The following is a 61607-nucleotide window of genomic DNA, read 5'->3' on the forward strand; positions in this document are numbered from 1 at the left end:
GGGAAGAAAATATATTGAACACATCATGAAACATAGTAAGATGAAGAAAAAATGTTGGAAAACATAAATGAAGATTATATAAATATAAAGATCAAGATAACGCATATAAGATCGATTGGGGAAGAAAACATTTTGAAGATACCATGAAACATTGGAAGATAAAGGGAAAAAAAGGTGGAAAATGTTAATGAAGACTGTAAAACTAGTAAGATCGAGGTAAAATGTGGAAAAAGATGGGAAGAAATTATATTGAACACATCATGAAACATAGTAAGATAAAGGAAAAAATGTTGGAAAACGTAAATAAATATTAAGATCCATATAACGCGAATAAGATCGATAGGGGAAGAAAAGATTTTGAAGATATGAGGAAACATTGGAAGATAAAGGAAAAAAAGGTGGAAAACGTTAATGAATACTATACAACTAATAAGATCCAGGTAATACGTGGAAAAAGATGGGAAGAAAATATGTTAAATATCATGAAACATTGGAAAGATTATACGAAGAATACAAAACAATACGAGCCAAATAAGACGTGGACAAGGAAGCTCCAAGGAAAGATTTGGAAGATATCATGAATTTTTTTAAGATGAAGAAAAAACGGTGGAAAGCGTACATGAAGAATATAAAACAACAAGAACCAAATAACACGCAGAGAAAGACGTAAGAAATTTTTTTTAGAAAATATCATGAAATAATTTCTTTCAGAACATACCTGGACGTCGGAGAAGTGGTGGTCCTGGTGGAGGATCGCTCAGCGCAAGAAGTGGATGGTCTTGTTCTTTCTTCAAAGAAGCAGAAATTGCCCCAAATCTATCAAGCGAGGGAGCCCTTATGAAATATTGAAGTTGTATATATTAATATATTATATTTTTTCTTCTGGGATGAACGACGGGACGATTTTAAGCCTGGGCAGAATGAAAAACTGTCTCGAGATTATTGGTTGGGGCGGTTTTGTTGTCGGTGGAGGAAAAATTGTCCCGTCCTTCGTCCCGGAGCTAACATCGGACGTAGGACGGGACAAATTTTGGCCCGTCCTGTCTTCGTTTACGTCCGGGATGATCCGGAACTCTATATGGCGATGAAGTTATGAATTTTATAGAATTTTATAAAATTTTATCAATTTTTTGGGAATTTATTGGATGAGGAAATATTTTTAAATAGAAAATGGGTACAACTATAAGAAAATAGGATTTCCACATCATTTCAAAATTAGGAGGGATATTTATTAAATTTTTGTTGCATACATACCCTTAAAACAGCTCTCAGTTAGAGCTGGAGGATGAAGACGAATGACATTTTCAAACGGAACAGAAAGGAACGGAATGGACTTCCATTCCATCTGTCCGACGAAATTTTTTCGTCATTTTCATCATTCGCCACCGGTTCGTCATCTTCACGAGTCTGTCATTCGTCCAATCCTTCAATCATCCATTTAAGTAAACAGAACGGAACAGATATGACCCTTCCGCCCAATGTCAACGCCATCCTCTCCCCCTCTCCCCCAACCTCCGTTGAAAATTCGAGACGATCCTTCGTTCTACGCCGATATAAAATCATGAAACAAGTAAGAAACTATAGATTTTTATTTAAATGCACATTTGAGTTCGTAAAATTTTTTACAAATTTTAAGTTTTCTAGTAAATACATTAAAAAATGAGTCATCTGCAAAAGTCATTCGTCATTAGCGTCGTTTCGTCTGTCATTTTCGTCATTTGTCATTCCTCATGAATGACGGAAATCCAACCGTTCAGTCATCTGTCCATCGCTACGGACGATGACAAATTCTAGACGGACTGATGATGAAATGTCATCAGTCCAGCTCTATGCTCGCCCGTCCCGATACCGGTACCAGATGCCGGTATCAGGATGGATGCCTTATCGGATACCGGAAAGGCAATTTTCGGTATCTAGACATGGTCTTTCGGTTCCCTTTGTGCGAATTTGAGAAATTTGTGTGTTCTGTTCGGATTTCCGAACATAAATTCGCACAGACCCCTGTACGGTTCGCATTGTGCGAATTGTGCAAATTTTTTTTGACAATTAAAAAAAAGAAAACCCTCGTCGGCCTTCCATCTCCCTGTGACCCCGTGTCTACTCTCTCGAGTCTCGATTCTAGACTGAGTCAAGTCGACTCTCATCCCCCTTCTCGATTTTTAGGTATTTATCCTCCCCTTCTCTCTTCGACTCTCCGTGCCTCGTCCGTCGCTGCTCTCCCAGCTCCCCCTGCTCGGCTGCGCCCTCCGTCCCTCGTCGGCCAACGATCTCCCCGTCTCCCTTCTCGGCTCCTCATTCCGTTCCTCGTCGGCCGTCGCTGTCGGATCTCTCCACGAGGTACGCACGCTCTCTTCCTCTCCCTTCCCTTCTTCGTCTCTCTTTCATTGACCCATCGTCTCCCTATTCTTCTCCATTTTTCAATCTCTCACATTTACTCTCACTCTGGTTCTGTCTCCCGCTCTACCACTCTCTCTTCTTCTCGCTCTTGTCGCTCCCCTCTCCATCCCCCTCTCCCTATTCTTGTTTCTTCACATAAGGCCTCTCCCTCTTCTTCTCCAATGCTCTGTCTCTTCCTCTTTCAATAACTCGCCCTCTCCCTCTCTGTCTCCCTCTCAAAATCTCTGTCCCCACCCCTCTCAATCGCTCTTCCTCCCCCTCTCCCTCTCCCTCTTCTTCTCCAATTCTCTGTCTCCACCTCTCTCAATCACTCTTCCCCTCTCCTTCTCCCTCTTCTTCTCCAAATCTCGGTCTCCCCCTCGCTCAATCACTCTTCTTCCCCCTCTCCCTCTCCCTCTCCATTCCTATGCCTCTCCCTGTCCATCTTCTTCTTTTTTAGACTTCTACGTTGTCCCTTCTCTCAATCACTCTTCCTCTCCCTCTAGGCCTCTCCCTCTCCCTCGTCAATGTTTCTAGGGCTGTAAAATATTGTCACATTAATCACTAACTATAGTACATTCATTATGATGATTTTTATTATTTTCTATTTTTAAAAGCTATTGTTCAAAGCTCATCCTTGCTACTATACAGAATCTAAATACAAAATGATCTAATCTATATATTTTAAAACATATTTTCAGGTTCTTACTCAACATTTAGTGATTAGCATCCGCGGCAACAGAAGATTTCATCCATGAAAAAATATGAGACAATCTCTTCATACGGAAATGACACTTTCCCTATATTTTTTTTGCTTATGTTTCCATGGGCCTCAGGAGAAGGCATACCATGTAATCTTGTCGTTCTCCTAAATATTAAATTATGTGGTATGATGTAAATTAACTTATGCATTTGTCTATTATGTGGATACGTATGGTTAAGGAGAAACCAAATTTGTCATGATTCACTGAGACAATATAAATTATTAAAAATGCAAACTTCATAAACTTTTAACTGATCATATATTTCCATCCATTTACATATAGTATCAAATATCACAGATCACTTGATACTTTCCACGTATTAACATGGAGGTATCATGTGATTTCCTTTTTTATTTCCTTTTTTAGACGCAATATCACGGATCACGTGTACTGTATAATATGTTGTTATATAAGGGAAAACAATGGAAATTATTCACATGTCACCTCTGAAAGGCTCGAATAATATGATAGGGTCAATTTAGGAAACTGTGAGGTGTGGAATGCAAAATCTTGGGCCTCACCATGCCTTCCCTATATCCGATCGAAGTTCATTCATTTTATATAATTTTGGTTGTTTTCAGTTTACATAGTTCTGAATGGTTTTTTTTTTCCAAAAACAAATAGTTCTGAATGGTTTCTCATACTCGGCATGATCATATCACAAAAATATATTTCCATTTATTTTTGAATGTAAGGTGCATCACAGATCGAGTGTATATTGTCGTATTTGAAACTGTAATTATTTACACGGCCCATGAGTAGGCCTCAAATGTAAGAAACTATCCTGGACAGAATGTAAATAATTTTTGGGCTTCTTCTCTGATCCTTTGTCACAATTTTATTTTGATAATGATTTTATCACAGATCTCTTCTAAATAGCTTTTTTCAATTTATGACAAACATTTCAAATTATTTATGTCCCATGAGTAAGGCTAAAAAATGGATGTGGGTCAAATGTAAGAAACTATCATGTGCAGAATGTAAAACTTTTGAGCTTCCCTATGATCCTTTGGGCAATATTCTACTTTAATTTTAATATGAATTTTTTTCACATATCACGTGTATGTTTCTTTATTTCAATGATTATAAAAAGGGAAGAATTATTTACATGTCCCATAAGACTGAAATACAATGATAGGTCCAATTAATGACACTATGGAGCGTAATATAAACTTATTGGGCTTGTCAATTGATCCTTTGGCCATTATTCTAATTTATTATTTAATATATCTATGTCTCCCCTCTCACGATCTCTCTTCTTCTGAGATACTCTGCCCCCCCCCCCCCCTCAATCGCTCATCCTCTCTCTATCCCTCTCCATTTCTATGTCTCCCCCTGTCCATTTTCTTTTTCCCAATTCTCCGTTGTCCCTTATCTTAATCACTCTTCCTCTCCCTCTCCCTCTCCATTCTTATGTCTCCCCATCTCCATCTTCCTTTTCTTCTCCAACTCTTTGTCCCCCCTATTGCATTCACTCTTCCTCTCCTGCTCCCTCTCCATTTCGACGTATCTCTCTCTCACGGTCTCTCTGCTTCTGCAATGCACTCGACAGGATCACTATTCTGGGGCAGATTCGACTGAGAAGTGTTGAGACCATTTCTGAAGTCATCTGGAATTGGAGCTGCGTAGTTTTGGGTTAGTTTTTATTATTGAAACTGATTTTAGTCCGTGCTGATTTGGCTTGGTGTTTCCAAATACTTTCCTCTTCTCTACGTTGATTTTACCATTTCTCTATGTCAGCGTATATTCTTGTTTGTCTTGCTGTCTTGTATTCTTTCAGTGCTGATGTTTGAGTCTACTTAAGAAGGAATGGTTGCTAGATACTTGATTAAAATTTCAGAACCATGGTATTTGTGTGAGATCCATGAGACAAGGATCTTTTCAATAAACTAATGTATCTGTACTATGTTGCGTAAAATTGGATCACATAATGTTTGTTAATGTTTCTGATGATTTCTCTGTATGTTTACCTCCCAATTGATTTATTTGTCTTTCTCGTAATTTATGATGATCTTGTAGCTTAAGATGCCTAGAACACATCGATCGCATACCTTTGTTTCATCCGAGAGCTCTACGTCGACAGAGGGGAGTGTTGGCCACGGCCAAAAGAAGAGGAAGAGAAAGAATGAATGCGCTGCTCGGATACACTTTGCAAAGGTGGCGCCTAGGGTTTTCACATGCAATTTATGTGCGACTGGGACTAGGGGTCGTGTAGTGACAGTACAGCAAAACAAGTATAGCTGCAATACGATGCTATGGCGACATTTGCTAAATGTGCACCGTAAAAAGTATAGCAAATTGAAGGTTCAAGAAGGGAGCTCTTCCAACCAACCGTCAATGGCAAACATCTTTGATTGACCAAGTACAAGAAAATTGTACTTCACTGGTTGCACGTCGGAGATGACAAAAGAGGAGTTTGTATGGTTCATTTGTCAGTCAGCTGCACCATGGAACATTGTATGCAAGAAATACTTCATACGACTACTGCGATACATCACACAAGAGGCGATTTCGATCCCATCGACAAGGGCTGTGAAGGAAAAAACTTTCGAGCTTTACACTGAGTTGAAGATTGGTATTCGCGACCGACTAGAGGGTGTCGAAAAAGTGGCAATTACTTTAGATTGTTGGACTTCTGTAAATCGAATCTCATTTTTAGGACTCACCGTTCATTGGATTGATACAGAATGGAAGATGTGTGAATGTGTCCTTGCTAGATTGTCGGGAGTGCTTGAGCGAGATTGTGTTAGAGGTTCTCACTGACTTTAAGTTGAGTGCAACAATCTAAAGCCCTGCGCGATGACGATGGACAATGCGTCGAATAATTCAACCATGATGGCGACATTAGAACGAAAATTGCGCTCTGTGAACACCCGTTTTATTGCAAAGAGACATGTGTTGTGTATTGTGCACGTGATCAACTTAGTTATGCAGGCCGGACTGAAGGCGCTCAATGTCGTCGACAATGGCCCCGAGGCAACCTTCATTGACGAAGTAGACTTGACAGACATTGATAACGTCTTCGATGCGGAGGAGTTGGCTACTCATGCAATTTCCCTAGGTGATGTTATTCGGTGCCTGAGAGAGGTGGTTGTCGCTATACGAGGATCGTCGAAGAAAGAGGCAAAATATTTTTCCTACTGTCGATAGTTGAATATGTCAAACACAAGGAGGATCTCGATAGATTGCCCTACAAGGTGGAGCTCGACTTTCAAAATGCTCCGCGGATGCATTAAGAAGAAATTTGTCATCGATATGATGATATCAAACGTGCTTCGCAAACGTTCTTTACTTGACGCAGAGTGGGACCTCATTGAAAATTTTGTTGACTTACTCAAACCACTCCAACACGGTACCTCTGTCGCTATTCGAAGCAAGTCACCAACGTCAAATGAGGGTATAGTCATTATTAAGGGTCTGATGAGGCACCTTGAGCGTATTAGAGTGGGAGTTACATACTCCTCCATGCTTCCTATTGGACACGCTATGTCCGCTAGGCAAAGGAACACCTTATCTAATGTATGTTCAGCTATGCAGGTGAAGTTAGACAAATATGTCTACTTACTAACACGAAATGAGGCTTTCACTATTGCCTCTCTACTCGACCCATCCATGAAGCTTCGCTTGATTGATCCACATGCGAAGAATGATGTTCTATCTATCATTCGTAATACCATGGAGTCTCATTCGGTATCCAGGAATGTTGGGAGTCGATCCACCGAACGATCTGCTCTATCAACGACGAGTGATTTCATACAAATGGAGCTAGAAGAACTACTAGATCCCTCTCAACTACCACAAAGAGTTGATCCTATTGAAGAGCTCGATGTACATGCGACAGCCCCCCCAGCTTTCGGCACAGAGGTGTTGCATTGGTGGAAGACGACAGGTAGCATTAAATTTGCATTTTTCATAGTCCTATTCTCTTCCCTCCCTGATTGCATATCTGATTAATTTTACTCTCATGACAGGTCAGCTTTCTTACCCAATGTTAGCGTTGGTTGCAAAGGAATTTCTAGCTGTGAAAGCGACGAGTGCGGCGTGTGAGCGTCTATTCTCAGAAGGTCGCCGTGTAATCAACTATAGGCGATCGCGGCTCACAGCAGAGAGCGGAGAAGTCCTAATGATGTTGAAGTCATGGTACGGCAACGACAATTTGAGAGCGAATGAGGACGAAGATGATGATGAAGATGATGGGCCATTCGACATTCGTGTCGACGCACCCTAGAACAACAACGTGAGTGTTTATAACTCATGAACTACCTTCTAACAGAAAGTATGCCACGAATCTCATCTATGAACGTCAATGATACGTTGACTATTGATGTTCAAGCACAGAATGATCCACACAAGTTATTGTTGTTACAACTAAGAATGTTCATATATCCCCATTTATTTCTCCTTTAAATGCTCCTCGACTGTTATGTTTTTCTGTTAAAGTCTGGTCCGCTCTCTTTTAGTCTCCCTATTGGTTTCAAGCACAATTATTTCTGCATGTCGTCATTCATCACATACATATTATGATGTCTCCCACAAAATGCAGGTACATCCACAGCGACGCAGAGGCAATGGAGGGCGCAGGAACCAGATATAGGGGCACCCCACGGAGAAGTGTGTGACTTCTACGACGACGAATGCAAAAGCAACCCCAAGACCTGACTGTTGTTGTCATCATCTTGGACTCTGAACCGGATGATGATGACGTCAGTACACATACAAACAATATAAATGGGGGAAATGCATAACAGTTTTCTCCAATACAAGAGCAATTTATTGTCATAGGCTATCAGCGCATGCTTATAGACATTGTTGTTGTCCTGACAAAAGACTTCAACCCTGCGAAAAATGCCGAAATAGTTTTGAATACTCAATGGGATGACAATGAATTCTGGGAGTGCTGCAATTTCGCTCCAGCAATGATTGATGTTGTCAAGAAAAACATCCGTCGTTTCGCCTCCCAGCTTTGATGTTTATGAAACTAATTTGGCAGAACATCATTTACCTTTCCTAAATGCACTTGGACTTTTCCATCTGTAACCGTTTCCTAAATGCACTTGGACATCTTTTACGTACTAATTGTCATTGTGCGTGGACTCATTAATTTTGTCATTTTAACTTCCAACGAGTATTAACAAGTCAGAATAGAACTACTTTAAGCTAAAAAATTAAAACTAAAAAATGCCACATTTAACTTTTTCAATTAAACAAGTGTGATAGATTAGTAGGATAGTTTATTAGGGTATGCTTCTTTATTAGTTTCCTCATTTTTAGTTTTAACTCTCATTTAAAAAAAAAAAATTATCACTCGCTTATAAATTAATAATTCCTCCACCACTGAAATTTCTATTCTTCTTATTGTAATGTTAATTACAATTTCTATTCGCACTTGTCTTTGAGAATTTGCCACCATCTTAGAAAATTAATTCATCATGACAACAAACATACCCTACTAAACTATCCATTTAAATTATTATTCTCCTCTTCTGTATATTAGTCAAATATATATAATAACTTAAAATATTTTTAGTTCAGTTTACTCTCCTACATACAGGGCAATGTTTTACCAAATCTGTGCAATTTCATGCAATTTACAAGCAAAATATGCAATTTTTTCACTTCATGTGCGAATTGTGTTCCTTTTGTGCAAATTTGTACACTTTGTGTGAATTTGTTCACTTTGTGCGAATTTGTGCATTTTGTGCAAATTTGTGCGGATTGTGCGAATTTGTACGGATTTAGCGAATTGTGCAAATTTGTTCGAACATCTGTTCTAATTTTCGCACATAAAACGAACAGAACATGGAACAGACCCATGTGCGGTTCGTTTGTGCAAATTTTTTGTTCGTTTTAAACGAACAGAAACGAACGACCATGTCTACCGGTATTTGCTCTTTTCGATATTCAGATATCTGATATCGGTATCGGATATCGGTTGGTACATGATTAGTCCTAACTAAGGGGTACAATTTGATTGAGAGTCGTTTGTAAGGATAGTTAAGTACCAATCAACAATTTAATTTCCTTACTAGTAGTATTTTAGTAAAGGTAGATCCCTCAGGGAGCTAGGTAGTTAGTTAGAAAGATTTTCAACTAGTATTGCAAGTTCAAGATTCATATAACCTTTTTTGTAAAGCTTTTAGTGATTATGAAGGTAAATGTTCAATTAAGAAGGATGATATGAATTTTACCAAGTGTAAAAAAAGTTCCATAGAAAGTTTAGATTGAAAATGATTTTTGAGAATTTTTTCAGAATTTTTTATCGTCTCTAGAGAGAGATAAAAAATTCTGAATTAATTGAATGGAAAAAAGAAGAGGAGGAGAGAGATAGCGCACAAGCCTGGGCGCTTCCGCCACTCCTTGTGCGCTGGGCTTCGCCGCTCCGCCGTGCGCGGAGGTCCTCTCACGTGCTATGGACCAAAACGATGATATCTGGAGTTCCAGATATCGGTTTGACACGTGTGAGTAGGCGTTGGAAAGCTTGAGACGTTGGCTATTTGCCTAAGTATAGCCAAGAAGCTTAAGAGAATTCTAAAAGGAGATAGGGTGGAAAGAACAGCGTAACCTTTTTGTCACACCACAAATGGCCCAAGATTGTTGCTCCAACTCCCTACCAACTGGCTTCAAGATCCAGGACGCTTCTAGAAGACTCCTTGCACCTTCTGAATGAAGATGGACCCAGGAACAAGCTCAAGAAAGACACAAAGTAAAGAAAACAATAATCAATTCTTGGATGCCCTCAAAGAAGTGAGGGGGGCCCTTTTATAGGGGTACATGTGTTTGTTTCAGTCATTCTTGGTGGTTGGATCATTGATGAACGTCCAAGATTGATTTCTTGAAGCTTCAATACAGGTGAACAGACCCCAACCAACCAGATTCTTTCCCCCCAGGTCGAATTTGGAGGGAACAGAACAAGTTGGTTAGAGTTGGTTAGAGTTTGTTTCAAATCATCTCTAGCCCTTGGATTTGGGCTGGAATGGATGGATGGATGGGTTCCACCTCATGGATCCTGGCCTGGATCTCGACCTTGGGCTCTCATCCAACCAGGATCTGCCATCTGGAGTCACCCCCATATGTCTTGATCAACCTGGAAGCCTCCAAGGACATTCTAGAAGGTCTCCTTCAAGCTCCTTTGCACCAAGCCTATCAATTGAGTCAGCTCCACTGGTCAGCGTGTATCTTTTTGATCTTTGCTCCTTTTGACTTGAATTTTTTTCCCAAGCTTTCAGACTACTTTCTTGACTTTCCCATAAAATTTCGTAATTTTATGACCATGAAAAGTCAACCTTGACCTGAAAAGTCAACACACTAGGGAAATCGTTAGATTCATATCCCACTTGACTCAATGAGTCAAGTGGGGGTTAGAAATATCCCTCAAATCCAATTAAGAGTAAATCCAGAACTGTTTAACTTGTGAAATTCATGTCAAATCATTGATGGAAACACTAATTAAGTAGAAATGTAAGTTTTTTCATCTTTAGGGTAGTGAAAAGGCATGATCTCATTACTATGCAAAAACAAGCAGTTTTGGCAATGATGTACTTACTTTTAGAAGATATAAGATGATTAATGCATGGAAATAACTACCCTTATTTGAGTTTATCAGTACATTGCAGATATCCGATACCGATACCCGTCTCGATGTCGGCATCCATCTCCGTCTCAGGGGGGAGGATGACGACATCGGATATCGGGTGTGGATATCGGTTTTCGACATCCACATCGAAAGGATACTTCAAAATATTATTAAGTGATAATTATTCAGCGATTAGATTGATTTATCGTGGGCAAGAGAGTTATGAGAGAACTTTTTAAGAGTTAATACATCACGTTTAATATATACTGCCAACTATTTTTATTTTTTTCCATATGGGATAACTGGATTCGGGTTTGGTGTTAAACTCCGAATCCCTTTATCCCATATGGAAGAAAATAGAAATTTTTGCTTCTATTTATTGAATGTTGTGATAACATATTAAATAATGACACAATATAAGGGCCATTAAATATAGCGAATATGGATAAAAATGTAATTTTACCGTTTAATGTATTTTCAGATTCATTAATATATACAAAGAAGATTTCTAATTTCTTCCACGTGGTATAATGGGATTCTAAGTTTACATTAAACTTCGAATCCTGTTATCCCATATGGAAGAAAACAAAAATTTTAAACTCTGTATATTAACTAAGATTCAAATAGAATAAAACCAATCGATTCTTGTGCACGTAAGTCATAAATTGATATTAAAACTGTATTTTTTACTGTTGATACCGGTTCCGATATCCGGATACCAGTTCCAATATCTGGATATCGAAAACCGACATCCGGCATTCGTCGCATCCCTCCACCTTGGATATCCAATACCGATATCCGTCTAACCCCTTATAGACAGATATCGACCGATATCCAATATCCGGCCCCGTCCCGTTTTTTCCCAGATACCAGATATCGGTTGTCCGATACCGGATATTTGTTGGGCGAACACTTAATTGCTCGGTCGAGGCGTTGCAGCCTGCAGGAGTAAATATGCAAAATAAAAAAGTCTAAGGGCGGATTAGCAGCAGAGCCAGCTTCCAACGTCATAAACGTGGCTGTAAATCGCCCAGTATATAAACAAGCCACTGACAAATTTTTCAGAGTTGGTAGATCTTCTTCTCCGTGGCGAAGGAGTTTGCCCTAGAAGGGGAGAAGGGAAGAGGGAGAGCTCGCGGGGATGAGAGCTCCGGCGGGCCGCCGGCCGGAGGACCTCCTACCAGGCTTGCAGATGCAGGCCATGGCGGCAGGGCCCTCGGCGCACGGCCCGGCGGCGAGGAGGAAGGGCACTGCGATGAGGGCGTGGGTTGTCGTGCCCGAATCGGACGGATCGCGCCTCGAGGAACTCGGAAAACACACGATCATGCGACGAACTGGCTTGCCGGCGCGTGATCTGAGGGTCCTCGATCCCGCCTTGTCTTATCCTTCGTCGATCCTGGGGCGAGAACGCGCGATCGTGGTCAATTTGGAGCATGTTAAGGCCATTATCACTGCCACTGAGGTTCTGATCCCCAAATCCAATCAGCCGCTGTCTGGGTCGTTCATCCAGGATCTCGAGTCCCGCATTTCTTCTCCTTCCTTCGGGGCTCCTCAGCCGGTAATGCCCGCTTATGTTTTGATTTGGAGTTTTTTTTTTTGCTCGGCAATCTCTTTAATCATCTGGGTCTGTGAAAAACAATTCCAAACTTTGGAAGTGATGAATTTAGTTATCGATACTGAGAAGTGAATTTAGTGAAACTGGAGAAAAGACCCATGAAAGTGATGAATTTTTTATCCTAGCTGATGAATCACCTATCCATCTATCTATGTCTTTTTCCATCTCTCTGTCGATCTACCATTATATCCATCTATCCCCGTTATCTGTCCATCCAACATCTATCTATCGATGTGTTTGTATTTTTAAATCATAGGTATTGAGAACTTTGAAGGAATTCCCTTGCTTGTTGCTGAGTCATGGATACTGAGTAGTGAATTCAGTGAAACTGGATAAAAGGACCTATGCAAGTGATGAATTTTCTATCCCATTTGATGAATCATCTATCCATCTATCTATGTATTTGTCTATCTTTCTATCGATCTTCCTATATATCCATCTATTCCTCTTATCTGTCCGTCCACCATCTATCTATCAGTGTGTATTTATTTAATGCATTTTATATGTCCATTAATCTATAACTCTGCCAATATATTTTTTCTATTTGTATATTTATTTACCAATGTACTATGTGCCTACCTATTTTTTTATCTATACGTCTGTGGGATCGATTTCTTACCTATTTTTGCAGCTGAGAACTGTTTTTTACGCTAAATCTCTTGGTGCGTAGGTGGCAGGAAGCGATGAAATGGACGGGGATCTGTCAAAATCTACATGGCCATGGCCTCCATCGAATGCTACAGAAGTCTTTGAAGAAACTGGATTTTCGATTGATCAGCTACATGAAAACGCTTCTCCAGATTCTTCGGCAGTTAAGAGAGAGCCCTCAAAAGGGTCTTGTGAAAAGACTTTGCCTTTTGAATTCAGAGCTCTTGAAGTCTGTCTAGAGTCTGCGTGTCGATGCCTTGAGTCTGAGGTAAGAACTGAAATTGTTCACTATCTAGTGTGTATTTCCGCAGCCGTATTTTAAAATAAAGTTTTTCTTAACCAGACATTGGCTTTGGAGCGAGAGGCCTATCCGGCATTGGATGAACTGACTTCTAAAATCAGTACTTTGAATTTGGAACGTGTGAGACTCATCAAGAACCGGCTTGTCACAATATCGGGACGTGTACAAAAGGTAAGTTAATTTTTTTGATCTCCCATCATGTTCTTTTATTTTTTTCACAAGAGATTGTAAATGATTCTTTTTTGTTTGCATAATGCAGTCTTACAAAAAATCAAGAAAGATAAAATATTAAAAACTTATTTTTATTTAAGGTTAGAGATGAGCTTGAACATCTGCTGGATGATGATATGGATATGGCGGAGATGTATTTAACAGAAAAGCTTGCCCTTCAACGCACTGGTGACGCCTCATCAAGAGTTACTGACTTGGAGAACGTCGATTCGGATGATCAAGGGTAAGGTGAAGTTGTTTTCTGAAAATTGACAAAAGTCCCTCTGATTGATTTTTCTTACAAAAGTGCGTTGTTGATGAAGATGCGTCTGTCATTAATCTCAGGGATGAACATCCTGATGATGATGATATGGCCAGCAACAGTGGGATCCTAACGAGTTACAAGCCCAATATCGAGGAACTAGAGATGCTGTTGGAGGCTTACTTTGTGCAAATTGATGCCACCTTAAACAAGCTCTCTGCAGTATGTCCCCCATCATTCCTATTTCTTTCTCCCTACGATTCCCTCTGGTCAATCCTAAATGTCTACTCCTAAGATTTCTCTCTCTCTCTATCCACAAACGCTGCTTCTTATAACTCTCTCTTTCTCTGAACTTCTTGAAGTGGAAAATTCTGCTTCTATGTGCACTCTCTATGTTTTTGACACCGAAATTACGCTTCTGAGAACTCTCTCTTCCTCGAGGGTTCATATGTCAAAGTTTACCTCCTACAACTCTGTCTCCCTTGTCTTTAAAGAATGTTATCTCTTTCTCGTCAACTCTGAGTGGACTATACTTTTACTTCGTGCAGATAGATTCCAAGAATTCCCTTCCCTCTTCCTTACCCTCTCTCATTTTCTCTCTTTCTCTGTATCTCTCTCACATCCCCACTTCATGATCTTTTAACTGTACTGCAAGGACTCTCTGATTCTCGCCCTCACACGCACAAACAGATCCACACACATCCCCTCTCTATAGTTTCTAAACTGCAGTCCAAGAAAAATCTCATCCTATCTATCTTTCTATCATCCCATCTCTATAATCTCTCAACCACACTGCACGGACTCTTTGGTCATGTCTCTCTCTCTCTATCTCTATCTCTCAAACACACATCCCCTCTCCATAATCTCTCAACCACAATCCAAGTACTCTCTTCTTTTCTCTCTCTTCATCCCCTCTCCATAATCTCTTAATCACAATCCAAGTAGTCTCTTCCTTTTTCTTTCTACATCTCTCCATAATCTCTCAACCACAATCCAAGTACTCTCTTCCTATCTCTCTCTACATCTCCTGTCCATAATCTCTCAACCACAATCGAAGAACTCTCTTCCTTCCTCTCTCTACATCCTCTCTCTGTAATATCTCAACACACCAATAACTCTCTCTGTCAGAGTCACAGACATGCGTACAACACAAACATGAATGACCTCTCTATAGTCTCGCAAATGCGCGCTCTGGGAAATCTCTCTGCCCATCTATCTCTATCTCTCTCTCTTTCTCAACTCTTATCCCCTCTTTATGTTTTCTCTATAATCACTACAAGAACTCTTTATTCCTCTCACTCCCTCCCTGAAACTAGTTAATTATTCAGCAAATAAACTAACCTCTCCCCATCTCTCGACATGGCCCATCAAGCTGCGGGAGTACGTCGACGACACCGAGGATTATATCAACATCATGCTGGATGATAAGCAGAACCAGCTGCTGGAGATGGGGGTGATGCTGAGCACTGCAACCCTCATCTTCAGCGCCGGAATCGTCGTGGTGGGTATATTTGGCATGAACATTGGAATCAGCCTCTATGATCCTGCCACCCCCTACAGCAAGTTTTGGGAAACTACATTCGGCACACTCGGCGGCTGCGCCATTCTCTACTTCGTCGCCATTGGCTGGGGCAAGAAGCGGGGCCTCCTCTAGTAAGTTCAACCCCCATCTTGCTTGCATATTCCTTCTGGGTATCCCTCCTTATACACCTCAAAGTTTATAAACTACATCACACAGCTCACCAACTTGATCTTCCGCGGGAACCGTATGTCCAGAAAAACAGGTTCCGAAGGTTCTGCAAGAATCTCACTCTTGTCCTAGATAGATACAGAGAGAGAGGAAGATGCTAAGTTATGACATTGGGTTGGGGGATGGTAATGAATTTCCCTTGATCATCGTCGTCTGTTCTTGGTATGAGATCATGACGAGACGGAGACATGCAATGATACGATGATGATGGAATGGTGATTAGTCATCAGATGATTTATGATGATGAAGATGATGATTCATCATTATCATAATCATCATCCACTCGTCATCTACATCTTGGAAGATGGACCCTACAGTGCCTGTAGAGGAGAGGCCAAGATGTCAAAGTAGTTATCACTAGAAGGGAACTTCATTGTTGAATGTGCTGTGGTAGGAGCAATTGGGGACGGATGACCATGTCGGAATCCAAAAAGTTTGAGACAAAAGACTCATCACGCGATGCATCAGTACCATTTGACATGTAAAAATTCTGGAAAAATTGAATATCTTCGAGGAACACAATTTTTTTTTTCCTTGAAGCCTGTCTTATGCTGTTTTTTAAGTTACATTATGATGCCACCATCCAGTTAGCCCAAAAGGTATGACAACTGGACTTGAAGATAATCAGGCTGTGTTTTCTGTTTATGTTCTTATATCATGGGCCTTCATGAATGAGAATCAGGAGGAACGGAAATATATAGGCAAGTTGGTCCATGTGTGATACATTTTTTGTTAGTTGCATTCGCCAATTGAAAACATGCAAAAGTCTGATGATATTCATGCCAAATCCATATTATTTTACCTGAATCAAGTCGTTAAAGATACATGTTACCATTGGTTTTATAACTTCTCATGTGACATTACATTTTTGGACCTAATTCCAATTTATTTTTCATTTATCAATATTATAAGATTACCTAGCCAATGTAGTGGAGATGTTGGAAAGGGAGTTCTTCAAATGATTTATATTATCCTAACTTGAAAGGTGGATTAGGTTTCAATAGTTAACCATATCCTTAGTCATTTGGGAGCCTTGCATTGTTGAAGGATTATCTAGACATTGTATGCAAAATGCCTAGGGTAGACAAAATGTGAAAGGCTCTTGAATAAAAAAAATTAGGCAGGAGCATTTCTAGAATAGTTGTGGTCACATTAAAAATATCAACAATTTCGGTTTAAGATATTTGACTAGCACAAGCAGGGGGAGAATTTCCATCACAAAGAGCACCATCTAAATGCCATTAGAGGCCAATAATGTCTGTGTTTACGTACATATCACTCAAGGAACCAACCAATTAGTGAATACTCTTTTAAAACTCAAGCAACTCATTATTCTATCTGTCAACTATCTGAACTATCATTGTGTGAGACCTAAAGAACTGTGGAGGGACCTTTGTCCAATTTAAATATCTGAATGATCTGTTTGTTGTTACTTTGAATCAAAATATGCAATTTTTCCATACACATCAATTAAAATATATATCCACCAGTAAATCATTATTCCAAATTTGAGCTACTAGATATCATCATTCAAAATTTGTGGTATAGAAACTCACCACTTCGTAGTAGGGAAGGTCGTGCAGTGCGGTGCGAAAATTCACAGATGGTGTGCAAATTCTCGCACGCACAAAAGGGCCTGTGCTATGTGCGGTGTGGTTTCGTGCGGAAATTTTTACTGCACAGAGCACAAGTTCGCACAATTCGCAAACGATTTTTTAGAACTATTTTTTAATGTAATAAAGAATATAAAATTACCAGCTAAATTAAACAGATTATCGAGGAAGTCATGAGAATTGAAGAAAATCATTAGAAATCTTGGAAATCAGTTATAACACCAAAAGGAAATTAGTTATACCGTTAAATTCATCATATTATTGATAACATTCCTTAAAATTGTAGTAATTTCTTACTTAATTTGAAAAATCATTTGTATTTTGTAAAACAATAAAACATTAACCGTTAAATTCATAATATAAGCCACAGAATTCGTTAAAATTGTAGTAAATTCTTAGTTTAAAAAAATCATTTGTAATTTCTAAAACAATAAAACATTATTCGTTAAATTCAGGATATAATCAATAAAAATCATTAAAAATGTATTAAATTCTTTGGTTTTATAAAAATCATTTTTCAATTTATAATATAATCGATAGAATACTAAAAAAGTCTTAATTAATTTTAAGAATCATTTCTAAGGCAAAACATAATAAAAAATAAACAGTTAAAATCATAATATGATCGGTAGTAGTTGTTGAAATTATAGGAAAATTTTAACTAATTTTTAAAATCATTTTTAAGTCAAAAAATAATATAAAACCAATGGTTAAGTTCATAATATTATCGATAGCAGTCGTTAAAATTCTTGAAAATTTTTAAGTAATTGTACAAATATTTTTTTAATGCAATAAACACTATAAAATTCTTGAGTAGTTGTGTCGCTTCGGCCATTTTCTTTTAAACACTGTGAAAGCATAGAAGAGTCCATAATGAAATCATTTGTTGAGAAGGTAATTCAATATTATGATGAGTCAGTATCAAATCATTAGCGTAGAAAAGTCTATGAAATTAGCAGGAAAAACTGACCATGCAAATATGAGTTTAAGACGGAAGGACTTCATTTGGGTCTCAAGTCATAGAATAGGACTCTCAAAATATTGGCATGAGACCCAAAATCATCTACAGTTAAGCAAAGACACAAATTTCACCAATTATTTTACTGCATCTTGATTTATATAACTGGATTTTCAGCTCAGGAGTGCCTTTTCATAAAGGACTTGACATTCAATGCCTTCTATCGCTGCAGCAATGGCACTTCCTCACTCTGCTGCCTTTTCCATCCGTGATATAGCATCATACAGACATTATGTAATGTCTAACAAGGCCATGACCTGTCTGTTTTCAACAACTGGAAGGGGCCTAAATTTTTCATGCAACCAATCAGTTGTAAGAATAAAAGAGTGAAGAAGACCAATGACACATAAAAGAAAAGTTGTTTCTGATTGAGATCTGGATTTTGGGGAGCTACTACTGCGAACATTGTTTCATGCACTCTATTGAATAATACTTTTTTTGAAGAAAATTCTATTAAATATTACTCTCCTAAGTGGAATAAATATGAGTGTTAAGAAGATTTGTTTACTCAACACAAAATGAATGCAATAAGTAGAGATGGAGTAAATGTGGACGTGGTCGATCAGTTTGCTTTGTGCGAATTTTGTTCAAAGCCATGGGTGATATTCAGAGTAAAAATGTTAAGGAATAGAATTCTAACTTTAGAGCAGAAAACCAATACATATATTAGAAAAACGAAAAAACATAGAGATAGCAAGCACAATTATGGTAATACAGAGAGAAGAACCTGCAACCTTTTCCAGGAACACGCAGAGGAAGAATCATTCTCCTCCTCTTCAAATTTTTGTTGCCTCTTTTCAGATCAAGAGGAAGAGATCAACACTATGGCAGAAGCAACATACCATCATAAGAGTTAGACCAATGCTAGATAGCAAATATGAAATTAACCACTAAATATGAGATTAACCGCTAAATATGAGATTAACTGCTAAATAGAAAATAATAAGATAGCTAGTAAAGCATACCATGGGATCTTCGTCACTGTCATTGTCTGATTGCTTTATATCGGTGTCTTCACCCTCTTCCGCTCGCCTCCAATACTTTAGTGCCATAAGTGATTCAACGCTCTCTGCCGGCAATCTTAAACATTTATAGTTGATGACTGCACGACCAGCGGAGAAGAATCTTTCTAACGGAGCACTCATCGCGTAAACCGAAAGGAATTCCTTCGCAACCATTGCCAGCCTTGGATGTGAATGTTCTCATGTTATTTTCCACCAATACAATGGTTCAATCTCCTTGAGAGGAGACGAGCTCATGTACACATTTAACTCGTGTCCTAGGGTAATGGTTCACGTATGCTCACTGTCCGGTAACAACTCGTCCAGTGCTTCACTGTAGACGTCCACTCCAGTCAAAAGTAGGCCGAGGAATCTGAACGAACGATGTTGTCGTTATCAGTGATATCGGGGGACTACAGTAAGCGTTGCACATACGCGACTGTTTCATCCTGTGGTCACAGTCCATTAACCGCAACTTCATGGAGGGATCAACGAGGATAACAACAGTGAAGGCTATGTTGCGAGTGAGGACTGATGCATATCTTCTCACCTTACTCTTCATCGCCTCACAAGCCTTGTACAGTAATGTCCGTTGCTCGGTGGACATAACACTGTTCACTCATAAAATCTTTCCCTCTCTACTTCCAGCCATTACACCATTTAAGTGTCTCATCAGTGCTCTAATAATAACAATTGCCTCATTTGCTGTGGGTGCTTTTGAACGATACGCTAGTGTAATAGCCAAGTAAAGAGGTTGCAATATACCCTCAAACTCCTTGATCATTGCCCATTCCTCCTCACATAAGACTTGTTTCCGTAAGACGTTCAATGCTATAATATCTACAACATCCCTTTTCTCGACAACAACCACTAACATGGTGTACGTAGAATTCCATCTCGTTGGGCAGTCCAATAGAATTTTTTTATTATCAGGCAGCCCAAATTGCTTGCATAATGCTACATAGCGTTCTTCACACTCGGTTGAGCTGTGTATTCTTACGACTATCTCGCAGAGCCGGTGTATGACATCACCCGGATTAGATGCAGAAAACGCAGCAAGTGTGTTGCCTTGCTCTACATCGTTCATACCATCCATATCATCCTCACTTATAATCAATGACTCCAATGGTGCCTCTGTCACATGTACTGAGCTCATCCCAGCCTGGACCACCGGGTTTAGCACATGCACTATGCAAAGCACGTGGCGGCTTGCACTAAAATGAGGATTTTCTAACTTCAGATGCTCCTCTAGAATAGTCATCATCTTTCTGTTGTTTGATGTGTTGTCTGTAGTAATTGCGCACACCTATGTATTTTGGGTTCATCAATGTAACATATTGGTGAAAAATAACTGTTATTCAAAATTTTTATGAGGCGTGCACTCATGTTTTCGCAAGTGTGGGAGCCAGTCAGTTGGCGTATTCCTAGAACACACTCGCACAATGCCCACTCAGAGTCCACCCAATGCATTGTCACACCGAGGAAAGCAATGTTGTTTTCGGACGTCCACGCGTCAAGTGTAAACGACACACTCGAGCTACGGATGCTATTTTTTTTTGAACAAGTTTCTTCATATCTTGGTATAGTGTGGAGGCTTTCGCCTTGATAGCCTTCACTAACGGGATTGGTATTTCTTCTTCCGCAATATAATGAAGAAGCCATATGAAGTATTTCTTCCTAACAATGACCCACGGCAAGTCAGACAGACATATGAACCACACCGGTTCTTCTTTGGTCTTCTCCATAGTAAGTACAGTGTAGTACTTTTTCTTCGTGTCTCTGCCAACAAACATCTCTAGAACTGATCGCTCCTATACGAGTTGACTTGTATTTGCTTTCAAAAACTGGAAAATTTTTGCGACAGAACCATTCTAGGTGCCTCCAAAGAGGCGTACTGCAATGGTACTTGTTGCGGTCTACAGTGGTGCCACACAAGTTCCATACAATTTTTTCCCCTCCTATGTCTGTGAAGTACCTTACTGCAGCACATGTATTAAGGCAAGGCTTTTTATTTCTCTTGGTTGGGCTACTGTGTGCTTCTTCTTCTACAGACACATCTGCATCTCTATGTTGATGCGGTGGTGTACCATCTTCCATTCTACAATTTTATTTTCATAATGTGGACAAGAAATAGTATTACCCATTTCATTCGGATTTCGCATGACATGATCAAAAAACTAATTTCACATTAAGGCACTGGTACGCATGATCCAATCCAATAATTTGATGGTCATGTCAAATCTAATTTCAAACCTAATTTATGAACTGCTGAAAATGTCAATATTAATTTTTCTTGAGTGTTAATAAAGGAATGAATGAGAAAAAAAGAATAAAAGAAACAGGATGATGAAAATAAAGTGGCTGAAGAAGGAAAATGGGATAGTTTATTGAGTACAAGATGATGAGATCCAATAAGTCAAAGACTGTGTGGATCCAATTTGCCCAAAAAATTACCCGACTCAAGATGACTACTTCAAAGAACCAAACTATAATGAATTTGATTCCTTGCGAGATGATCCAATCATATTTTTTGATTCATTCCATTCCAGTGAGCAAATCAGATTCAGATTGTTGACAATTAAAAGAATCCAGCAATATCTTCCAATGACAAGAAAAAAAGATAGAGGTAAAAATAAAAATGGTGTTCATCACAATAAGCCAAACGTAGATCCCATAAAATGCGCCAATCTGATTATTCAATAACAAAACCATTTTTATTTGAGCTAAAATATCAAATTATATGATTACGCCTTGAGAGTAAATGAAAAAATTATATAATGTGGATACTATGACAGTTTCCAATTTCTTTTTTTTATGCTATATATATGTGAAAAGAATCTGGAATAATTATTAATTTTGTATGATTATTTATGATGCTATTATTAATTTATTTTGTATTTATATACATAAATATTTAGATATATTTAAACTTCAATCACTAAAATATTGACATGATTTCTTAAGAAACAAGTTCTCACACAATATTTCAAGCTAAATTGAGTTGGACGAAAAGTATAGGTAGGTTGGTCTTGAATTTATTCCTCAATACATTTTCATGTTATATTTTTATTTTCCTAAATAGAGAGATTTCACCAGCACGCAATTGAGTAAATGATAACGCATTACTAATAAACTAATATAAATGATCTTTCTTAGGCCAAGTAACTATTTTAAGGTTTCATTTGAAAAATATATAGGATACTGCTGCAAAATATGGGACACAGATGTATGATTAAAGCAAAATATTTATAGTTTGATATTAATTATCAGTATAAAATGTTACACAGTGACATTTTCTTTGGACATTTACCTTCACATACATTGATATCTCACATAACCTCAATTTTGGCTTTTCCATTGGTTATTCCCTCGAGGATTCTTTGTTATAGAATCTCTCACTACAAATAACTTAATATCAGCCTCAAGTCCTTAAGCCAGAACACTACACACATCATGCGTGGTGACATCCGACCCTGATCTTTATAAAAAATTAACCTGGTAGCAGCCATCAACCTGGCCTGTTTTTGGAAAACTAATGATATACGAATATTCCCATGTGAGCACACATGACTTTGGAGTATAATGTTATGAAGAACCACTATTAGAACCCTTGAAAATTGGAAGGAAGAAGAGGTAAAAACAAATGACAGGGCAGACGGAGTGTTCTATCCCTAAAAGTTACTTTCAAGGGTTGCTTGGAAAATTTTAATATAGGGAGCTACTGAAAAATTTGGCCCTTGGATAGCTAATTATTCATAATAACAAGAGTAAGTATGACATTTTGAAACTGCAGCCAATTTGGCCACACGTGCCTAATTATCACTGACAAAAGTAAGGGTAACACTTTGGAAACTGCTCTAAAAAGTGTTATTAATTATTACAAATGCATGTTATGTTTATTAGCTATTATCAATGAAACTTGGAGGACATCATTTTCTTTACAATTTACCTTAATTATTTCTAATAATTGTAATGTTTATTGAAGCATTACCAATTACACTTGAAGGGTGGCATTTTCTTTACAACTTAACTTAATTATTACAAATACTCGTTATGTTTATTTAGGTATTATCAATTACAATTGAAGGGTACCGTTTTCTTTACAACTTACCTTAATTATTTCTAATAATTGTAATGTTTATTGAAGCATTACCAATTAGACTTGAAGGGTGGCATTTTCTTTACAACTTAACTTAATTATACAAATACTCGTTATGTTTATTTAGGTATCATCAATTACAATTGAAGGGTACCGTTTTCTTTACAACTTACCTTAATTATTACAAATACTTGTTATGTTTATTTAAGTATTATCAATTACGCCTGAAAGGTGCCATTTCATTTACAATTTACCTACTATTTATCTACTTATTTAAAAAGCAATCTGCGAGGGTAGAACCGTCATTTGCTTCACGCATCAGCCGTCTGCTGCAAAAGGGCGGGAAAAGATTTGAAAGGTTTCGCGAGACTTCTGGTGAAGATTTATTCGCGATTCTTCCTGCGTTCTGCTTCCCAATCGATTCGCTTAGTTCGATCTCGGATTCTGATCAAGTTTATCTTGATCATCGTTGATTTCAATGTCCGCTGTTCCTCCGGAGAAGGTTTTGGCGGACGTAGCGAGGCGCCTGTCGGAGCCTCTCAGCAAAGATCCTCTGTTGAAGCTTTTGAAGGTAATGGGGGTGATTCCGCGGGTTTGGATGCTATTTTTTTCGAGATTTTCAGAATAAGTTCGTCCATTTTGTCATCTATTCCGTACTTTATTCTGATTTACTATTTCTTGCTTCTTACTTTGCGTGTTGTTCTACTTTTTTTTTTTGCTTTCGCCAAATTTCGTCGCGCCGGGTCACTCCCGCTGCATCTGTTTATCTTTTCGCCATCTTTATTATTTTAGAGAATTTATTTCGGGGTATGATTGGCCTGCCTCAAATACAAACCTTCTTTTCACTTGAGTAATCTATTTAGTAGCTGCCGCTTGATGCCTTCCAAGATTTGTAAAGTTTAATTTCTTTATTCTCTCGATGTTTCCCTATCAAATGAACCCTTTTTTTGGTTTCAGTTGTTAATTTTTCGCTTAGGTTCGTTTCCATAATTTTGTATTCTGTATTCTGTACTTTAATTGAATCCACACTTGAATTTCAGCAAGCTGGAAACGTTCTTTCGGATTTGAAGCAATCTTCATCGTTGCAACGGGCGATAGCTCTTTTAAGTGATTCTTTGGTTCAGAAGAAGTTACTTCAACATAAAGATAAAGATGTCAGAATTCTCTTGGCCGTTTGCTTCTGTGAAATCATCAGAATTTTGGCACCGTCGCCTCCTTTCAAAGATCAAATCCTTAAGGTAATTATTTCTCTGTTTATTATTTCTGGAATCCTTTTGTCTAGCTATTTTAAGATGCTCTTTGCAAACCTTTTTACTTTGGATGTATTGTTTTTCCCGCGCTTATATTTGAATATCCTAACTTGGAGAACGTTTGAAAAATAATTCTAATCTATGTGTCCGTTTTTTTCATGTCATATTTGCTGTTGACTGACAAATCTGCTTGTTGCTGACTGATAGATTTCGTCATATTGCAGGGCATTTTTAAGCTTATTATTGATATGTTCTCGGAATTATCAGACGTAGAGAATGTGTACTTTGGAACTCGAGTAAAAGTTTTGGAGACAGTAGCCGCCCTTAAATGTTGCGTGCTAATGCTGGACATTGGATGCGAAAGTTTAGTTTTGGAGATGTTTAATATTTTCTTCTCAGTTATCAGGTATCCCTCTTCGATTTTTTGACCTTTTATTATGAATTTTAACCCTTTTTCTACATTTTGTAGAAAACCATTTTTTCTACATTGTACGATTTATCAACATTGTGTGATATATGAGACAATGAACAACATAAGAAGATAGATCTTTTAGGGTTGTTAGCGAAAATGTGCTCTCCAACATCTCTGCATCTTCAGATATTTATAACTAATGCCGCCTGTAGCCCCTGAGGACACTGATGTGATAAGTCCTACCTCCATTCTATTAGCAAAATTAAGAACCAAGAATGATCAAGATCACTGTCTCTCTCAAGGATGAAAATGAATGATGTTGTTTAGGCCTTTAATGTGATTGAGGCTTGTTCTTCCTATCGTGCTTGGAACCTGCTCGATTTTTGGTTGTGTTTCCTTGTCTACGTAAAGTAGGAGTCGGTTATGTCAGTATGCATGTCTTGTGCTTATTCCATGGTGCTTTTTCGGTTGAAGGATTTCTGTTTTTCAGTGGAGAGCAACTGAACATCGCTTTGTGTGCAAGTGGAAGTTCATTTATGAGCATTGGGATTGAATAACGTTGTAAAATGTTCTAAGAATTATATATACATGGGAAGAAGTTGATAGTGATCAATGAAAGATTGATCAATAAGAGTCCCTAGATTTTTAGCTTATTTTAAAATGACATTCTAAAATGCATTTTAATGCATAATTCTAATGAAAACTATTTTTGCATAAGTTATCTGATCGTTTCATGAGCATTTGGAGGCAACCCTTCATGTAGAGGCCTGAGGAGAGAAAATAGGTCAAAAAAATTTAATTCTCATATATAGTTCTCTTCAAGTAGCTACATATAGAGTAAGACAAGAGAGAGAGAGAGAGTAATGGGCCCATATAACTAGGCCCATGGAATAGAAATAAAGCCTATTCAACAGTCCCCCTCAAACTGGCGAGTGGATGTTATCCATTCCCAGTTTGCCACACAATTCTTGAAACCGCTGGGCTGATGGGCGGACGGGACGTATGGAATACACAAGCGTCCTGACTCCAACTTCTCTTTAATGAAGTGATGATCAACATCAACATGTTTAGTGCACTCCTGTTGCACTGGATCATGGGCTATGCTGATATCCAACTTATTATCACAAAAGATTTGAGTAGGTTGATCACGCGACAGCTTCTGCTCTGCAAGGAGATTGGTGAGTCACAATGCCTCACAGAGACCTTGTGCAAGGGCATGAAACTCTGCTTCAGCACTGGATCGAGAGACGACAGGTTGTTTCTTACTGCGCTATGTAATAATATTGCTTCCAAGAAGGTTACAGTAGCTGTCGTTGAGCGACGATTAACGTGGGAGCCCCCATAGTTAGCATCTGTATAGACGTCGAAATGGAGACCACCTTTACGCTTTAATTGAAGAGCAAGGCCAATGGTACCTTTGAGATAACAGAGTATGCGGTTGGCAGCATGCATATGACACGCCTTCAGAGAATGCATAAATTGACTTAACACGCCCACGGCATACGCGATGTCGGGGCGAGTGTGAGTGAGATATATCAGCTTACCAACCAATCTTTGGTACCTTCCTTAATCAACAGCCTCCCCATGCTCTGCAAGAGATAGCTGGTGATTCACTTCGATGGGAGTGGTAAGGGGTTGTGAGTCCTCCTTTCCAAGCTCTTGAAGAAGGTCAGCAATATATTTCTGCTGGTAAAGGAAAATGCCAGTTGCAGCATATGCTGCCTCAATGCCAAGGAAGTATCGGAGTAGGCCAAGATGTTTGATGTCAAATTCACCGGCAAGGTGTGACGCCTACTAAGTTGTCGCATGCAAGTCATTCCCCGTAAGGATAATGTCATCCACATACACAAGTAGTGTGGCTCCCCTGGACGAGGAACGATGATAGAAAAGGGTATGGTCACCATTGCACTGAGAATATCCGAATAATTTCATCAAGTGTGTAAAGCGACCAAACCAAGCCCGAGGTGACTACTTCAAACCATAGAGGGTCTTCTTGAGGCAACACACCTAGGGAAATGCCGAAGAAGGAGCCGCATAGCTGGGAGGCAAGGCCATATAAACCTCTTCATGGAGATCACCATGGAGAAAGGCATTCCTGACGTCAAACTGCTGAAGGGGCTAATCATGATGAGCCGCAAGTGCAATGAGGAGACAAACAGGGTTCATCTTAGCAACCGGGGCAAACGTCTCCAGATAATCACCAGCAAATTGTTGAGTATAGCCCTTAGCCACAAGACGGGCTTTATACCATTCGAGAGAGTCATCAGACTGGAACTTGATGGTATAGACCCACCGACATCCAACCAAATGCTTGCTCGAAGGCAATGAAGAAGATTCCAAGTCCAGTTTTTATCGAAGGCAGCCAATCCCTCTTCCATGGCATGACGCCACTCAAGGGAGGCCAATGCTGCATCCACAATCTTCAGAATGGCAATGGAATCAAGACTCATGAGAAAGGCTTTGTAAGATGGGGAGAGGCGACGGGAGGAAATATAATGGGCCAAAGGATATAGTGGGGTAGAGGTACATGATCGAGGTGCTTTTCGGAGGGCAATGGGAAGAGCATTGCAAGATGGAGGAGGGCTCAGGGCATCAGATGGTAGTTCAGGGGGAGAGACAGTGGGAAGATCATCGCAAGAGGGAGGAGAGCTCGGTGCATCAGGTGGCGGGGCAGAGACAGCCAAGGGATGATGCAGGCTGCTTCGGTACGTGGTCCCATCATGTTTCTGTTGAGGAGACGAGGTTGGGAGAACAGATGGAGGGGTAGCAGGAAGAGGATGCAAGGAGGGAGATGCAAGTAGATCAAGGAAATCGAGGGACTCATCACGTGAACAAGGAGTAGAAGGAGAGGACGACCAGCCAGAAAGGTAGAATGGGGTGGACTCGCCAAAGGTGACATCTTTACTCACAATGAAACGATGAGCAGAAGGAAGATAGCATTTATATCCCTTTTGATGGGAAGAGTAACCCACAAAGACAACGGAGCGCGTTAGCATCAAACTTGTCCCGGGAAGGATGATGGCTAGCGACATAGCAAATACACCCAAAAATTCGGGAAATTAGATTAGTTTTCAGGGAAACCATGGGATGTGCCTGATGTGGAGCATCAGTAGGAGGAAAGTGGGAAACAACGCGAGAGGGGGGCGATTGATGAGGTGGACAGCGGTGAGAGAAGCTTCGCCCCGGAAGTATTTGGGCATGTTCATGTGAAGGAGAGAGTGAGTGGTATCAAAGATGTGACGAAACTTGCGTTCCGCAAGACCATTCTGTTGTGGCGTGTAGGGACATGATGTTTCATGGACGATGCCCTGAGAGGTGAAGGTGGAAATGGTGGAGTTAACATAATCACGGGCATTATCGGAACAGAAACGTTTGAGGGACGTAGCAAACTGATTTGGATGAGGGCATGGAATGAAATGATAGTTTGGGAAAGGTCTGATTTATGTTTGCGGAGATAAGCCCATGTAAAGCGGGTAGAATCATCCACAATTATCGCTAACCATCATGCGCTTGAAGTACTAGGGACAGGGGCAGGCCCATAGATCACTGTGAATGAGGGAGAAAAGAGGGGGATCCTTGGTATGACCTCTTTTCTTGCAATAGTTGTAGAAAAGAGAAGGATCGCCATTGGTCCCGTGACCTGTGGTCGCTGACTTCAGGGCCGTGGGCTTCATGTGAGGTTGCAGCACGGTAGGAGAGGGCATATGAGGTGGCCCTCCCCGGGCAGGTGTAGGTCGTGAGTTCCCGAGCTGCTAAATAGTCATTGCCGAGGCAGGTTTGAAGTGGAATATGTCAAGGCATGTCTCCTCCGTCTGAACAATACGAAGGGCCTCCTTCAAGGGAAGAACCTTTTCCTGATAATTAAGCTGGCTGCATAGAGACTTGTAATTGGGATGCAATCCCATGAGGAATTTAAACACCCGGAGTTGAAGAACATACCCACGATTGACCGAATGGGGATTAGGAGGCATGTAGTGGTCGAACTCTGCCCAAAGAGATGTCAAATGTGTGCTATAAGTCCGCACAGATGGGGGACCCTTGACCAAGTTAATGGAGCAAGTCAGGAGATCACAGATAATCTCCAAGCTGTTTCGCTTTGAGTGAGATTCTTGAGCAGCGTCCCATATCTCCTTGCCGTAGTTTAGAGATAAGAATTCAGCAGCAGATTATGGACTGATACCGTCAAGATGCCACTGGTTAACCACACCTGCAATGTCGAGCCAATGATCATAGTGAGAAGCGGTGGGAAGTGGCGGCTCTTTTATAAGATGCTTCATAAGTTTCCCTTTCAAGGTAATTTGGACGTACTGACGTCATTGAAGAATTTTCATCCGGATACTCTAAAATCAGAGTGCATACAAGGATGATTTGAACCTGGCTCACAATGATGATTTGATTCGCCCTTTCTCAGAGGAGGAGATCAAGGCGGCAATTAAAGGACTCAATGGCGAAGGGGCGCCAGGCCCAGATGGTTTGCCAGTCTTCTTTTACCAAGAGTTTTGGGACTTGGTGAGATCGAATGTGATGTCCACGCTTGAAGAATTTCGCCAAGGGACGGCCAATATGGAGAGAATCAACCAAGCATACCTTTTTCTCCTTTCAAAAATACAAGGCGCAGAAAAAATCGAGGATTTCAGACCAATCTCGATATCCAACTCCATCTACCTAATTACTGCAAAGGTCTTGGCGAACAGGATGAGAGTAGTGATCGGAGAGCTTGTCGGGCCCTCCCAATCAGCATTCATACCGGGCCGCTTACTAGTGGATAGCGCAGTCGCAGCAGGAGAGATAGCGGCCTCATGGAAAAGGCACGGGACCAAGGGGTTCATGTGGAAAGTAGACTTCGCCAAAGCATACGACACGCTAGATTGGCGCTTTCTTTGGGCATCAATGAAGCGAAGGGTTTTCCTGAAGGAATAGATCACATGGGTAAAGAGATGCATAACTTCACACTCTTTCTCGGTGTTGGTGAATGGGAGGCCAGAAGGAAGGTGTATACAATCGCAAAGAGGTGTAAGGCAAGGTTGCCCGCTTGCCCCTTTACTTTTCGTCCTAGCGGTAGACACACTTGCCATGTACACCAACCTAGCAAGCTCCCACGGTCTCTTAAAGGGATATCAGACAGCAAGTCACCCTGAGGGTATCCCATTACTGCAATATGCAGATGACGCTATTTTTTTTATAGTAGGCTCGGTGGAGGAGGTGAAAAACTTGTCCACCTTACTAAATCTATTTGCAGACTTCTCTGGCCTACAGATCAACCAGGCTAAATCAGCTTTTGTGGGTATCGGCCTCTCTCAGGTGGAGGCATCACAATGCGCAGAGGCACATGGTACACCACTTGGAAACCTACCTATGTGATACTTGGGCCTGCCACTGACCGCAGGAAGGATGACTAAGGTAAATTGGCAGCCTGTGGTAGAGAAGGTCGAGAGACGACTAGAAGGCTGGCAAACCATGGTGCTGTCTAGAGGAGGTCGACTAGTGCTAGTGAGGTCGGTCTTGTCCTCAATTCCCATCTTCCACCTCTCGATGTTCAAGATGCCAGCAGGAATCAATTAAAGGCTTGAAGGCCTGATGTGTCGTTTCCTGTGGAAAGGCTCTAGCTTAACGAGGGCCGAGGGCTGGCGCTGTTGGCATGGGATATCGTCTGCAGACCTACCAAACAAGGAGGCCTAGGTGTTCTCCACCTAAAATGCATGAACATAGCACTACTAACAAAGTGAGTGACACAGCTTTTGCACCCAAGGGAAGACCTAGCCATCCAAATTTTGAGCGACAGCTATGGTTGGAGTTTAAACTAGGAGAAGAAAGCAACTCCAGGCAGAGGAATGTCGCCGTTCTGGCAAGGCCTTAGACAGATTTTCCCCAAGTTAAAGACTTTTTCACTTCCCGACTTGGCGATGGCTCCTTGTTTCGCTTCTGCAGAGACCCATGGTCTTCGGACATCCCTTTGAAGGAGGCATTTCCTCAGCTCTATGCGCTGGCCAGATGCCCTGATGCCACAGTGGCAGAATGTTGGGACACCGTATGGAATCCAACGGTAGACGGTGCTCTCTCAGATCAAAGGGTGGCAGACTTCTTAAGCATGCAACAAGCTTTGTTTCAGTGCCGGCCAAGATATGGTGAACAAGACGGATGGACTTGGACAGACACTCCCTTTTCTACTCGGAAGGTTTACATGAAGCTATGCCAGGAAACGGATGATCAATCAACAATCCAGGCTTGTCGGGCCATTTGGCACCTCAAAATTCCATTAAAGGTTGTCGGTCTTGCACTCCACCAACCCTAGGCGGCCATTAGGGTTTTACAATATTGGGCCTCTTATGAAAGGCCATCTAGAAGGTACGCATAAGGGCAAAAAGGTAAATGCAAATATAACAAGAAAAGATATGGGCGCTAACACCCTCCCTCGAGATGGTAGGTAGATGCTTCTAACTCCCAGCTTGGACATATGCTGCTGAAAAAGAGCTCCTTGCAACCCTTTAGTGAGAAGATCGGCTACTTGTTGAGTTGTAGGCACATACAGCAATTGAATACTCCTCTGATTAATCTTCTCTCGTATGAAGTGTCTATTAATTTCAATATGCTTTGTTTGATCATGCTGCACTGGATTATGAGCTATGTCTATAGCCGACTTGCTATCACAGTATACGCTGATGGGCTCTGTTGTCAGTAACCGTAGATCATTCAAGATAATTCTCAGCCAGAGTCGTTCACAAATACCTTTTTTCAGTGCTCTGTATTCAGCCTCTGCACTTGATAATGCCACAACTGTCTGCTTCTTACTCTTCCAGGTAATCAAATTTCCTCCGAGAAATGAGCAATATCCAGTAGTTGATCTCCGATCACTCAATAAACCGCCATAATCTGAGTCTGTATAAATTTCCAGATTAATCCCTCCATGTCTCCCGAACAGTAGCCTATGTCCTGCTGTACCTTTTAAGTACGACAATACTCGAGTTGCAACCTGCCAATGAGGCTCTCTCGGACTCTGCATAAACTGACTCAGAAGTCCCAAAGCAAATGCAATTTCTGGTCTCGTATGATTTAAATAGATAAGTCTTCCAATCAGTCTTTGGTACTTCTTCTTATTCAGGGGAGTTGCATCTTCACACCTGCCTAATTTCAGATTTGCTTCCATTGGGATTGCAGACGGTTTACAATCACTCATTCCAGTCTCTTCCAACAGATCGATAATATATTTCCGCTGACAAATGAAAATGGCTTTTGAGTATGCAATCTCTATACCCAAGAAATACCTCTACTGTCCCAAAGATTTGACTTCAAATTGCTCAGATAGACGTTTGCCCAATGCATCTGTCTCTTGCTCATCATCACCAGTGACAATGATGTCATCCACATATACAAGGAGAACTGAGACGTGTCCTCTTGAGGACTGCTTTACAAACAGAGTGTGATCACAATTTCCCTGCACATATCCCATATTCTTCAATGACTGGGAGAACTTCCCAAACCATGCACGTGGGGACTGCTTTAGTCCATACAAGGTTCGTTTTAACCTGCAACCTTTAGGTGCGGCCAAGTGTGAGGAATAGCCAGGGGGTAACTGCATATAAATTTCTTCTTCCAGCTCCCCATGAAGAAACCATTCTTTACGTCATATTGATGCAATTTCCACTCAAGAGATGCTGCCACTGCGATCAACACACGAACTGTATTTAACTTTGCCACTGGTGCAAAAGTCTCCTCATAATCAATTCCATTGCATTGAGTATACCCTTTGGCCACTAACCTGGCTTTATACCTCTCTATTGTTCCATCAGCACGGTACTTTATGGTGTATACCCATCGACACCCAACTAAACGTTTGCCCTGGGGAAGATCGACAATCTCCCAAGTTCCATTCTTGATCAGTGCTTCCATCTCAAGATCCATAGCCTCTCTCCATTTTTCGTCAGCCAATGCCTCATTTACTGACTTAGGAATATGAGTATTATCTAATTTTGTCAAGAATGCTTGAAACTCAGACGGCAAGTGTTCGTATGTCACAACATTAGAGAGAGGATACCTTGGTCATTGAGTACATGCTCATGTTCCTTTCCGTAGTGCTATAGGCCATCCATAATCGTTACTTTGACTCGATATCTCCACCTGTGATTCTTCAGGCTGATCTGCAACTTCCTCTTCAGATTGAGCTGCATCATCTCCAACCTCTTCTGTTACTGGATCAGCTACGGCTGTTGCCTCAATTGCTTCTTCTACCGGACTTCAATTCTCTCCCACAGCTTCATCACTAACATGTATAGGTATGTCATATACCCTTCCATCTTCGAACACACTACCTCGGTCCAGTAACTGGACTCTGGTTTTGGTCTCATCTTTGAAGAACGGTTCCATTTCGTGAAATGTCACGTCAGCAGAGATGAACATTCTCTTTGACTTGTATCTCTTCTTCCCTTGTGAGTAGCCCACAAACACACCTTTAATTGCCCTTGGACTGAATTTATCGACAGCCCTTTGCTCGTGGACAAATGCTGTACATACAAATATTCGGGGCTTCAAATGAGTCTTCAACTTAATTAGAGGAAAGACTATAGAAGTGATATCAAATGTGTTGTGGAAGAGAAGAGGAAGATAATGACATACTCATAACTGAGTACATAGGTGGGTATGTATACCCTAAGAGAGAGAAGGATAGATGGGCTAATGGGCTTATAGAATAGGGCCCATTAGCCCATAGTAGCTAGTCTCTCACTAACAAAATGGACTCTCATAGTTCAGAATTTTTGAGGGCAAACGATCAATCAGATGTACGGCAGTAAGTACTGCTTCTCCCCATAAATACTTGGGCACATTGTAATGATAGAGAAGTGTCCTGGCTGTATTCACCACGTCCTATCTTTCTTTCCGCGACTCCATTTTGTTGTGGAGTATTAACACATGACGACTCCTGTACAATTCCATTCATCCGGAAGAATGAGGCCAACCTCTCATTAAAAAAGTCTTTCGCATTATCAGAATTGAACTTTCTTACAGAAATCCTGTTTAACACCTGTCACCTCTGATTTGTGCTTAAGTGCACCCAAGACAACCTGGTACAATCATCTATCAGATTAAGGAACCATCGTGCTCCGTTGAGAGAATTTATGGGTGCTGGTCCCCACATATCCCCATGAACAAGTTCAAAGGGAATATTACTCCTTTCTCCATTCCCACTATAAGAGGCTCTTTTATGTTTCGCAAATTGACACGATTCACACATTACATTTAAAGTATCAAAATTCTTTGCATATGAAGGAAAAATATGTTTCATCAACCCAAAAGATGGATGTCCCAAACGAAAATGTGAAATTTAAAAGTCTTCGATTTACTCGTCATTGTTCCTTCCTGGAGATTGAGCGTTCACCATCATTCCCGTCTTTGCTTCACCCGTCATGTAAATAAGTCCATTACTCTCCTTAAAGAGTGAAATCTTCAAGTTCCTTGCCTTATCATATGCAAAACAACCAGTACAATCAATATTAGTGCACATTTGACATCTTGTACCAGGCGCTGACGAGACATTAATTGTGCCTTTAAATTTGGCACATGTAAAACATTTTTAAGAACTCCCAGATTTTTAATATTTACGTCACCAATACCAATCACCGGTAGGACTTCACCCCCAGCAGTGAACACCTTCCTGCCCCCTTCATACAGAGTGTAAGAGTGGAACTGTGATCGATATGGTGTCATATGATCCGTAGCTCAAGAGTCTAAAATCCAGTCCAAATAAAGATGATCATTAAAATTCACATGCTTACCAGGTCGGCGGCTGGATTTCACCATGGAGGTAGATCCAACTAATGCCTTCAACTTTTCTAACTCCTCTCTGAGAATGTTCACCGCATCTTTGTCTCGCTTGAACCCTCCTGAGCTGGAGTCACACATCTCCTTTTCTCTCTTTTGATATTCCTGAGCAGAGACAGTGTGCCTGCATTCTCGGTGGCCGACCATGTAGGTCCCAACAATTCTCCTTGGTATGACCCTTTCTCTTGCAATAATGGCACACAACATTGTTCCGATAGCCTTTTCTTGATATGACTTCTCTTTGCGATGTGCATTCCCTGAGTATTAGTTGGACTAGCACCACTCTGATTTTGCTCGGTTGGGCGCTTCTGCTCCTTAGACTTAACCATCAACCCTGCTCCATTCTCCTCCTTGGAAGTTCCTGAGACTGCTTGCTGCTGGCAACTCTCCTCCTCCAGCACAATATTAATTGCTTGTTCAAGATCAGGTACTCGCTCACAATGGAGAATCTGTCCTCGCAACGTCTCGTATTCAGCATTCAGTCCCATCAGAAATTTAAACATCCAATCACGAAGTGTATATTCCCACTCATCTGAACTTAAAATTGGCCTGTAGTAATCCAGTTCCAACCATATAGACTGTAATTTATTCACATACTCGGTCACTGACCTGTCTCCTTGTTGGACACTTCAGGCCTTCACAACTAGATCATATGTCCTCCACACAGTACTCCATTTAGAGCTGTCCTCCTAACATAGTCCCAGATCTGTTTGGCAGTCTTCAAGAAAGACAACTTTGGGAACACGTCTTTTGTCATGCTTCCCAGCAAGAAGACATGAACGTTGGCATCATCTCGCTTCCACGCTTTGTATGTTGGGTCGTCGGGATCGACCTCAGTGATTAAGTGATCATCCAGCCCCCTGCCAAGCAGTGTGAGCTCCACCATCTCCCGCCACTGATCAAAATTACACCCATTATAATGAAGTGGTTTGGCAACTGGTGGTATCACTGATGATACTGGGTAAGAGGTGACGCCACGGTCTTCTTCTGTGCCACGTGAGGAATCCATCGTACTGGAATGTGCCATCTTCAACTTGGTTTGAATCGATGTGCAACTGCAACACAATACGACAAATACCACCAACGAAGGATTCCTGCTTGCACAACGCTTCACCCAATAACTCCTGCTCTAGACAGCATCAACCGGTACACCAACAGCGTCAACCGACCCTCTACGGCTTGCTCAAGCCAACAACCAATACACCAACAGCGTCACATGACGCTCCAGACAGCCTCACCCGACGCTCTATGCCCACTCGATCAGGTACACCGTGCTCGATCGATCAACAACCAATAAGCTCCTTGCTCTGATACCGTGTCAGCCTTGCACTCCACCAACCCTAGGAAAAACTCATCCATTCACAATGATGCCCACACATCTCTATTTGAGATGTTAACATGGGTTTTACAATATTGGGCCTCTTATGAAAGGCCATCTAGAAGGTACACATAAGGGCAAAAAGGTAAATGCAAATATAACAAGAAAAGATATGGGTGCTAACAAAGGTTAAGATCTTTAGTTGGCTCTTACTACGCAAGAGACTGGTATCACGTTTTCCGTCGGAGGATCCTCTGCGATGTGCACTCTATGCACAAATGGTGACAAAGACTGCAACCATCTATTCTTTGAGTATCCAGTCGCCAGTTCGATCTGGGCTACCCAAGTGCACTTGGCGCCGAATGTGACGTCAGAGCAAGTTTTTAGGAGTTTATAAGGTAAAGGGGCCATAGGAGGCGGGAAGTGAGTGGTTGAGCGCTGACAGTGCTCTGGGCGATATGGCTACACCAAAATGAGGTGCTATTTAGGGGGGGCAAGGTGTCCAAGGAAGGGCTTGCCCACACGGTCGGAGGCCTCATGGCATGCTGGCTCGATAGAGGGGTAATCAGTTAAGAGAGGGGTTGACCAGGTGGTGAGGAGAGCTTTAACTATCTCCACATGTAACTCCCGGTGGTTACCGCTTTGTCGGGTGACCACCTTAAATCACTTTTCAAAAAAAAATAAAAATCAAAGGGCATACGAGGTAAAGAAAGTGCCAAGAACTCAATTCAGATGATTGAGGAGGCAGCCCTTGTGGCCGAGTGGCAGCGGAAGTAATAGAGTCGTCAGTAGCCATGATACAACCTGAATCGGCGCGGGCCAGGACCGAAGTGAATGTTACTCTGTTGACTCCGTTGAACAAAGCTGGGTCAATTGATTGCAAACAAAATCAGGCGACATAGGCGGAGCCTTGAGCTGATACTTCTCGAGCTGATATCGAGAAGGAGAGTTCTTGTGCGTCGCAGACTGGGAGTCAGAGCCAAATCACGATGACTAGTTGGACAGAATCACCATCCAAATAGAGTCGCGATGAATTGCTAGGAACAAGCTTCTAGATTTGGATGGAACCGCCGAAGAGTCGGCGATCACGAACCGGCGAGCATGAACTGATGAACTGACGAACCGGCGAGCTTCTAGATTTGAAGCATGAGGAGGTCCGGCGAGCTTGAAGAATCCCGATGAATTGGTAACTCTCAGACTTCTCCGAGAGTAGTTAGCTGGAGAACTTGAAGAATCGCCGAGAATAGTTCTTTGGAGAACTTGAAGGATCACGATGAATCTGATAAGTCCTTGATTAGGACTTACCAAAATAAGAGGCACAAAGCTTCAGTCACACGTGCTCTCTGATGTTGCACGTGTGAGAGTTTGAATAAAGATTGGGAAGCAGCATTATATAAAGAAGGCGGGAGCTCTCCACCAGGTATCAAGAAAACAGTTGAAGAAGCTACGTCGAGCGGGAGGAGTATCTCTTTCGCGAAGAGCTGGGGATAACGATCCGGTCTTCAGCTAGATTCAGATCTATAATTCTGCTACAGGAGCTGGGGAAGCCGATCCGGTTCTCAACTACGCCATTCTCCCAAGGCTATCGCACTCCACCTCATGATCTGGTTTTCTGTTCTCATCTGTCATTGTTTTACCGCTTGGAACTCTACTGAACTCTTGGATCTGGAAACATAATCGTCCATTGATATCTTAGTTGATATGATCAGTGCATTGATTGAGATCAAAGTCTCGAGAGGAATTACTGACTAATTTTGTTCAGTACAAATTAGCCAGTACCTTAACAGAATCTTGATTGATTGGCAAACCTGATTTCTCCCGCGAACGTCAGTAACTCTCCGATCTGGGCGAATCAAGGCGGCTTCGCCAGCGGATCGTGGTGGCGGTCGGTGACGCCGAACGATGAAGGCACTGGTGAGCGGCGAGGCGGCAACAGCGGATCTAGGCAAATCACCGGCCGGCAGATCGTTGCTCTGATACCATGTCGAAGCCCGAGGAGAGAGAATAGGTCAAAAATTTTAATTCTCATATTGAGTTCTCTTCGAGTGGTTACATATAGACTAAGACAAGAGAGAGAGCATAATGGGCACATATAACTAGGCCCATGGAATAGAAATAAAGACTATTCAACTCTCCAGATATCTGAGGATAATCTTTTGTTGACTCAAGTATCTCGATGAACTAGGTTTGATCGAGAATTGGGAATTAGAATCAAGGGACAGTAGTGTTTGATTGTTTTGCACCTATCAATGCTTAAGCTTGTGTTAGAGTGCAATCTGTACTTTTGGCAATTGCTATTCGTTACTTTTAAGTTTATTTTGTGAACCCAAAGCATTCATAACCTTTTTGGCATTATGTGTAGCCTATTATTTGTTTTATTATCAAACATTATACAAGACCTATCCTGAACATATGTTTTGGTTTCTAGTGATAAACATCAGCTAAATGTTCTTCATGCGATGCTATCTATGATGACTGACATTTTGGAAGAAAAGGTTTCTAAAAGCATCTTTGATGTGATTATTCGAAATATTCTCAAGGAGGGAAAGGTACTTTTCATTGTCATTTCATTCCATTTATCTATGTATTGTTGGGAAACATGGTGTTCATAGAATGTTATATGTTATTGGTGCTCACAGCTTCTATTTCTCTTCGGCTTTCAATGAAATGCCCAACATTACTATCGTGAAGGTTGTCTGAAAGTTCAACTTATACAGAGCTTCCAATGACATGCAAAAAGATTAAGAAATGGCCCAGAAAGGAGATGGAAAAGATTCAAAGGCCCCTTTGATCGGGGGTGTTTCGGCAGGATTGGGATTACACCACAAATAAGACCCTAAGGCCTCTAAACTCCGTCCTTTAGACATTATACGTGCTGCCAGGGGTATGGGGCTGCCCTGAGTATCATAGGTCCTTTCTTGTAGAAGTTCCTAATGAAAATTGAGGTCATTGTGGGGTATCTCATCTCTAAGATGTTCCTCTGCATGGAATGCGCTGTGGTTCCTCAAGTGTCAGCCACAGAGAGGAATGTGATCAACTAGGGGGCTATTTGCCATTATCCACTCGCTCGGGCTCTGCGTTTCTAAGTTTGTTATCCTAACCGTCTCCTCTGCTCTACCGCTTACACACCTTACCACATTGCCTAGACAGGTTGGCCATGGATTCTCCAACAAGTTTCCTTGGTGTGTCGGTGATGTTTACAATGATTGCACCATAGTTGGCCCTTCTCATCATTGCAAGGGCCTTTAGGGAGGATAGGATTTCTTCCGTCAGTGATTGCCAAAAGTGGAGTTAATTTGATGCTGCTGAACAGTTGGACCTAGAGACTTGGATAGTCACTTTCCTGGGCAGAGGCCTGACCAGACAGGCAGAATTCTCTACAATGCTTTGAGTTTGACCGCTCAAGCACTTCTCTTCTTTGCAAATTTGGATGACGATGTCTTCAAATCCTAGTGTGTTCTTGGTTAAACTGGGATAGCAATAGAAATTCAGTCTGCAAAATAGTGAGGTGCACCTGTGAATTTGAAAAAAATAAGGCGGAATGCAAAGGCTATTGATAATAAGTGAGCTGGCAATCCAAAGGCTGCAGCCTCTTTTTAAAATTATTAGTTATGAAAGACGGAGCTCCAGATCCTCGGCCCGCAGGGCAAAGGCGCCGGATCTGTCTCATCTTCAGCATACTGTGGTAGGGCAACCAATCCGGTCATACCTTCCAATTTGATGTTATACTTTTTCCGCTGGAAGTTATCTTGTGGAACTTCCTCAAATTGAGATATGAAACTACATCATATGTTCTGTATTTTTTTCTTGAAAATTCTCCATTTTTGAATTGTGTCTGATCCTAAACTTACGCGAGGGTTGTAACATTCTGGTATCAGAGCCATTCTGCCATCAGATTATGGCAGTTCTGTAAGAGAGTGTGAAATCATTATCTTACAAGGTTGCCAGTAACCAACAATTTGTCACAAATGTGTTGGTGCACCTGATGTAAGAAATGGCATCCATTAATGTGATACGATACTGTATCGAATGGTAATATTCTAGTAAGAAGATACTCACAATTTGTCTCCACGCTCCTTGCTTCCGTCGTATAGAATACCCACGGGGCCTCCGATCTCCTCTGCACCCACGATCCTGGAAGAGCCTCTCGCCGAATGCAGCTCCCGCTCCCCCCAGAATAGCCAGCTCCAGAAGTCCCAAAAGCCCCCCCTCCCCTTTCCCTTGCCACCTCCTTTATTTATAACCCCTACTTCCTTTATTTCCTTTCTAAACTAATTCAAGAATCTGTTAGTCAGTTGGCCAGCTCAGTGCCAGCTGGCCCACTAACATCCCGCCCTTTCCTTCTTCTCCTTTCATACATTCTTATAGGAACCGTAACATAATGCAAGGTAGGTCCATCGTTGCTGTCTCAAGGTTGGTCCAGAGGGAGTGTGTGGGTAAGAGCAGGCTGGGTATTCCTGCAAGGTCAATCAAAGATGCAACGTAAGCTCAGAAGTTAGGAAAAATGGAGGATGTCAGTAGTGTCATTAGGGCAGGCAGGTTGTTCTGGTACAACCAAGGCTCAGTAGCGCAAGAGAGACTGTTGTCTCTGTTGAACACAGGTCATTGGTATATGCTTCACTGGAGCTTATGAGAGTTTGATACCATGACCGATGAAGCTCTGTCACAGTGACGGGGGAGAGGGAAGAAGACATGTAAATGAAGAAAAGCGAAAAGCCTATCTATTGCTATGAAAGAGGAGAATATAACAACGAGATATACAGCAGGTAGTCATAATGGCTGTTTTTTCCTAGAACTATGTGTAGTAACGTTTGAAGGATAACATAGCTGATAACACTTTCGAGAAACGTTTAAAAATGTTTAGAGCTTGGAAATCTTATTAGAGTTGTAAAATATTTACCTCTTAGTAATATTCTTACTGGACAATATTTCCATTTTTTATTGCTTTATGACTTGTATCTGGTCACTTGTTAACCTCTCAGGGCGGATCTCACAAATCTTTAAAGCTTGCCACTTCACTTGTTCAAAATTGTGCGACATCTTTAGAGCCACATGTCCGTGGATTTCTAAACTCATGTATTTCTGAAAGGGAATCCTCTGGAAATGAGCTGAAAGAGTTTTATCATGAAATTATTTATCAAATTTATCAGTGCGCTCCTCAAATGCTTATTGCTGTGCTTCCCAACTTGACCAAGGAGCTGCTGGTAGGTGTTCTGAGATCCTATTGATTTTACTGTCAATGTTGTTGTATTGATCAAATGTTGACAGACAGATCAAGTGGATGTTCGCATAAAGGCAGTTCATCTGATTGGAAAACTTCTCAAACATTCAAGACTCCAACTTGCTGTTGATTATCGGCCACTGTTTGTGGAGTTTCTAAAACGGTTTTCTGACAAATCTTCTGAAGTTCGATCTTGTGCTGTTGATTGTGCTAAAGCATGTTATTTGGTGAAGCCATCTGGGCCTGAAGCTTCTGAATTCCTCTGTGAGAAACAACATTTTCTACGTGGATTCTGTGTATTTCTTTCGATTATAGGCTCTTCATAGTTCCCCAGACACTTGAATCTCTTTATTCATCTCCTTCAATAACCCTTGCAGCTGCCCTTGAAGGACGCCTCTTGGATTTTGATGACAAAATAAGGATTCAAGCTGTATCAGTCTTCTGTGATCTTGCTAAGGTTAAGCTGGAAACTTTTCCACCTGAACTAGTTCTGCAGGTAGCAGAACGTGTCCGGGACAAGAAGGTACTTAAGGAGTAAATTGAATGCCTCAAATTGACTGCATTATGCTCTTGTAACTTTGTTGCAATGCTAGGTTTCTGTGAGGAAAAAGGCTGCTGTGAAGCTTGTGGAGTTGTATTGCACTTATTGTGTCAAATCTTCTGAGGGCTTACTTCCCTTGACAGACCACTTTGAGCAGATACCCAGTAAACTATTAACTCTTTGTTTTGACAAAGACAGCAAAGAATTCAGGTTCGGCATGTAGACTTCTGAGAATGTGTATGTACTGTTGAGAATGTGCTGGCCTCATATGGGATTTAATATTTTACAGTGTCCAAAAAATGGAGCTCATGCTTGCAGGAGATCTCTTTCCTCCATCTCTTTCGGCCAAGGAGAGAGTTTGCCATTGGATGGCTTTGTTTGCATTTTTCTCATCGCCGCAACGGAAGATATTTAACTCTATCTTGGCTCAGAAGCAAAGGTATATGTTCTTGGTGCATAAAAAACACAAGTGCTGATTTCTTTTTCTGACGACCCTCTTTTAATCAGGTTTCAGCAGGAAATTAAAACTTACTTGGCTCTTCGAGAAAGGGGGAAGGTGCTTTTCATGTTAACAAGTCATTCTACATCCCTGTTCCTTGCTTACTCTGTACTGCATTTGAGTCTTCAATGCTACTTGCACGATACTTTTTCTCTTTAAAACGGATTCCTTTGGCCTTCAGCATGAACTCAACTAATCAGTGCAGAGTTGCAGAAGTTATGCGTCTTCAGTTTATCACAGCTTAGCTGGGAAGACCCTCAGAGTTCTAGTTTACTTCTAGATTTCACCCACAAGGATGTTGAAGCTTATTCAATTTCAATTTGACTACTTTATGTAATTTTTTTTCAATGCATAGCGTGGTGTTCTTCCATCCAGACTTCCAAAGTGTGGAACTGTGGAGTGATCTCTAGTGTCAAAGTACCAAAAAATATCATTGCGTTATATGTTTACCCTCGTTTTTCTGTTCTTGCCTTGGGAATTATGTTCTCATATGGAGACAATCATAAACGAAAATTTTAGGTTTAGGAATATGATAGAGACCTTGATGTCGGGATTTTAGTTAAAAAATAGAGAGCAATAGAATAGGAGCTGAATTTCCTGTGCCAGAATTTGCTGCTTTCCCCTTGAGTGTTTTGCTTCCTTCTTCCCAATCCTTGTTGAATTGGTTCAGTGAGTACATCTTCTTGCCTCCCCTCTTTAGAGATTGGCTACACCTACGTAACATATCATACTTGAAAATGACAAAAATACCCATGACACGGATTGGGTATTGTAAAAGAATACATTTAGAGAAATAAATGACTTCACCATTAAGGAATGTCTTAAAACTTTGTCTTTCTTATTCTATCTTCTTGCTCCATTCTGCATTTGCAAGTGAATATTGTTTCTCGAATATCTTACTACGACTGTTTGACATTTTCATCGGGAAAACAGACCTTTGTTACTCTTGAAGGGGGGAATCACGACTTCATTATTTTCTTTATATTAAATGTTGCTGTATCTTTTTGACTTATGTGGAACGTTTGATACTTTTGAGCTTCACTGGCCTTCTGTTCTCGCTCAGTTTACTTCACTTTATCTTCACTGATGAGTACTATTCTAAAATTTTCAGCTTGTGTGCATGTGTTTTACTTTTTTTTAGGTGTAAAGTCCGTTGAGTTGGAGTCACTTGTCATTGCAAGTATTTTTGGCCTTACGATAGTTTAAACCTTTGTTTCAATGAAGGCAAAGACTTCAGAAGAAGTAAGGGAGAAGATTTCTGCATGTCTCCAGAAGATGGCTCTTTCCTTCAGTGATCCTGTCAAAGCAAAAGAGGGTTTTGGGAAACTGCATCAAATGAAAGATAATAATATTTTCAAGGCATTGCATGGGTTATCATGTGAACAGGATTCTTCAAAATTACAGCAGATTCAGGTAGCGTTGATTCCTTTGGCTAATATCTTTATTGGGGCTGGGGAATCAACCCTAGTATTCTTTTAAAAATGTCTTCTTTGGTGCCATTGTGATAGCCCTTTCTTTGAAGTCCATGTGAAATTCTTATATCGGTAGAAGAAGGCAGAATGTATTAGTTCATCTTAGAAGGTGTAAGTTGTTATGAAGGTGTCTGCAGTGGCTCCACAACTAAATGTTATGGATCAAGCTAATTGTTAGATCATACGGCCCAATAGTCATGTACTCTTGTATTAACGGGCCCATGTTCTATAAATGGGCCCGCTCATAGTGAAATATGACCGTTGATTCCAACGGTCACATCCCTCCAACGGTCGATCGTCACCCTCTCTAAAAGAGGGAAACATTATGTATGATTGTGCGTTCGCGTAACTGAAAAAGATACGTTCTTTGTTATTGTTCAAACTTCTCGCTCAAGAACTCTCACTAATGAGAAGGACGATCCGACCCTCGCACAGTATCAAACTATTTTTTAATTGTTAGAGACTTTATGAAGTTCTCTCTTCAAAGTTTCTCTGCAGCTGAGAAACTATTAGTCAGGATTAATTTAGTCTATATGTAGAATACTCTTTGAACTCATGTTTATTTACCAGTTGGCCCATCTTCTTCAGCTTATATGATATGTACTCAGGTGGGTAATTAATGGGTTTGGCCTTCAGGCGCTTATGAGACACAACGTATTCTTTTCGATCAAACCCTAGACACAAGGTGAATAAAAGATTGCCATCGTCGTCGTTCTTGACGAATGTTTCTTTTTGCTAGACAGTATGCTGATCTTCTCATTTGAGACAGGAAAAATAAGCTATGGAAAATAAGCTATTGAACCACTTGGTACCTGATTTCAAATTTGTATTCCAAGAATGCGGGGAGACAGAGACACTGCTGTCTTTGTTAGTGGGCAAAGAGATGTTTTAGGTTTTTCTGGTTTGCTTGGATAATGCAGGGCCCCATTCAATGGTTAACTGTCTCACCTCCGCCTATAATGGACCATCACTTCTTGCTCAGATGCCACTCTCGTCTGTTGTCAAGGTGCCGTACAGACAATATATTTTTGTTAGACGCAAATCTATGAAATACTACACTAGAGTAAGATGCATCTGTGTTCAATACTTTTGTTGAAGTCAAGGATGCCGGTATCTTGCCATTCCCACATGCTCAATTTATGCTCTACGATCTGGGGGGTTTGGGCTAATGGAAAAGTCATATTTTAATTTTAGAACGTGTCTTGGGTTGGCCACATTATGCACGTATGCAGGTTTGTTGTCCACTTTATGATAACTTAGATCTCCTCAAGTATAATTTGATGTGAATGAAAATACATCAAGTGTAATTTGATGAAAATGAAGAAACAGCAAACCATTAAATATTGTAGTACGTGAACAACACTTCACTTCTAAACCTCTTGGTTTCCCTCTTAGAGAGATGGTACCTTATTTGAAGGAAACATGCAGGTAAGGGAAAATGAGGAGAATGCCCTTAGGGGGTGTTATGATCCTGGCATATGCACTGGATTGAACAAAAATCTTGATATGAGATCTTCAATGAAATTGTGGTATATAAGAAATGTCAACGAAAACTCAACTCAAGATAAGTCAGAGCATCCAAATTTAGCCTTGAGAGCTGGATCTGCAAAATTTATAGAAAGAACAAAGATTCCAAGAAAATAACTGGGTAGTTGCAATTGTGACGGTGCTCTCTACAAGATTTCAATCACACCCAACTTTATTCAAAGTAATGTGTGTTGCTTTAGGTTGCACATGCAAGTTGACAACATCTCCTTGTGGTATCACGATAAGGGCGTAGAGGGATCCTATCAGTGGGCAAAAATGACAGAAATACCCTCACAGAGGTCTGGATTGGTATCACATTAAAAGCAATGTAGATGTTAAAAGCTTCTGTGGTGCACATTCAATTTCCAGAAGTTCAGATCAGCATTTGCTCCTGAATGCAGAGGGGTTTCTTCATCTGCACGGCTACCAGTCTGTCAAAGATAACAATTGTAAGACCAACTGTATGTAGTCTTCAGAAAGGCCCAGGAATCTTCTCTGGTGCCATTGACACCCATGTCAATGTTCTTGCTGTATTGATGTTTTCTAAGCCCTAGGTGGGTCCTTTAAAAACAATGGGGCTAATGTAAAGTCTGTTGTAGATCCAACCATCTTACCTTCTTCTTAGGTATTGCTCTTGCCTCTTGTGCACCTCTTCTGCATCTGCTGCGACTGGATCTCCATTTTCTTGACCAAACTAAGTGGAGGTCCTCCATAATGTGGTCCTAATTTTCTTTGTAAAATGCACCATAATCTTCACCTTAAACTCTTCTTCCTCCAATCAATTTGGTCTTTTGATTCGTTCATGGTTGTCTGATACACTTGTGAGAGATGCAAGAGAACAAGAAGTGAGGCGAGAGTGAAAAGAAAGGGAAATCCAATGTAAAGATGAGAGAGCCATACTCCTGTACATTAAGGGTTATTTATATGTACCCTTCTTCAACCTCGGAAGTGGTTATCCCTTTGCCTTCCAAAATGGGTATCATCTTCCTGGATGGGCTTACTATGGGAAGCTAGTACTTTCCTGGTTTAGACACCGAATTGTGTCAAAAGTGGATCTTATGAAATGGATGGTGCTGAAAAATATATTTCCTTTGTGTATTATTTCTTGTTTATTATTTCAATTATTCTTTCAGGAAGCATTTTTGAAGAGGATAGGGGACAAGCATCCCAATTACGACTTTTTTAAAGTGCTCTCCCTGAAATGCGCGCATTCTATATTCTCGGCAGATCACGTGTACAGTATGATCGAGGACTTGCTTACAAGGAAGGATTCGAGGGATCAATATTTAGATACATCCACTTTTGATCTTCTCTTTGTATGCTCAAGTAACTTGACCATTCTCTTCTTTAATAGAATTTCCTTTTATTTTAATTTTTTTCCGTTTTTCTACTTGAGACTTTGAAAAATATTGAAAGGTTTGATATTCTTTTAATCTTCTGTTACATATCTTTCATTTATGCTTTATCCCTTTTTTTGGATGTTGTCATCAGTCTTATGTACTTTCCCAAATCTGCATCTGCATTATTTATCTGTCATCCTGTGAGCATTTTTGTCGGTAATATTGTTATTATCATGTCTAGCCTTGCCCTGATGAGGTCTACCAGGGAAATTTTGAATCCGGTCTAATATTGTGACACACCAATGCCATAAACTATAACGATGACAAGTTTTTGTAAAAGGCACCAAAAAGCTCTCATGTATATGTTGAATCATCAATCAGTTTTACTTGATATTTTACTATGGGGTATTTTATTTTCCTTATCTTTGTGTACAGTGGGGATTACATATTATTTTCATGCTAATTCACAGCTTGCTCTTTATCGTTTATGATCTAGTCTATTGTGAGCACATTCCCATCTTTGCTTAGAGGTTCGGAGCAAAAATTTCTTCGACTCTTCCCCTCAGATGTTGATCATCTGAGTGAAAAGCTTCTACAGATGTTAACCAGCGCAAGCAGTCATATTTCCATTAAATTAAGGTAGCTGCTGGTGATAAAGCTTTGGTTACTTTTTTTTAATTGTTCGTAAATGCAATGAAGCCAAGTCTTTTATTCATATATGTAACAAATATCGCAATGTGTGAAAAATTTGAAACTTCTGGGTTTTCAGTGATGTGTACCCTTTCTTGGAGCTTGCATGCCTTGAAGGCACTCGGGCTCAGTCTAAACAAGCTGTTTCTACGATGGCTTTGTTTGCATCTGCTCCTGATAAGTTGATATTCGATGAGCTATGTGAGGTAATGTTCTCTGTTAAGACCCTAAATATTCCGTTTCTCTTCCGAACTGAATATCTGGACAGAGAAATTTTGATATAATTTATGGCTCATGCATGAGCTTACTTTTGAGGAATTGTTCACATAGTTTTGCTGGTGATCTGTTGAGTCGATTTAACCCTATTGCCACAGGGGAAACAACTAAAGTATTTCAAGTCCTTTATCTCGTGACCTTTGAAAATCATTAAATTGTCTCAAAATTTAAATCACACAATAATTCTCGTTTCTTTCTCATTCTATTTTTTTATTCACTTATCAGAAGCTCCTTCGTCTCCTTTATGGAGGTCGAAATGTACCGACAGTCTTGCAATCTCTGGGCTGTATGGCGCTGTATTTCTTTTCATCCTTTCAGCTGTACGCTGAGGAGATAACTCAGCACATCGTTCAGCAAATTGTTTTTTCTGCAGATGTACGTATTCACCACCTTAAATCCTGGTTCTTTGAGTGGGTTGCATGTGATCTTTTATTTTATCAACATTAATTTGAAAATAATATCAACTTTTGTTTTTTATTTTAAATTTTGTAGGTTCGTTCAGCAAAGAGGGAAGGTATTCTCCAGGGGGGTAACACCTGCAGTGCCTCTTGTCAGTTGAAAGTAAGTGATGAAACGCCACCCTGTCTAAATTTTTTTATTTATTCCTGTCATTAGTTTGATTTTATTTTCTTCTTGAACCATTTTGCTGAAGCCCTCTTTTCTATTTTTCTCTTTCTCAAATTGGAAATCTCCCCAGATTTATTGCATTCTCTGGTCGAGCGCCAATGTGGATTACAAAATAATTCTTTAACCAATACTCTGCCTGCGAAAGCTGTTTAAAACAAACGTAGGAAGTATAATAATGAGGAAATGAAATTAATTACATTTGGCACGCCTGCTGTAACCAACTTCTCTTCTTTACCTTTCTCAGCATAGGATGTTTACTTTCATCTAGTATAATAAATAACTTTTGATTTTTGGAGGTTAATACTATTAATTAGGCACACATACAATGCCTGTTGCAAGTCTTATATCTTTCTTTAAAATCTTAAGATATTTATTCTCCTTTTTGTGCATCTTTATTCACCTGTCAGATTTATGGATTGAAAGCACTCGTAAGGAGCTGCTTGCCATTGCAAGTGTCTCATTCTCAGAATCAAATCCGGGGGTTGTTAATAGTTCTGTCCAAGATACTTCTTCACGAGGATGGAATCTTAGGTGTTGTGTCAAGGTAAACCAATGGTTCCAGAATGATTTTCCCAGATATTTCTGATCAATATTTATTTCCACTAGTGCAAGTTAGATGACACATCCTTGTTTTTATTATCTGGAAGGGGTCAGTGCAATCCTGAACGATTTTTGATAAAAAAGTTGATGAATCATAGATCAGACCATCTCAATCAAAATATTTTTTGGCCGATAATTATCGATCTGCATGATGATTGTCGATTAAGAAACTGTGGATGCTAAAATGATTGCACCCCTCTGTCCCTTTCTCTCACTCAGATTTATCGTTCAATAAATCCGATAAAATAAACTATTGATAGAAAAATGAATTCCTCTCTCTTTCTCCCTTTCTCCCAATTATCAATCAGTTTGATCAGTTTGACATTTCATGATCTATCGGATACTTGCTCATAATAGTGATTTAGTCTATCTAAAAACAAATAAAAATTCCTGCTCTCTCTCCCTCCCACTTACACAGAATTGGCCAACGGATCATCATCTGGTCTTCTTGGTTGAATGAACCAACTTGGTCCGATCTTGATCCAGCAAGTCAATTGATCAAATCAATCAATCCAATCACAACTAAGGCCATTCAATCTATATAATCTCTAACCGGCTGATCTAGTCTGATCCATATTGATTGCTGATTATTTATCTTCTCTAATTTTTCCTTGTCTGTATGAACAGTGAAGCTGATGCGGCTCACCTAAGGTTAGCGGCTGCCAAGTCAGTTGTCCGCCTTTCCACCAGATGGGATCTCCACATACCACCCCTCCTGTTCAATTCTGCCATGGCTCTGGCAAAGGTGAACCAATCTTCCCTCAGATCAGTCTTTCAACTTATCAAGAAAAGATAATCAATTTTTATCATTCCTAGCGAAAGAACTCATCTGGCTCTTTATAATTCTCCAGGACCCATATCCATTGGTCTCCCATTCTTTTCTCCGCAAGATCAATAAGTTTCTCGGGGACCAAGCCATTCCCAAACGCTATGCGTGTGCCTTTGCTCTAGGTTGCTGCCCAGAATCTCCAGAAAACACAGAATCAGACGTAGGTCATCATCATCATCGTATTTATCTTCTTCATCATCATCATATTCATCATTCCCATCATATTCTTCTTCATTTTCTTATTCGTCTTCTTCTTCTTCTTCATCATCACCGTCATCAATATTGTCATCACCATCATCATCATCATCTTCTTCATCAGAATCATCATCATATTATTCTTCTTGTTCATCATCTTTGTTATCATCATCTTGATCATCCTTGTCATCATCATCACAATCATCCTTGTTGTCATCACCATCATCATCATTTTCTTCTTCTTCATCCTCGTAGTAATCATCACCATATTTTTCATCATCGTCATCATTATCATCCTATTCTTCTTTATTATTGTTATCATCATAATCATCATCGTCTTCTTTAATTCTGTATCGTCATCATTATCATTATCATCATCATCATCATCTTCATCATCTTCTTCTTCTTCTTATTCTGTATTATCATCATTATCACTTCCTCTTCTTTATCATCATCATCATCATCAACATAATCATCATCATCCTCTTCTTGTTCTGTACCGTCATCCTTATCATCATCATCGTCATCATCATCATCTTCTTCTGATTCTGTATTATCGTCATTATCACTTCCTCTTCTTTATCATCTTCATCGTCATCATCATCATCCTCTTCTTGTTCTGTACCGTCATCCTTATCATCATCATCGTCATCATCATCATCTTCTTCTGATTCTGTATTATCGTCATTATCACTTCCTCTTCTTTATCATCTTCATCGTCATCATCATCATCATCAACAACATCTTCTTATTCTGCATTATCATCATTATCACTTCCTTTTCTTTATCCGCATCATCATCATCTTCTTCTTCTTCTTCCTTGTTCATTTTTTCTGATTCAGAATCATCTGAAAGAAAAACAGAAATCCCTTTATCCTTGACTAGGCTTGGAAGTTTTTGATAGAGTTCTTCAGAGAGTACAACCGGAGAGCTGCCTTTTCCGGTGGCTCTACTCTTCTGGAAATGGAGGGAACGGTGTTGACCTCATTGCCAGCATATATCGTCGTCTTCCTGGTCCATCTCCTCGCCCATGATCCGGGATTCCCGGCAGTTGATTCCCAGGATGAATCCGGCTTTGCCACATTGTGCAGGTACTTTTCTTGGTGGATCATTATAGAAGAAAGAAACAAGATGGTTTTACTATTTTCTAAATTTGATTTGTCCTTTCACCGTTGTCATTTTTTTCAGATAATGTGAAAGAAATTATACCCTAAGATGGCATTCCATTATATCCCACTTTTACTCATGTTCTTGTTTCTAACGAAAAAAGTTGATTTTTTCTTTAGTGATTTTCGATCATTTAATCAGATATAAGATGGTTAGGCTATTTTCTTAATTTTACTCATGTTCCAGTTTCTACCGAAACAAAATTGTTTTATCCCCTTGGCTATCATTTATTTAGTCAGATAAATGAAAAAAAATATGCTACAAAATGGATGTTCCAATTTCTCAGTTTCACTATGAGAAGAAGTCGATTCATCCTTTCGTGATTATCACTAATTAAATCAGAAAAAAATGAAAGAAACCGCTGCAAGGTGGCGTTGTATTTTCTTAACGTTGGTCCTGTTCTGGTCTTTAATAGATTAAAATTGATTCATTCTCCCTCAAACTCTCGTTTTTTTACTTGGGCAATATTAGCATACCCCAGATTGGAAAATCCCTTAATTTCTAAACATGTCTGAGGTTCTCATGAGATCTCAATCTCCACAGCCCTCTCGTTGCTTTTCTGCGAGCTTCGATCGATCCGGATGTTTATTATGGAAGCAATATCGATGTTAACGAGATTTCACCCTACTTGTGTGGGATATTCTCTGCTATAAGGAAGGCTGCGGATGGCGTTGACTTGCGATTCTCCCCGGTATGACCGTAGAATCACAATGCTGTGAATTTTATTTCTATTTATTCTTCGTAATGGGCGGGTATTTATTATTTTTTATGTGCTTGTCTTGTTCTTGCTGCAGAAGGTGCATTGGCTTGCAGAAATTGGCTTACTGATGGTGAAGAAGTATATGGAACATACCCAGCGGCCTATGTCTCTCTCATCCCGGTTGATCCTTCTCCCTTCATCATTATACAAGGTTGGCGATGGTGCCGGTGGCCTGAAGGTCAGACTCCCTAAAGTCTATCTTGTTATCTCTACCACTTTCTCTATTTCTCTCTCTCTGTCTCGATTTGTATCTCTATCTCCATCTGTGCTTCTATCTTTATATTTATCTCTATCTCTTTCCCAAACTTGATCTCTATCTCTATTTTGTGCATCTCTCTCTCTATCTCTTTTTTTTTTCTTCTATCTCTTTCTCTATCTTATCCCCATCTCTCTGTCTTTCTGTCCCTATCGTCGTCACTGTCCGTCTGTCTCAATCCCTATTTTATCTCCGAGTTTACCTATATTTACCTCTATCTCGATCTCTATCTCTTTTTATTTCTGTCTACATCTCCATCTTTATCCCTATTTATTTCCATCTCTATCTTTATCTCTAGTTACTTCTCCCCCATCTAGATCTCTATCTCTATTTATTACCCTCTTCGTTTCTATCTCCATATTTTGATCCCTATGTCTTTTATTATTCTTTCTGTGTCCATCTCTAGTTATATCACTGCAACTATCGTTTTTACATCTTCATCTCTATGTTTGTCTCTGCTCTCTCTTTCTACCTCTATCTTTATCTCTATCTTCTCTCTCCACATCTCTATCTATTTTATCTCATTTTCCTCCACATCCTTTGTCTCTTTATTTCTGTATCTGTTTTATCTCTTTCAATCTCTATCTCCATTATATCTTATTATCCTCTATATCTATTCACTATCTACCTCTATTAATATACTGTCATGCACTCTCTCTCTATATATATTTATCTCCATCTTTCTCTAATTTGATTCTCTCTCTTTACCTGATCTACAATTTCATCTCATTTCTCTCACCTCTCTCTAGGGCGGGCCCCACCTGGAGGCGAGCTTAATGGAGAGGCTACTTCGGGTTTGGTTTCTCTCTCTATCTTATTTTCCTCCAGTTTCTGGAATTTTAAAACAAGTTTTTTTTTCTTTTTTGCCAGATGGCATTGCCCACCAGGACGGATGACATGAGGAGAGAGAAAGAAACAGGGACGGGGAAGAGGAAGAAGATGGCGTTGGAGCCGTCACGGGCAAAGAGGGAGAAGGACGAGGAATATTCTGGTGGAGGGAATATTCCGTCGTCGTGTTCCTCCGTCATCACTGGCTCTGCGGTGGATCCGCTTAATCTCTAGTGTTCGATCTTGGCCCACAACGGCAGTTTTATTTTTTATATAGTATCTATCATAGTAGATAATTATATATAATGTATAGATAATGTTGGTTGTGTGTGAAAATTAGTGGACAGTTCCTGTCCAGTCCCAGTATTTAGCAAAGTCTTAAACCTTACCTAAAGTTCAGTCTAGTTTATTCAGGTGCAATTCTGATCTGGTCAAGTTGATTAGTCAATGTTAAAGTCAAATTTTAAACTAATAGTCAAAATTTCAGGAAAAAAATGAGGTCCACGAGGATGTCAGGTGAGGTTAGGGAATGGCACGTCTGGGACGTGACGCCCCGGATGTGACAGGACGGATGACGATCACACGTCCGAGGATTTTGGAAAAATCCGTCACATTCGCGTCACCGTCATGGTTTGTGGCATTCCTGCCACTAGATGGCGTCACCGTCACATGTGATGGGAAAAAACAAAAAACAGCCATGCAGAGGAGAGAGAATTGGAGGGGCACATCTCCAATTATCTTTGGATGACATCCATTTGCGCGTGTGAATTTATGCGTAGACTTTTCTGCAAAATGCCAAGAAATTGAGGTAGCGACACCATGCGGCGAAATCTCGGCAGTCAAAAAGCTTAAATCTGATGTTTTAAAAGCCTTTTTGGGTCATTTTTAAAAATCTGTCACGGCTGTCATCCGTGATGGCCGTCCCGTCACGTCACTCGTCCAGGGCCCTTCGTCACCGTCACACCCAGTTTGTCATCCAACACCGTCACTGTCACGGGCCCCTAATTTTGTCACCGTCACCGTCATGTCATCCGTCACGTTGCCGTCACCGTGACGTGTGGCGTGACAGATGACTGCTGTCGTTCCCTAGGTGAGGTAGCCGCAGTTCAAAGAGTTCATGCTTTCCTTGCATTATTCATCAACTTTTTAATGTTTTTAGAGATCTGTGATACTAATCCAAAAGAGAACGATGTTGTCTGAAGAGCAATGATTGCTGGTCGGATTGCCGGTCTCATTGTAGAGTGTCAATCACGGTGGTGGGATGAGTGCGAGCACAGAGGGTGGAGCAGGGCAAGAAGCAGGAATTGCAATCAAGTGGGTTGTGGGTGGGGTTGATGGTCACGGTCCGTTCTTCTTTGGTACCGGTCAGGTTTGGACCGGTCCTGGTCTGGTCAGGTTGATTAGTCAATGTCAAAGTAAAAAATTTATGTTCACAGTAATGTTAAATATCCTCTCCATCAACTGAGTGCCCACAGATGGTCAAATATGAGGAGTCTACGCTGAGCTCAATAGAAACCTCTCCATCGAGTTGGATTTGATATCTTGTTGAATTTTCATAATAAATATCAAATAATATACGTCTAGTTCCTATCCGGTTTGACCTTGGACCTAAACCTGTTTGAAAAACCGGTCCACCCTCAAATGGAGGACCTACGGTCCCGGTTCGGTCCGTCAAACCGGTCCTCAGTCCTAAAGGTACAACCCTAGTTGTGGGTATCGGGGTTTAACTATCAATTTTTATTTAATTATTCTTTTAAATTAGTTAGTCCTTGTCCAATTTGACCCGTATAAAAATCCGAGTTTAACTATCAACTTAAGTCCAAAATGCCAAATCCTATCTCTGAATGAATTGTCAAATAGTTGTGAATAAAATACTTTTCATAGGAAAGATTTCTCAAAGTCAACCGAAGAAGGGGGCTGGTTCGCCACGTGGCTGCCTTGGATAATAAAAAATGCAACAATAAATGAAAATTCCTGCCGTCCCAGATGGTCACGCTTCTAAATTCATTCTTCTGTCCACCTCTTAATATATATCAGAAAGGGTTAATATCACGGTTCAGCCCAAACTTTTCCGAAAATTCGAGTAATAGCCCTAACTTTTTTTTTCGCCGCGGCACAGCCCGAACTCCCTATTTGGTCCGCCGCCGTAGCCCGGCTGTGACGTGGAATCGACGTGGCTGCCAGGTGGGTTCCGGCGGAGTCCACCTAGGCGGAATCCACCTGGCAGCCACGTGGATTCCACGTCATATCGGGATTTGAAGAAAGTCAGAAATATAGGATCGATTAGTCCGTCCAATGTGAATCACCTGGGAGAGAGCTCAGAAAGGTGGTGAAGGAGAAGGAGACGGTGGAGAAGGAGAAAGAAAGGGCGTGAGAGAGAAGGGGCTTCCGCGCTGATCAACGCCTTCGGCCACAACGACGACCACGCCGCCGCCCTCGCCCTCCTCGATCGGATGATGCGGCCCGACTCCATTGCGCCGACGGTCCTCACCTACAACACCGTCATCAACGCCTGTGCCCGGGCCACGGAGGTGCCCTGGGACACTCTAATTGGGCTCTTTGGGCAGATGCGGCATGATCTCGTCACCCACAACACTCTGCTGGCGGCCTGTGGCAGCCGGGGCCTCGGCGAAGAGGTCGAGATGGTCTTCCGCACCATGAACGCCGCTGGGGTCCTCCCTGACGTCGTCACCCACGCCTACCTCGTCGAGACCTTCGGCAAGCTCCGCCGTCTCTCCAGAGTGAGTGACCTGCTCAGAGAGATGGAGGAGGAAGGCAATGCCCCCGAGCCCGCCTGCTACAACGTCCTCATGGAAGCCCACGCCCGCGCCGGGCTTCCATGAGGACAATTTCTTCACGGGGAGGAAGGAGAACGTGATGCACCACTTTGGTAATCCTCGATTCGAGCTCATCCGACACGATGTGGTCAAGCCGCTGCTGGTCTAGGTCGACCAGATCTACCATCTCGCCTGCCCTGCCTCCCCCGTCCACTACAAAGTCAACCCCGTCAAGACCATCATATCCTTTTTTCCGATTCAATTTCTGGGTTTCTTTGGTTTTTTCTGCCTCTTTTTTCATGAATTTAGCTTCTAACGAGGTCCCCCAATACTCTCCGATGCAGATTGTGTTGAATTTTGCGGGATTTCAACATGCAATCTTGGTTCTGATAGCATGTCTAACACCTGTTTATTCATGAAATTGTTACTGTGTTATGATTCAAGTGCTCATCTATGTGGTTGACGCAATAACTCGTTGCGAGGGCGCTATTTCTCCAAATCTCCTGAATGCCGACTCTCTTGAATTTGGAATTTAAACCTGCAATTTTGGCTCTGATAACATGTTTCTTAGGTTTCTTTGGTTTTTTGCCTCTTTTTTCATGAATTTAGCTTCTACCGAGATCCCCCAATACTCTCCGATGCAGATTGTGTTGAATTTTGCTGGATTTCAAAATGCAATCTTGGTTCTGGTAGCATGTCTAACGCCTGTTTATTCATGAAATTATTACTTTGTGTTATGATTCAGGTGCTTATCTCTATGGTTTAAGCAATAACTCATTGCGAGGGCGCTATTTCTCCAAATCTCCTGAATGCTAACTGTGTTGAATTTGGGATCTAAACCTGCAATTTTGGCTCTGATAGCATGTTAAGATCCTAGCACCTGTTGATTCATTAAATTAGTAGTTTGTGCCTTGATTTGAGTGCCTAAGTCTAAGGTATAAGCAATGGATTACAGCAAGGGTGCTACTTCTAGCACTCCCAGACCGGGCCATTATCTCCTTCTTCTGGATCTCTATATTTTCCTTCCATTCAGTGTTGTTTCTTCCTCCACTAGAATGGGAATATCCTAAACTCTTTGTCTATTTATCTCCCAGTATTCTTCATCTCTCTCTAGATGCCTCAACTAGTTGCCATTATCTTTCTCTATCAAGGTCTCTATCTCCCAGTATTCTACTCTCTACCTCTCTCTGTTTACATCTTTTCTTTCTCTCCCCCGCCATGTCTCTCTGTCCCTCTAAATTGGACTTCAGTCAGCATAACTGAGTTGCTATTGTTTACTAGGTTGTCTGTTGGTGGCGCTTTGACTGCTCTTTCAATGTGGGTAAATGAGATTCAGGACAAACTTGGCGTGGGAGATGATCTTCCTCAACTGGCTGCGGTTGTAGTAGCGTGAGTGTTATTTTTGATTACCCATTAATTCGTCAAAATTGACAGTCTTTTACTTGCGGATGTTTGGACATCCTCAAGGAACAGTGGAGCACGCCGATGACCATCTCCAATAATCTTGTTGACCGTGGGTCAAATTTGGTGTGTCTCAGGTGCTGGTGTGGATCTGCTAGCTGCTGACGGACCCAAACCTAGACGACCCGCTGGTGCCGGAGGTCGACATGTACAAGGCCGACCGCAACATGTACGACAACACGGCCCGGAGCTGGACCCAGAAGTATGACATGGGATAAGCTGCTTGGCTCGACCCTGCCCGCCCACTTTGATGTGACCTGTGTGTTCAATGAGGACGTATCATTTTTATCAACATCTCGCAAACATGATGTATCATTTTTATCGACATCTCTTAAATGAGGATGTATCATCTTTCCCAGACGTGCGTATTATATTTTGTTGTGTGCCTCTATTTTAAAGAAGCGAGGAACATTATAAAATCTGTTTTATTGGAAAAAAATATTTTGGTTTATTGGAAATACGTAATATAATTAGTCATGACTCCGGCTGATTTAATTCGTAAGAATCTTTTGGTTTACTGTAAATTCATGGTCCATGACGAACAAGAAGGACGAACAAGAAGCAGGATGAACAAGCACCGAAATTCATGGATTATTGGAAGTGCTTCAAAATGCCTTCGTCCAAGCGTGTTGGCGTCCTTAAAGATGGGAAACATGAACGGAAATTGTGGGCATTTAATCATAATTTCCTCATAGCCATGGACTGTTAGAGGGCCTGAAATGGCAAACATGAACGAAAATTGGGCAATTGGACAACAAAGTTCGTATCATTAAATGACAACTAAATCCTGTTCTGCAAATGTTCTGACAGTACAAGTGAATGATAAGCTTGAGCGCGTGGAGGTTTCGTAGCTCCATTGCAACTTCAACGGCGATGGTGTTTGATAATTGGTGGATATGTAGCTCCCTGAGATCCCTGCATGATTGATCAAACAAGTTTATTAGTTTACGTTGAAAAAACTCAAAGAAGCATATAAACAAAGTTGGACATAAAATTCAAAATGTACTTGGCGTCCAGCTTCTATTCTTGGTTGGGTACGTGTCTTCCGATTATGGCCAACTTGGTGGCAGAGGGAGCACTTCATATGCACGCCTTTCTTCGATAGTCTTTGTACCATGGGTTCTTTCTCACTGACGTCAATTCTCCTCTTCAGCTTGGGCCTTCCAGGTTGTTTCCTCGCGAGAGGAGGGAATACATAGCTCCCATCATCTTCACTCCATAAGTTTTTTCCATTCATTGGCGGGATACCGTAACTATAAGCTAGCTGGTAGACATCTTTCTTCAACCACTCACTGACAAGAATGACAAGGTCCTCCTTGATCTAATGAATGCAAGATATAGCATGGGGGCATGGAATGCCCCTTATCTCCCAATATCCGCAACTACATGTTCTACGAAGTAGATCAACCACAAATCTGCTCCCCAAGTCTGTAACCTCGAATTGATACTTGCCTGCATGCCTAAGAGTGCATGTCTTAGACTTCTTCTTGTTATCTTCGACCAAGTCCCTTATCCGAGGGCATAATTGATCAGTTCTGTCAGAAAACAACTCCCTTTTTTTAGCTACCCTCTGCATGACTGCACCTCTAATTTCTTCCAACATATCTATGATAGGCTTAGATCTAGCCTGTATGATGTAATTGTTGAAGCACTAGCAAATATTGTTGTCAATCACCTCACACTTTGTATCCTTACTAATGTACGCCCTGCAAAACTTCTTTATACCTATATCTTGGAAGTCTTGCGCGGCTGGTGGGTTCAATGTGCTCATCTCTCTCATAATCCGTTGAAAATCTTCATGAGTTGTGCACTTCACAGCTTTCCAAAATATGAGCGAGTTAATTAAGTACCTTCTGCTGATCGCTAATAATAGTCCAACCATTTCCGTCCACCATTCCTAAATCATTCATCAGTAGTTGAATAAACCAAGTCCACGAAGCTTGATTTTCCCCTTCGACCACTGCCCAGGCAATGGGGGACATTTGATTATTCCCGTCCTTGCCCACAACACTCAACAGTTGGCCTTTAAGTTTGGTCTTCAAGAAACATCCGGCCAAGCCAATGACTTTTCTACAACCTTCAAGAAAACCTCTTGCTATCGAATCAAAACATATGTAGAGCCTCTTAAACCTAACCAAAGAATCTGGAGTGGCTCTATCAAGAACCAGCTCAAAAGTACCATTCCTATTGACCTTCTTTAACTCGGCAACATAAGCAGGAAGCATGTGATAATGGTCAGCCAAAGTTCCTTGAAGCTTCATGCTCTATAACAGATCTAGCTCTATAACAGGTTTTCCTTGAAACAGTGATTCCGAACAGAGCATTTATTTCCCGCATCATATCTGCCACCTTCAAATCCATATTCATTCAAATTTTCTCTAAGAAGTGTTTCGCAACCCAATGATAATTGGCTTGGCTATTCCTCGGAGCCCTACTGCACGTATGAGTATCATTAAGTGTTTTCACAACAAATGCCTCTTTCGTACCATCCCAACTAGCGTATATCCTCCATGGGTAACATCCCTTGCAAACGACTTCAACTTTCCGGTCCCCGGACCTTACAAAACTGATGTTGAATCCGTTCCATATAGCATGGTCCTTCACAGCTGCCCTAAACTGAGAAGCCGATTCAAATTTCATGCCCAATTGAAATATAAAACTCTTAGCGGGGCATCTCGGATCATACAACCTGCCCCTGTATATGTTCCTTCCATTTTCATCCTCATCATCGGTATCATTGGGGGTTAACATATCATCCTCTGAATCATCATACTCGCTATGATATCCAGTAACAAATGTTTGTTGTTGGACATGTTCGTTTCTAATTTTGTGGCCGTCAACCAATTCCTCATTCCATTCGTCACTCGAATATTCGTCGAGAGCACTTACATACGCGTCACTTTCCTCATCTTCCCCACATATATCATATTCAGAATCACCATCGCTATCATAAGCAGAACCAAACACATTACTCTCGTCATCAGCCCTGTTTAAGAGACAGATGGAAAATAGTAATTGATCATGCGTGCAATATACTTAAATTACCAAGGAGAACTTACATTCTTCCGCACGATGAAGAATTGGACCTTAAATTCAGTCTGATTTAAGATACTTCTGACGTGCAGAACCTTAAATGTAAGTAGGTTGGGTCGTGGTCCACCTCGTTCTGCTTCGTTCAGACCATAAATTTCGGAATGCAAGTTTCAAAAAAAATATAAGACACTGTAAAAAATAAGTAAATTTAACAAACATAAATGTAATCATGATGAATGACCCCTAAATCGATAACCGAGGAATCAACCCTGAGTCAGAATGATCATTCTCTAAAGCTAGTCGACAACCAAGAAATCAACACCAATTTTCCTCTAACTTGACAAAAGATGATTCGAGCAAAAAATACTACCATTATGAAATCCAATGGGACCTTAATACCTCTTACTATTGGCGGCTCACAACAATATTTTATGTACTATACTCGTCTTTATTTGTGTTCATTACCAGATCAATAAACATAAGAACACTTTGAGATCTGCATTACCCGATCAATAAACCCTTTTTTTTAAAGATCTGTTTATTCCTGTGTGTGAAGGCTATCCGCTCATCAGAATGAATTGAAATTCTCTTTTTCTTTTGAATCAAGTTTCCATCGAACTCATCTCTCTCTAGCCCAACATGCCAAGCCTGCTACCCGCAATATTTTTCAAAATTTTTTAGGTCATGATACAAAAGGGTGCAAGACATATTTATAACTCTGCAGAACATTCAACGCAAAAAATAAACATAAAAAATTTTACTGGGTTATTTAGAAGAGTGAGTTCTATTGATATATTGTTCATAAATTTTAGAAAAATTTGAATCATCAATGCGAAAATAACTTCTCACGATGTACTGTACCTTATAGTTCGCTTTGTTAAAAAACAACTGCCTTGTGGACTGCCAACCAAGTAGAATAACCACTCCAGCAAAGAAAAATATCTGAAATAACATTGGAAATAATAAAAATTACAATTTTTAAGAGCAAATGGAGAAATAAAGATAATATAATCTTACATTATTTAAAGCCAAAAGTCCCCTGTCAAAGAAGAGAACAACGCCTAAAAATGCAAAGAAGGCGCCACAGCCCAGAAGGCCAATGCCAACCTCTACAATGTCATAGAGCACAGAGTTATTATCACGTAGTAAATAACATAAAGAAAATAACCCTACTATGTGAAGAACCCTACATTCTTTCAATTATTCAGTTGCTAAGAGCAGATTGAGGGCTGGTGAGCAGGATCAGGCCTGCAAACCAGAAAGGGAGAGCTCACAGGAAATCTCCATAAACTATATCAACTTTCATCTTTGTCTGATCTCTCTTTATTGGCTACATTCTTTTCTCTGATTTGTGGAGGAACCTGTTATCAATGTTGATCGATTTTTACTGCAATATTTCAAATTCTGTCGAATGATGTTCGCTCTGGTTTTATATGAGTTTCCTCAGAGCAATATCAACTTGAGGAAGTTAACATTATAGAGTTT

The 61607-nt window shown here is 40.6% G+C and overlaps 2 protein-coding genes across 6 annotated transcripts; both read left to right on the forward strand.

Annotated features, from left to right (window-relative positions):
* Positions 1-11775: 11775 nt before the first annotated feature.
* On the forward strand, positions 11776-16032 carry MGT4 (magnesium transporter 4). Of its 3 annotated transcripts, none has more exons than XM_078577988.1 (7): positions 11777-12271; positions 12999-13244; positions 13320-13448; positions 13589-13731; positions 13833-13971; positions 15122-15402; positions 15894-16032. In XM_078577988.1, coding segments are annotated over exons 1-7 (1356 nt in total). In that variant the 5' UTR covers positions 11777-11854; the 3' UTR covers positions 15895-16032. The 3 variants fall into 3 exon arrangements, with proteins under 3 accessions (XP_078434116.1, XP_078434114.1, XP_078434113.1); XM_078577987.1 differs by lacking the exon at positions 15894-16032 and adding an exon at positions 15488-15647; XM_078577990.1 differs by lacking the exon at positions 15894-16032 and having other exon boundaries at positions 11776-12271; positions 15111-15345.
* Positions 16033-23576: 7544 nt separating this feature from the next.
* LOC144706112 (ARM repeat superfamily protein) lies at positions 23577-53123 on the forward strand. 3 transcript variants are annotated; one of them, XM_078579015.1, is made up of 24 exons: positions 23577-23801; positions 24271-24468; positions 24705-24886; positions 38452-38572; positions 41006-41227; positions 41292-41508; positions 41622-41767; positions 41838-41995; positions 42075-42224; positions 42293-42341; positions 43509-43697; positions 46417-46599; positions 47120-47262; positions 47393-47519; positions 47815-47964; positions 48082-48150; positions 48624-48760; positions 49444-49561; positions 49668-49805; positions 50726-50931; positions 51551-51698; positions 51802-51945; positions 52773-52817; positions 52894-53123. In XM_078579015.1, the coding sequence occupies exons 1-24, from the start codon at positions 23709-23711 to the stop codon at positions 53083-53085; spliced, it is 3525 nt and encodes a 1174-aa protein (XP_078435141.1). In that variant the 5' UTR covers positions 23577-23708; the 3' UTR covers positions 53086-53123. The 3 variants fall into 3 exon arrangements, 1 of the variants encoding a protein (XP_078435141.1); XR_013582173.1 differs by lacking the exons at positions 51802-51945; positions 52773-52817; positions 52894-53123 and having other exon boundaries at positions 49668-49809; positions 51551-51686; XR_013582174.1 differs by lacking the exons at positions 51802-51945; positions 52773-52817; positions 52894-53123 and having other exon boundaries at positions 50745-50931; positions 51551-51686.
* Positions 53124-61607: the final 8484 nt, after the last annotated feature.

The sequence above is a fragment of the Wolffia australiana genome, chromosome 7, assembly GCF_029677425.1.
Source record: "Wolffia australiana isolate 7733 chromosome 7, ASM2967742v1".
NCBI lineage: Eukaryota > Viridiplantae > Streptophyta > Magnoliopsida > Alismatales > Araceae > Wolffia > Wolffia australiana.

Coding starts and splice junctions, on each gene's coding strand:
- MGT4 (XM_078577987.1), top strand. CDS start 11,855: ATGAGAGCTCCGGCGGGCCGCCGGCCGGAGGACCTCCTACCAGGCTTG. Junction 13,245..13,319: donor GTCGATGCCTTGAGTCTGAG/GTAAGAACTGAA, acceptor TTTCTTAACCAG/ACATTGGCTTTGGAGCGAGA. Junction 13,972..15,121: donor CCTTAAACAAGCTCTCTGCA/GTATGTCCCCCA, acceptor TGGCCCATCAAG/CTGCGGGAGTACGTCGACGA.
- LOC144706112 (XM_078579015.1), top strand. CDS start 23,709: ATGTCCGCTGTTCCTCCGGAGAAGGTTTTGGCGGACGTAGCGAGGCGC. Junction 41,996..42,074: donor AAAGACAGCAAAGAATTCAG/GTTCGGCATGTA, acceptor AATATTTTACAG/TGTCCAAAAAATGGAGCTCA. Junction 50,932..51,550: donor GGCTTTGCCACATTGTGCAG/GTACTTTTCTTG, acceptor CAATCTCCACAG/CCCTCTCGTTGCTTTTCTGC.